The sequence below is a fragment of the Ruditapes philippinarum genome, unplaced genomic scaffold (genome assembly GCF_026571515.1).
Source record: "Ruditapes philippinarum isolate M1 unplaced genomic scaffold, ASM2657151v2 ctg5130_1_1_1_1, whole genome shotgun sequence".
Classification (NCBI taxonomy): domain Eukaryota; kingdom Metazoa; phylum Mollusca; class Bivalvia; order Venerida; family Veneridae; genus Ruditapes; species Ruditapes philippinarum.
Window position 1 is genome coordinate 1 of NW_026866804.1, and position 62,937 is coordinate 62,937.

At 32.2% G+C, this 62,937-nt stretch overlaps 3 protein-coding genes and 1 pseudogene across 3 annotated transcripts; all 4 read right to left on the bottom strand.

Moving 5' to 3' along the window:
- Positions 1 to 6,442: 6,442 nt before the first annotated feature.
- LOC132733767 (CUB and sushi domain-containing protein 3-like) lies at positions 6,443 to 20,415 on the bottom strand (the record flags this gene model as incomplete). Its single annotated transcript, XM_060720446.1, has 8 exons — positions 20,200 to 20,415; positions 19,120 to 19,292; positions 18,713 to 18,926; positions 17,558 to 17,751; positions 16,722 to 16,884; positions 16,011 to 16,214; positions 14,681 to 14,854; positions 6,443 to 6,637 (listed from the first exon to the last, which is right to left on the bottom strand). Coding segments are annotated over exons 1-8 (1,489 nt in total), but the record flags the coding sequence as incomplete, so codon positions are not given.
- Positions 20,416 to 24,278: 3,863 nt separating this feature from the next.
- On the bottom strand, positions 24,279 to 33,526 carry LOC132733768 (C-type mannose receptor 2-like). Its single transcript, XM_060720447.1, has 6 exons — positions 33,190 to 33,526; positions 31,446 to 31,555; positions 29,069 to 29,169; positions 28,404 to 28,646; positions 27,805 to 27,900; positions 24,279 to 24,370 (listed from the first exon to the last, which is right to left on the bottom strand). The coding sequence occupies exons 1-6, from the start codon at positions 33,259 to 33,261 to the stop codon at positions 24,279 to 24,281; spliced, it is 714 nt and encodes a 237-aa protein (XP_060576430.1). The 5' UTR covers positions 33,262 to 33,526.
- Positions 25,112 to 25,869, bottom strand: LOC132733770 (uncharacterized; annotated as a pseudogene).
- Positions 33,527 to 37,246: 3,720 nt separating the features above from the next.
- Positions 37,247 to 41,177, bottom strand: LOC132733769 (spermine oxidase-like). Its single transcript, XM_060720448.1, has 4 exons — positions 41,095 to 41,177; positions 39,836 to 39,991; positions 38,754 to 38,906; positions 37,247 to 38,267 (listed from the first exon to the last, which is right to left on the bottom strand). The coding sequence occupies exons 2-4, from the start codon at positions 39,958 to 39,960 to the stop codon at positions 37,247 to 37,249; spliced, it is 1,299 nt and encodes a 432-aa protein (XP_060576431.1). The 5' UTR covers positions 39,961 to 39,991; positions 41,095 to 41,177.
- Between the last annotated feature and the right edge of the window lie 21,760 nt (positions 41,178 to 62,937).

Consider the following 62,937-nt stretch of genomic DNA (forward strand, 5'->3'; position numbering starts at 1 on the left):
AAAAAAAGTGGTGGATGAGCGACAGACCTAAAATCAAATCCACAGTATGGGACCATGTATAAATGCTGTATGCAAATATCAAGAGGCTGTGATACATAGTTGTTGAGAAAACTGTTACGAAAATTTTTTTCCCCGCCCGCCCGCGCCCACCGGCCCGCCGCCGCCGCCGGCCGACATTCACCATACTATACCCGGGTTTGCACCTGTGCAACCCGGCCAAAATCTAATCGTCAGGATGACACACCCTTTGAATGCAAAGGGAAATAAAACACAAATGTTGAATAAATTTAAATCAACCAAATTTTTAATGAACTATGCTTTTATTTACACTTAACTAAAAGTTACTTAAAGCTAAACAAGTTTAATCACTTTAATATAATATTATGCTGTTCTTATTTAACCAAAAATAAAAATCAGAATAAACTAGTTGAATAAAAGATTTTAAACTAGTTGAAAGTTGTTAAAAGTATGAAAAATAACCTTAATGATTCTGTACTGTTAAACTAATAAATCTGAATAATAGCAAGCCCTGCTTTAATCTATATGAACAAAAATAAAGATCTAATAAAGATTGCTGCCACTTAAAACAAAGAAAAGATATTAATTAATCTTAATTAATTCTGTAAAAAATAATTACTTAAATTACTTACAAATTTATCAAAAATGTTTCAATGAATTTAGATACATGTAATCTCTAAGGTTTACTTAATGCCAAAGTGCCTAAAATAAATTAAATGGTTAATTAATTAACCTTAGAGAGCTTTTAGAGATGTTGCTTTTCCAAAAATTAGCAGCAGAATGAATGACAAAATTGTGTAAAGTGCCTGTATTTATGCACACTACTGGGAACCAGAACTTTGTGTGGAACCAGGAAAATGCAGAACTGCTCTGATTGGTCAACGAATTTTAGCCAATCAGAGCTCATTAGGGCTTTACATAACTATCCTAAATATAGATTATGATTCATGGAAAATTTTGCAACAGTATTAATTGACCATGATCAAAGTAATAAACTTTTTAAAAAAATATTCTAAACAATAAAACTAGAAACTAGTATCAACTAAACATACATGTATTTACAAACATATATAAATCATACAAATGCTAAATTAACAATATGCATCTCACTAAGTTTAAAGGCCAGTGTAATTGAAAGTATAGAACCATTCTCTATATATATTGTATGTAAAGAGTCTTAGGCCATGCCAAGTTACTGTTAAAGAGTGTATCAAGTTCTACAATGTTATTCAGTACAATTAAAATCAACATTAAACTAGTGCATGATAGAATGAAATGTCTATAAAACAATACATGTTAAATATGATTTAACTTTAAATTGTACTTAAATCTAAGTTAAAGTTTAAACCCTCAATATTTCTTGAAAAATATGTATGAAGATTATACATGTTATATTTCTTCTTATGTCCCAGATTTCTTGAGTAATATTATACAACATTATGTAATGATTGTGTAAGCTGTTGTAGTTGGAACCCAACTTTACAACACATTCATTAAACTGAAAATTGACACAGCAATTTTAAAATGTCTGTGCATAACTATCATAATATTTTAAGCACAAAAATCAACATCATTAGGCAGTAAAAAAGCTATTCAGTCTTAGTTTCTAAAGTAACGGAGCACTATATTTACTTCCTTGAAGAACAGCTTTAAACAAGAGCTGTAACAGGAGGCAGCGAAGCTCGACTTATAAAATACTGGACGCAGTAAGGAAGACAAACTATGAAAGAAAAATCAATAATGATATAAAGATATTTCTTCTTATGACAAGAAATTATTGTTGTTAACATAAATTCCAATTTCAAGGGGCAAAAATTCTGGAAATAGTCACACTAGAAATATAGACCTTGTCAAACAATATATATGTAATACATTAAAAAGTAAAGAAGTTATAATATTTTCTAAGAAATTTCTAAGTTCAAAGAGATATAAATCTGTAAATATTGATACAAAAGTTATGACTTTTGTCACATAACATCTGGTTGATGATAAGGAATACGTATTTGAAGTTTGAGGTAGATACTTTTAAAACTAAAGAATTTATAGTAAAAATAACATTTTTAAGTAAAACAAGAGTCGGTTGAACCGGGTGATGCAGCTCCCCGACTAGGATTTGGACACAGAAAAGTATATCTTTGGTAGTTTCAGAGTAATTATGTCCAAGACAAAATTCAAAGTGTGATAATTCCAAACTTAGGCAATGCAGAGTTACTGTTCTTTGCGCTGCACTTCTACTCAATAAGATATATCTACCCACTTGCGCGCGACACGTCGTCTCAATATGTTGATCATTTCTGTGAAATATTTGTAAAATCCGACTTCAAATAACGAAGTTATGGGCCCAACACAATTTTGCTTCAAGGTCATGCTATGACCTTGACCTTCAAGGTAGCGACCCAAATGATGCACGCGACACGTCGTCTCAATATGGTGATCATTACTGTTAAAAAGTTGTAAAATCCAACTTCAAATAACAAAGTTATCGGCCAGACACAATTTTGCTTCAAGGTCATGTTGTAACCTTGACCTTCAAGGTAGCAACCAAAATGTTGCGCGCGACACGTTGTCCAAATATGGTGATCATTTCTGTGACAAAGTTGTAAAATCCGACTGTAAATAACCAAGCTATGGGCCGGACACAATTTTGCTGCAAGGTTATGCTGTGACCTTGACCTTCAAGGTAGCGATCCAAATTTGAGCGCGACACGTCATCTTAATATGGTGATCATTTCTGTGAAATAGTTTGTAAAATTCGACTTCAAATAACGAAGTTATGAGCCGGACACAATTTTTGTTCAAGGTCATGCTGTGACCTTGACCTTCAAGGTAGCGACCCAAATGTTGTGCGTGACACGTCGTCTCAATATGGGGATCATTTCTGTGAAATAGTTGAAAAATCTTACTTTAAATAACCAAGTTATGGGCCGGTCAAAATCTTGCTTCAAGGTCATGCTGTGACCTTGACCTTCAAGGTAGCGACCAAAAAAATGTTGCGGGCGACATGTCATTGCAATATGGTGATCATTTCTGTGACAAAGTTGTAAAATCCGACTTCAAATAACCAAGTTATGGGCTGGACACAATTTTGCTTCAAGGTCATGCTGTGACCTTGACCTTCAAGGTAGCAACCCAAATGTTGCACGCATTGTCTCAGCATGGTTATAATTTCTGTGAAATAGTTGTAAACTCTGACTTCAAGTAACGAAGTTATGGGCCGAAAATGATTTTTGTTCAAGGTCATCCTGTGATACGTCGTCTCAAAATGGTGATCATTTCTGTGAAATAGTTGGAAATCCAACTTCAAATAACAAAGTTATGGGCCAGACACAATTTTTGTTCAAGGTCATGCTGTGACCTTGACCTTCAAGGTGCGATCCAAATTTGAGCCCGGCACGTCATCTTAATATGGTGATCATTTCTGTGAAATAGTTTGTAAAATCCGACTTCAAATAACGAAGTTATGGGCTGGATACAATTTTGGTTCAAGGTCATGCTGTGACCTTGACCTTCAAGGTAGCGACCCAAATGTTGTGCGTGACACGTCGTCTCAATATGGTGATCGTTTCCGTGAAATAGTTGTAAAATCCGACTTTAAATAACCAAGGTTACAAAGCAGCCCAAATGTTGCACGCAAAACATCGTCTCAGCATGGTGATAATTTCTGTGAAATAGTTGTAAACTCTGACTACAAGTAACGAAGTTATGGGCCGGACATGATTTTTGTTCAAGGTCATGCTGTGACCTTGACCTTCAAGGTAGCGACCCAAATGTTGTGCGCGACACGTCTCAATATGGTGATCATTTCTGTGAAATAGTTGTAAAATTCGACTTCAAATAACAAAGTTATAGGCCCGACACTAATTAAGGACGTACATACGTATGTACGTACGTTCACACGTATGTACGGATACACGTACATACCCATGGACGGACGGACTGACAGAGGGACGGACAAACAAGCGACTATATGCTCCCCCCAAATTTTTTCGGGGAGCATAAAAATCTAAGTTAATGGGGAGATAAATCTGAAGATATTGGTGCTAGAGTTATGAACATTGTCACATAAGATGTGGTTGATGATAAGGAACGATAATGATTTGGAGTATGAATTGATCCCTACAGAAATAAAGAAGTTATAGTAAAAAATAATATTTTTAAGGAAATTGATCCCTAAAGAAATAAAGAAGCTTTACTAAAAAATAATAGTTTAATAATAGTTTTAAGGAATTCTAAGTTCAAGGGGAGATAGATCTGAAGATATTGGTGCTACAGTTATGAACCTTGTCAAATAAGATGTGGTTGATGATAAGAAACATATATTTGAAGTTTGAAGTTGATACCTTAAGAAATGAAAAGTTATAGTGAAAAATATTTTACTGCATCAAAACTTTAATCTGAAATTTGGACACCGACGCCGACACCGGGGCGAGTAGGACAGCTCTCCATATACTTCGTATAGTCGAGCTAAAAAAAAATATTCTGTTGATGAAACTAATAAATAACATAAGAAAGAAAATTACAACAAGAGGGCCAAGATGGCCCTAGATTGCTGACCTGACCCATCAAACTCAATTCCGAACAATTACCTAGACAAGCATTCATAACAGGTGAGTCAAAAATGTGACCACTAGAGTGATAACAAGGATTATCCATTTTTGAGCAGTGTAACCTAGTTTTTAACCCCAGGGGACCCATATTCGAACTTGACCTAGAAACAAACTTTCAGACGAACTTTCAGGATACTCGGATTAAAACAGTAGCCACTAGAGTGTTAACAAGATTTTTCTATTTTTAGCTCTTGTGACCTAGTTTTTCATCCGAGATGACCCATGTTCGAACTCATCCGAGCAATTACCTAGACAAGCATCCTGACCAAGTTTGATGATAATTGCATCAAAAATATGACCACTAGAGTGTTAACAATGTTTTTCTATTTTTAGCTCCTGTGACCTAGTTTTTCATCCAAGATGACTGTTATGTTCAAACTCATTCGAGCAATTACCTAGACAAGCATCCTGATCATTCATATGAGTCAAAATATGGCCACTAGAGTGTTAACAAGGTTTTTCCATATTTGGGTGGTGTGACCTAGTTTTTCATCCGAAATGATCCATGTTCAAATTTAACCTAGAAATCATCAAAACAAACTTTCAGATCAATTTTCAGGATATTTTTATCAAAACAGTAGTCACTAGAGTGTTAACAAGGTTTTTCTATTTTTAGCTCCTGTGACTTAGTTTTTCATCCGAGATGACCCATGTTCAAACTCATCCAAGCAATTACCTAGGCAAGCATCCTGACCAAGTTTGATGATAATTGCGTCAAAAATATGACCACTAGAGTGTTAACAATGTTTTTCTATTTTTAGCTCCTGTGACCTAGTTTTTCATCCAAGATGACCGTCATGTTCAAACTCATTCGAGCAATTACCTAGACAAGCATCCTGATCAAGTTTGATGATAATTGAGTTAGAAATGTGGCACTAGAGTGTTTACAAGGTGTTTTTATTTTTAGCTCCTGTGACCTAGTTTTTCATTCAAGATGACCGTCATGTTCAAACACATCCGAGCAAATACCTAGACAAGCATCCTGACAAAGTTTGATGATGACTGAGTCAAAAAGGTGACTACTAGAGTGTTAAAGAGGGTTTTCTATTTTTAGCTCCTGTGACCTGGTTTTCCTCCGAGATTACCCATATTCGATCTCATCCGAGCTATTACCTAGACAAGCATCCTGACAAAGTTTCATAATGATTGAGGCAAAAATGTGACCCCTAGAGTGTTAATTAAACAAACAAGTGTGGATGGTTGACGGACATTAAACAATCCTAAAAGCTCACCCTGAGAAAGTTAGCAATAAAGGGATATATCTCAAATGTGAATATATTCAGTGAACAAAAAGAGTCAGTTTTGTAATTTTTGTTATAAATACATTGATTTATTTATAAATGAGGGCTTATTGTATATAATGTCACTTTGGGAGTAAAGCATCTTGGTTTTAACTATCTTGAGTGTGAAGCATCTGTCAATCTTCTGCACTGATACTAGTACATGACAAGGTGTATTGTTACATCTGTTCTTATAAATATTCATCGTGAAAATTAACAGCAGATGCTGATATTTCTCAACTATGACAGTCTAATATAACCTTAATAAAAGAATATAATTAAAAGAGTAAACATTAAGTGCCACAGCTTCTCAGACATAATAGGACACCAATTTGATGATTTTCTTGAAAACATTTTGAAAATATAAAATTAACAGTATCAGTCTGGCAAGTGTATTTTCCAAATTACAAAAAAGGAACATCAAACTTCATGGGAAAATAATCAAAGTATAACATCAAACCCTTTTGTTGGTCAGTAGAACATATTACGTAACATTCCGCTGGAAATTAGAATATGTACATAAAAAATAAATCTTACGTCTGCATGTGGGTGCACCATTCTGAGACCAAGTGGCATCATCCTTACATATAACATATGGTTGCCCTACAAACTCATAACCAGCATTACATGTGTACTCATATATTGTACCAATTGATGTTCCATCTCCAAATTTACGTTCACCTTGCCCATTCGATATTGTTGCACTAACAATGCTACTTGGACAACCTCCGGCTGTTTAAACAAAAATATACAATTTAACTTAATATACAATTCAATTTAATAAGACAATTAACAAGAAAATTAAAAATAAATAGGACAATAAATTAGTCAATATAAATGCATTCCTTATAGCAGTTACATACTGACAAATTTTATCATATACCTTATAGTAATTCAATATGATACCTTATGGTAATTCAATGTGATACTTTTTGGTAATTCAATCTGATACCTTATGGTAATTCAATGTGTTACCTTAAAGTTATTCAATATGATACCTTATAGTAATTCAATCAGTTACCTTATAGTAATTCAATCGGATACCTTATAGTAATTCAATGTGATACCTTATAGTAATTAAATGTGCTACCTTATAGTAATTCAATGTGTAACCTTATAGTAATTCAATGTGATACCTTATAGTAATTAAATGTGCTACCTTATAGTAATTCAATAGGATACCTTACAGTAATTCAATGTGATACCTTATAGTAATTCAATATGATACCTTATAGTAATTAAATATGATACCTTATAGTAATTCAATGTGTTACCTTATAGAAATTCAATATGATACCTTATAGTAATTCAATGTGATACCTTATAGTAATTCAATGTGATACCTTATAGTAATTCAATGTGTTACCTTATAGTAATTCAATATGATACCTTATAGTAATTCAATGTGTTACCTATAGAAATTCAATGTGATACCATATAGTAATTCAATGTAAAAAAATGTGTTACCTTAATAGTAATTCAGTATGATACCTTATAGTAATTCAATGTGTTACCTTATAGTAATTTTAATAAAGATACCTCATATTAATTTAATAGGATACGTTATAGTAATTCAATAGGATAACTTATAGTAATTGATTAGGATACCTTATAGTAATTCAATCGGATCCATTTCAATGTGATACCTTAAAATAGTAATTCAATGGAAAAAAAGTGTTACCTTATAGTAAGTCAATATGATACCTTACAGTAATTCAATGTTTTACCTTATAGTAATTCAATATGATACCTTATAGTAATTCAATGTGATACCTTATAGTAATTCATATTATACCTTATAGTAATTCAATATGATACCTTATAGTAATTAAATATGATACCTTATAGTAATTAAATAGGATACCTTATAGTAATTCAATATGATACCTTATAGTAATTTAATGTGATACCTTATAGCCTGTACGAAAATGCCTACCCTGACTACACCCTGATTTGACATGGGATCAGAAATTTATTCCCAGCCAGGTTTTTAAAGCTATTCAGTTGACTATAGAGAAGACAGAAATCTATTTTTAGATTTTTTAATATACAATAAAGAGTGTTTTCAGGGTGGATTCAACGAAATATTTAAATGAGCCAGAAAAAATACCACCCTGAAATGGAAATCCAGGGCAGAATTTTTACTCACACAGATTTCTAAAAATAGATTTACTTCTAGTTAAAGTAAGAGTCATTACAGGGTGGGATTAATTTGAAATATTTAAATGAGCCATAATTCACCCTGATTTCTGTTTAAAAAGTCAGGCCAGACTTTTTTCCTCCTGTTTTTATCCCGCCCCAAAATTTTGCAAATCCCACCCTGAAATTAAAATAAAAATCCACCCAGATTCCTGTTCTTTTTGATATTTGTCAAAATAATAATTGAGATTTTTTTTCACTTATCTGTATTTGATTTTCATACAATTAAATACATTTCAAAAGTCAATCTTGTTTGATATTTCCACTGGGTAGCTGCACACTGCATGTATTACATAATTCCACACTATAGTATCTGGACTACACAATCTGTAAACATATGAAAGCAGTGTAGGAATATGCTATTTACAACTTTCAATTTATATATACTAAAAGAAAATGTAACACCTTAATATATAGAAATACGTCAGTGTACATACAATGTAGTTTTAAAGGTATAATATTTCATTAATTGCAATCAAAACTTCAAAAGAACAAATGATTGATGAAATTGTTTTAAAGAAGCAACAGCATTATAAACATATTTGTACTGACTTCATGAAGTCATTAATTTCATAAAATTTGCATGAATGAATACTTTTAATAATTAAAACTGAAACTTTTGATAGAAGATGAAAAAAGTAAAAATTACCAGTATTATTTCTTCTATTGTATTCTTTTTTTCCAACTACACCATTTTCTTCTTCTTCATCCTCTTGTCAGTCATGTTACTTCAACCTAAATTTTGGAAGTAGAAAAAACAAATATGCAATCATGTCATAATCTTTATTACATTTTAAGACTTCAGTTTTTTTTCTAAAATGAAATGATCAAAATGTATAGTTTATTTAGAAAAATTAAGAATGATTCATTTTCCTTACATATTTTCAAACAGGTTTCCTGGAAATTTATTTAAAATCTTTTCAGAATACTGAGCTTACAGAATTCACAATTTTATGAACAAGAGCTGTCGGTAGGACAGCATGCTCGACTATTCTTAGTGCTTGATAGTAAAAAAAATGCCTGATACAGTTACCTCCTCCTGTTTACAGGTTGGGGTCATGATGGTGAACAAGTGTGCAAAGTTTCAAAGCCATATGTCAATGGACTTTGAAAATATTTGAACTATTACAAAAACTTTAACGTAAATTCTAAGTCGAAAAAGGGGCATAATTCTGTCAAAATGCTTGATAGAGTTACCTCCTCCTGTTTACAGGTTGGGGTCATGATGGTGAACAAGTGTGCAAAGTTTCAAAGCCATATGTCAATGGACTTTGAAAATATTTGAACTATTACAAAAACTTTAACGTAAATTCTAAGTCGAAAAAGGGGCATAATTCTGTCAAAATGCTTGATAGAGTTACCTCCTGCTGTCTACAGGTTGGGGTCATGATGTTGAACAAGTGTGCAAAGTTTCAAAGCCATATGTCAATGGACTTTGAAAATATTTGAACTATTACAAAAACTTTAACGTAAATTCTAAGTCGAAAAAAGGGGCATAATTCTGTCAAAATGCTTGATAGAGTTACCTCCTCCTGTCTACAGGTTGGGGTCATGATGGTGAACAAGTGTGCAAAGTTTCAAAGCCATATGTCAATGGACTTTGAAAATATTTGAACTATTACAAAAACTTTAACGTAAATTCTAAGTCGAAAAAGGGGCATAATTCTGTCAAAATGCTTGATAGAGTTACCTCCTCCTGTCTACAGGTTGGGGTCATGATGGTGAACAAGTGTGCAAAGTTTCAAAGCCATATGTCAATGGACTTTGAAAAATATTTGAACTATTACAAAAACTTTAACGTAAATTCTAAGTCGAAAAAGGGGCATAATTCTGTCAAAATGCTTGATAGAGTTACCTCCTCCTGTCTACAGGTTGGGGTCATGATGGTGAACAAGTGTGCAAAGTATCAAAGCCATATGTCAATGGACTTTGAAAATATTTGAACTATTACAAAAACTTTAACATAAGTGGTTACGCCGACGCCGACGCCGACGCTCGGGTGACTGCAATAGCTCTACTTATTCTTATCGAATAGTCGAGCTAAAAATTAAAAATATTAAGAACTGTAATTCAATTATAACTTACCATTTATCTGTTACAATTGGCTGCTTATTTCCCTCCATTTTTTTAAATTGAATAACGCAGTTTAACACATCTATTATGCTCCATGTTATATTTAAGTTTCACAATAAATTTCCCAAAGTTCTATACAGCTGGGGTAGTTAAATTCTTAAATCTCATTTTCTATGTAATTATCAAAAGTCATTTATGTATTGATATATAATTGTAAGTTGATTTATTTGAAATAAAATCACAACTAAAGCCTCCAATCTTTCTATAGAAAATGACCATGCTGGAAATAATTTTCAGGGTGTGATATTTGCTCTGGAATTTTAAACTGCTGTCCGTCAATCTGTGGTAACTTCTCTATTTTCATCTGCCAGATAGCCCAGTTTAACATAAATTATTTTTGAAATACTGTAACAAGTTTCCACTTGAAGGGTTATTTGTTTATAATAAACTGAAGCTGACCTTAAGAAATACAAGATTCTGTGCAGATTGTGAGATGAAATGGGTACAAACTAAAAATCTTGAACATTAACTTATTGCTGACCAATTTATGCATTAAATAATAAATTGTTTGTCATAAGTTAAATATAAATACAATCAATTAACTAGAAACAATTATCAATTTTATAGATAACAATAAATCATGTTGGAAGCTAAATAATCTACATAATTAAAAAAAAAATAAAGAATAATTCAGGAAATGAAAATAAATTTTGTTAAATAGAGTTTAAAATAAATCAACTGAAACTTTCCAGAAATAGACATTATAATATATTTTCTTCTGAAATTAATAATAATTATTCAATTTTATCTGACCAGCAAATGTATAAACTGTACTAATGAGTGTATTACAATATTCATTTCTAATAACTTCTAAACTAAGAAAAATCAGGGGCCTGGAAATGAAGAACTTTAAGACTGTAAAATTGAAACTGGTTCTTGAAAATTTTCTAACTTGAAAATATCTGGGTAGAGTTTTTTTTTATTTCTCCAAGTCAAGTAAAATCTGTGTCAAAATATTTTCAAAGTGCAAATATTCCTGCTTCCACCCTGACTTTTTACCAAGATGAAGACGATGTCAGGGTAGAAAAAACTTGAATTCCCGTGTGAGATTTCTTGAAAATTCAGGGTCCATGTCTATTTCACCCTGATTTTGCCAATTCTGGTTCAAAACAGGCCTGAATCGGTCCTGTTTTTCATAAAAGCCATGCTGATTTTTCGTACAGGAGTAATTCAGTATGATACCTTATAGTAATTCAATGTGTTACCTTACAGTAATTCAATATGATACCTTATAGTAATTCAATATGATACCTTATAGTAATTCAATATGATACCTTATAGTAATTCAATGTGTTACCTTATAGTAATTAAATATGATACCTTACAGTAATTCAATGTTTTACCTTATAGTAATTCAATATGATACCTTATAGTAATTCAATGTGTTACCTTACAGTAATTCAATATGATACCTTATAGTAATTCAATGTGATACCTTATAGTAATTCAGTATGATACCTTATAGTAATTCAATGTGTTACCTTATAGTAATTAAATATGATACCTTACAGTAATTCAATGTTTTACCTTATAGTAATTCAATATGATACCTTATAGTAATTCAATGTGTTACCTTATAGTAATTCAATGTGATACCTTATAGTAATTCAATGTGATACCTTATAGTAATTCAATGTGATACCTTATAGTAATTCAATGTGTTACCTTATAGTAATTCAATGTGATACCTTATAGTAATTCAATGTGATACCTTATAGTAATTCAATGTGATACCTTATAGTAATTCACTGTGATACCTTATAGTAATTCATATGATACCTTATAGTAATTCAATGTGTTACCTTATAGTAATTCAGTATGATACCTTATAGAAATTCCAAAGGATACCTTATTGTAATTCAATTGGATACCTTATAGTAATTCAATATGATACCTTATAGTTATTCAATGTGTTACCTTATAGTAATTCAGTATGATACCTTATAGAAATTCCAAAGGATACCTTATTGTAATTCAATAGGATACCTTATAGTAATTCATATGATACCTTATAGTAATTCAATGTGTTACCTTATAGTAATTCAGTATGATACCTTAAAGAAATTCCAAAGGATACCTTATTGTAATTCAATCGGATACCTTATAGTAATTCAATGTGATACCTTATAGTTATTCAATGTGTTACCTTATAGTAATTCAATGTGTTACCTTATAGTAATTCAATGTCATACCTTATAGTAATTCAATATGATACCTTATAGTAATTCAATGTGATACCTTATAGTAATTCAATGTGTTACCTTATAGTAATTCAATGTGATACCTTATAGTAATTCAATGTGATACCTTATAGTAATTCAATGTGTTACCTTATAGTAATTCATATGATACCTTATAGTAATTCAATTGGATACCTTATAGTAATTCATATGATACCTTATAGTAATTCAATGTGTTACCTTATAGTAATTCAGTATGATACCTTATAGAAATTCCAAAGGATACCTTATTGTAATTCAATTGGATACCTTATAGTTATTCAATGTGTTACCTTATAGTAATTCAATGAGATACCTTATAGTAATTCAATAGGATACCTTATTGTAATTCAATCTGATACCTTATAGTAATTCAATATGATACCTTATATTAATTCAATCGGATACCTTATAGTAATTCAATGTGTTACCTAAGATTAATTTAAAATGATACTTTATAGTAATTCAATGAAGAAAAAAAATAATTTTTTTTTTTTGTTTTTTTAAAAAATTTTAAAACCTTTTAAAAATTAAAAACCTTTTTTAAAAATTTTTATCCCAAAAGAAAATTAACCTTTAAGTTTTTCCCCAAAAAAAAAAAATTTTAAATTTTTGAAAAACCAAAAAAAAAATTTTTTCAATTTTAAGAATTTTTGAAATTTTAAAAAAGGGGGATTTAATTTTAAAATTTTAAAAAAATTAAAAATAAAAACATTTTAAAATTTTTTTAAATTTTGGGGGATTTTTTTTAAATTTTAATGGTTTTTTTAATTTTTTAAAGTAATTTTTTTTTTTTAAAATTTAAAAATATTTTAAATTTTTTTTTATTAATTTTATTTTTAAATAAAAAACCCTTTGAAAATTTTTTTTTAAAAAATTTTATTTTAAATAATTTTTAAATTTTTAAATTTTAATTATTTTTAAGTAATTCCCAAAAAAAAAAAAATTTTTAAAATTTTAAAAAAACCCCAAAAAAATTTTAAAAAATTAATTTGGTTTTAAAAATTTTTTAAAAAACCCTTTATTAAATTTCCTTTGAAAAAAATTCCTTTTTTTTAAAGGTTTTTTTAATTCAATTGAATATATAATTAAAAAAACCAATTTTTTGGATTTTTATTTAAAAAGGGGACCAAAATTAATTTAAAAAAACTTTATTAAAATAAAAAAAATTGATTTTAAATTAAAATTAAATTTTATTTTCGGGGGTTAAATTTTTTAAAAAAAACAAAATTAAGTTTTTTTTTAATTTTTCCCATTTTCTTCCTTAAATTTTTTTTCTTTTTTTTGTTTTAAAAAAATGGAAAAAAAAAAAATTTTTCCAAAAAAAATTAACCTTATTTTTTAATTGAAATTTGAATTAAAAAAAATTTTTAAAAAATTTTAAAATTTCCAAAATTAATTTTACCCTTTAATAATTAAAAATTTTATGTTTTTTTAAAACCCCCATAGTAATTCAATGTGTTACCTTAATAGTAATTAAAATATGTAACCCCTTATAGTAATTCAAAGTGTTTCCTTATAGTAATTCAATAGGATATCTTAAAGTAATTCAATGTGATACCCTATAGTTATTCAACAGGATACCTTATAGTTATTCAATGTGATACCTTATAGTAATTCAATAAGATACCTTATAGTAATTCAATGTGATACCTTATAGTAATTCAATGTGATACCTTATAGTAATTCAATGTGATACCTTATAGTAATTCAATATGATACCTTAAAGTAATTAAATGTGCTACCTTATAGTAATTCAATGTGTTACCTTATAGTAATTAAATATGATACCTGATAGTAATTCAATAAGATACCTTATAGTAATTCAATATGATACCTTACATTTATTCATATGATTCAACAAGGAGTAACACAACTTAATAACTCCTAAAAGCAGGATATCCTTTGGTATGGTTATTTCTTTTGTCATGCACAGCCAATGGAAAAAAAACCTCAAGTGCAACTTTGAGCATTATTTCACACACAAGCTGGCACCAAAGTAGAACCACCAATCTTTTGTAAACAACCAAGTTAGATCTGTCAAGATTTAAAAGAAAAGCAGTTAATGACAAATGGTAACATGGTAACAAGTCCGGGACCTGAACCATTTCACCACTGAAATTAGATCTTTGAGTAAACAAATCTTAATACTATATGCCATCAAATATCAAAGCTTTCTAAATGAATCTACATTCATTACAGGCTAAACCATATCAATAATTACCTCTACAAATAGGAGGACTTTCCCAGGAACCATCTGATCTACATGTTATTTCCAAGTTGCCACTAGCAACTGTACCAGGATTGCATTCATAAGTAACCTTACTTCCATACACTGTCCCCGTTGATGACACTATATAACTGTTAGTGCTGACTGGAACATCTCCACAGTATCTTGCTTTATAATAAAAGAATTGTGGCAATTCATTCATTCTGTTAAAGAGCACCCTCCCAATTTTTATTCTACAAATGATTTAACTTGGTAATGCATATTGTGAATGGTTGCGCAAAAGAAAATGCAGTTTCAATTTGATTGTCATTATATCCCCGCTTTAAATTATCCCTTAAGGAAGGGGCAAAATATGCAAAAATAGTCTTACTAAAATTAAAACGCCAGAAGAAATATATAGTTGATACAATAAAAATAGCCAAAATAGAAAATATGAAAGTTATTCTACCCAGAATTTTTGAAGCTTTATAGTTTTACTAATAAGGAAAGTATTGAACAAAATTTATTTTTTATTTTTTGTTGTTTTACATTTGATTTCTTTTCTTATTTGTTTTCTTTCATGTTTATCGCAGGTATTTGTTCCTGCTGAGCGTGCAGCTTTAAAACAATAATGACTGTTTACGGCCCTCGAAATTTCTTATTTGGCAAAATAAAGGGGTTTCAGGAACTTTTAATGTCAAGAAAAGGCTTAATTTACCCTTTCAATGCATAACTGCTCATCCCTTGACTTTTTAAGCATAAACCTGCTCATTATATAGTGAACTGGCTTTGCCTTGCCATTGAATTGTATGTGTAATGGCTTTGTCCTACTTTGAATTTGTATGTGTCGTGGAATTTGCATGCTTTGAATTTGAATGTGATCATGAATGTGGCCTGCTTTGAATTTGTATTGATATGGGGATTTGCCCTGCTTTGTATTTGAATGTGACATGTACATTCCCCTGCTTTGAATTTGTATGTGAATTGTTTGCCCTGTTTTGAATCAATGTAATGGATTTTTGCCCTGCCTTTGAATTTTATAGTGAGTTTCAGTTCTAGCAGGTTAAGGGCTGAAATAACGCAATATGGTATAGATATATTTCAATAAAACAAATACAATGACCTAAAAAAAAAGAAGAAGAATATATCATAATGATTGATGCAATCAATCAACTTAAAGCCAGAAATTTAGAAAATATGATATGAGTCTGAACATTCCATAAATCCTCACGTAAATATGGAAAGCAGCTTATTATGTGTTAAAAAATACCTTATTTAGAGGCAAAAGTATAGAAATCAGATTTTATATTTTTATGATACAACTGTAATTGTCTTTAAAACTTACGTGTACATCTTGGAACTTGTCTGTAATTCTTCCATACACCTTTGTACCCACATTCAATATTTAACGATGTTTGTCCCGCAGATATCTGTTCCTGCTGAAAAGCGTACCCCAGTTTACACGAGACAGAAGTGACAGCTCGGTAGTTTCTGTTTAGTGGCGATGGATTCACAATCGTATTTTCATCATAATTAGGGTCAGGACAAGCTGAAAGGGGAAAAAAGTTTCAGAGATATCAATTATAGTTATATATCAAAGAAAAAGGCTTTAGAAAAAAGTTTACCATTTGCCAGTGGGCATTCATATTATTCTAACTTAACCTTTTAGCTAATAGTAATGTGCTTGAAACAACAGCCATCCAAATACTGATAGCTTCGTTATTAAAATTAAATATCTCTCCATTGTCATGTTATGTGTGGAACAATTTTCATATTAACGTGTTTGTTTGAATATTTCATATTCCCAAATTTATGTGTTGAATCTTTTGATATTGTCAGTGTTATTGTGGAAATCTTTCATATTAAACAGTTTATGTGTTGAATATATCTCATATTCCCAACATTATGTGTTGAATCATTTTTCAATTTTTGTCATGTTATTGTTTAATCATATCTCTATTCAAAATCGTTTAAATGTATTGATCATATCTCATACTAACAGTGTCATTTGGAACCATCTTTTATATTAAATTTTTTCAACATTAATAGTAAATACCTGGAGACCAAGTTGCTTTAAATCCTTTTTCTGATCTAGTGACAGATGAATCCAGGTGAATTGTGGTTACACCGCTATCTAAATTGAAGACTTGACCAGCAAATTCATTAGTTGCATATCCTCTGCTTGGTGATCCTTCGTACATTTGCCCATTTTCATATATCTTTTGAATGAAAAAAATATCAAATCCATTTCATTTTTCAATATTTCTCATGGATTGGTTGTTTTTCTTTAACCATATAAAATGTGGAACAAATAAAAGGACACATTTCCAATCTTTAAGAATTTTCCAAAATTTAGATCCCCCCCCCCCCCCCCATAAATACTGCTTTTGTCATAATAAAATTCTTTAGCTTAATGGTTGTGGCAGTTCTCTCCTATGTGCACAAAACAGGCCCTGAGTAGCACCACCGATCTCCCAAAATTTAACTGGATAGCTCGCTCACATAACAGAATGAAAGGTCCATAGTGGGACTCGTACTAACATCAGTGTGCGGTAAGCAACTCAAAATTCAGCAACTACAACCACTCAGCCCTGTCATATTGTAAGTGATTAATGTAAAGAAGAAAACCACATTTCATTCTTTAAATTGCCTTAAACCATGATAAAATTTTTACTTGAAATTTTGCATGCCATTAATTCAATTACACTTCAAAATAATCATCTAATTTTTTTTTTGTTTTTATTTTCATAATTTAATTTTGATATGTCTCTCATTTTACTTCATTTGCTATAATTGTATCATTATATTTTAGCTTCAAATGATAGAATGAATCAAGAAAATCCTGTATCTAAAAATAATCTTCAATCCTCTAAATAAAAATAGGATCATCACCTTTAAGAAGTCACCATTTACGTCCCGGTTGTAGTCGTTGGACTGTAGTCTAGAATTGCTGTCAAAATATAATGTAACTGGTACATTTGTAGTAATTTTCCACTCACAGCTTACAGAGCTTGGATAGTTAATATTTCCAGTATACCCAGGTGAGTAAATTGTTCCCCAAACATCAGTTGTCTCATAATAACATCCTGTTAAAATAAGATAAAAAATAATTTTGATCATGCTAGGCAAAAAAAAAAATTTATACAAAATTGATGTATTTGACATGGGTGGGTGGAGAGTTTGAGTGTTGATTGATGGCCCTTATAAGGTTTTAAGCTAATTCTATATCTATTATCTATTCGCCCACTGCAGTTCAACATGAGAAGAATTTTAAAGTTTTTATTTAAAACCCATGATCCAAGAACAGGGCCAAATTTGACCCAAGGGCTTATGTTTGAAAAATCTTTGTATATGTTTTTATGGCAATGTTTCTTGCTCTAAATCAAAGCTCTAGCTTTCTGGGCCAAATTTGACCCAAGGACTAAAGTTTGCAAAATCTTTGTATAGGTTTCTAAGACAAAGTTTCTTGCATTATAAATCAAAGCTCTAGCCTTCTTTGTTTCAGAAGAGAACACTAAGATTTTGCTATATGTATATAAGGAAAAGCAATGATTCACAGGGCAAAGCCAGTTTTGACTCTTAGGACTAAAATATGAAATGTTTTGTAAAAGCTTACTTGACAGTGTTCCATGCCAACATCTTATCTCTAGTCTTTGCAGCTTCAGAGGAGCACCATTTTCCATTTTTTTCCCCTAATTTTGAACCAAGGGCGGCAGTTTTCATAAACTTTGTAGAAGTTCAATAGACAAAACTACAAACAAACTATCTAGGCTAAAGGCCTTGTGTGTTTTTGAAGGTTTTTAAAGACGTTGTTCATATTAGTTGCCATAGCAATCAGAATTTTTAATGAAATCTTACTTTTTGAACAAATTAAGAAGGGAACCAACCAAGGATCATGTTGCAATGGCTGGTAGTACAGGAGGGGATAATAATAAACAACTGACACAGGGCAAAAGTCAAAGATCACACTGAGCATATTGCATTCAAATGAGCTAAAAATAAACCCATATCAGCCAATCAGCTGATAGTTTACATAAAGACACCTACCTTGTCTGTACCGGAACCTGAAAGCCATATCTTTATTGACCATTTTGTTTGTTCTCAGAAGAATGGACAATTTTTTATCTGTCGAGTAAATCACTTTGTTGTTTTGACAAAGTTCCTCGTCGTTACAACTTGTAGACAGCAGAATATTATCTCGTGGAGTTTCATCATCAAAGAACATAACCGTGTCACCATCACTTAGCTTGAGGTCCAGAATCTAAAAGAAGATAGAGCGGTAAAATTTAGACTCAACGTTTAAGAGATACGTCAATCCTTGACAAAACTTTGAAAAAGTATAAAATCCATTCTTAAAGTTATAACGTCATATAGATATTTATATTTATATGATATGATGATTTTATTCATTCCAAACCTTAAAATATAAATGGACAAAATAAAAATTTACTTACCTCTAACGTAATCATTTGACCGAACTGAAAGTTATTTTCAGTACTTATGACAATTATATAATCTCTTTGTCCGAGGAAGGTGTTGGTGTTTTCAACATCAAATGTTTTAATATTATACTCTTTTGGGTTATCCTGAGCCACTAAATTTACTTTTTGACCTGAATCATCTTTCACTGAAATTTAAAATAAATTGAATAGCAAATGATCACTTTATCCCTTCAAAGTGAGATGTTTGTCATAATTTTAAGAAATCAAAATATTTTCACATTGAAAATATTTCAAAGTGATCCCTTCAAAGTGAAATGTTTGTCATAATTTTAAGAAATCAAAATATTTTCACTTTGAAAATATTTCAAAATGATCCCTTCAAAGTGAAATGTTTGTCATAATTTAAAGAAATCAAAATATTTTCACTTTGAAAATATTTCAAAACTATCATCTTTTACAGAGATACATTACAAATTCATAATTATACACTTTATCCATACCATATTAATCTTGATATTCACCCCTTTGTGCATTATTTCAGTTAAAAGCTGGTACTTAAAGATATACTATGCTTAAATTTGATATTTGCTACACTGAGTCTCTTTGTAAATATAAAATAAACATGTTTTAAATTCACGCAAAGTAGATATGTTATGTTTTAAATTCTACCCACTATAGGTGGTCACACTATGAATATAGTTATAGTGTCATTAAAAAGAAACTGGCAGTTTTTTTAGTTTTTTTAAGAAAGGACCAACTTTTCTTTAACCTGTAATAGGGAATGCAATTTCCCATACATTGTACATAGTTTTTTTCAATCTTTTATTCAAATTAGACATATTCAGTAAGAATTTCATAGCTATCAATAAATTTCTTTGAAAAAAAAAAACAATGTTTTACTCAATGATGAGCATAGTATATCTTTAAATATCAATTCACCATCACATTCTGTAAGCTAGCTGCATAACTTCCTCACATGGAAGAAATCCAAACATCCGGGCATGTTTCGAACCCAGAGCAGTGTCAGGTATGTGATTAACACTGAGAGACCTTAACCATTTCAGCAAATAATTCAAGATCAAGTCCACTTACAGGCACCGTATGTTCCGGTAAAGCCAGTCATTGAGCCAGTGTTGCTGACAGTGGAGTCCGAGAAAAATTTGACGAAGATTTTATTGTTGTAGCTACGGAACGTCTTTTTCCCGATATTTCCAGATATACGGTCAACAATCATTGCCCTGCTTTCATCAAAGCTACCAGTCATCACAGTCACAAAGTCTGCATTATACTCAGTGTTGAAGTTATCAAACTACAAAAAAAAAAATTTGGGCCCTCAAAAAAGCTTGCGGCTTTACCCAAATGGTTAATTGTCTGACTAGTAAACTTTTAAGGTTTTTTGGTTTGGGGGGTTCAAAACCAAAGTCAGGGGTTCCTTCTTTTCCCTTTAAAAAAGAAAAATTTTTATATTTAAATTTCAAAAGTACTATTTTTTCAAGGGAAAGATTTTTGAGGTTTTTAATAAAATTTTCCTTGAAGACATGGAGCTTTTAAAAACAATTAAAAATTTAAAAAAAATTAGTATAAACTTAAAACTGCCCCAAATAATAAAAGTACAAAATTAAAAAAAGCAGAGCTCCCCATATCTTTTTGGGAGTTAAAGGGTTTAAAAAACTGAACAAAACAAAAAAACAAAGGGCCAAAATATATAAGTTCTAACATCAAGGGACAATTTTTAAAAAATTTTCTTTTATAATAACACAAGCAATAGAATTTTAAAGCCCAGAAATTAACATGTTTGCCCTTTTTATTTAAAAGTTTGGAAATTTTTTCTATCTAGAAACACAACGTTTAAAAACTTTCCCGGACTTTCTTTTAAAAAAGTATTTAAAATTTTTTATCTATTTTTACAAACCACTAAAAGGGGGATTTAGTTTTACAAAATGTACCAATTTTTTTATGGGAAAGCCCAAACTTCTTTTTAAGTCGGGGCCTTTGGGTTTAAAAGGGGATGTCTTTTTTAGATGGGGCTATGGGTTTTATAGATTTTAAATTTTCATATATGGTTTTGCGTTCAAAAAGAAAGGGCATTTAATTTTAAAATATGGTGCAGGGCATTTTTAAAATTTCATGGTTTTAATATGGGGAGTATTTAATTTAAAAGGGCTGTATTTTAATACTTTTGGTTTTGGGCTTTTTTAAAAATTGGGTGTAGCCCCTACGATTGTTATCGTTTTTCATATGGGGATGTCGTTTTGAAAAAATGGCGAAAGTCGAATTGCATAGATGATGCTGTAGTTTTGTTAAACGGTGTTGGTGAGTTTTAAAAGATGTGCTGTAATTTTGATACCTGGGTGATGTCGTTTAATAGAAACGGTGCTGGAATTGGAAAATGGTATGTCGTATTGTTAAGATGGGCTGTGGGTTGTTACAGATGGGCTGTAATTTTGATAAATGGTTATGTCGTTTTGTTAATGGTGCTGTGGTTTTTATAGATGTGCTGTTTATTTTGATAAATGGGTTAATGTCGTTTTTGTTAGATGGTGCTGTCGATTGGATAAAATGGTTATGTCGTTTCGTTAGATGGTGCTGTCGCATTTGATAAATGGTTATGGTCGTATTTTGTTAGATGATTTGTGCTGTGGTTGTTTGTAGATAGTGCTGTTATTTTGAAATAATGGTTATTGTTCGTATTGTTAGATTGTGCTGTGCTATTTATAGATTTATAGATGATGCTGTAATTTTGATAAATTGTTATATCGTTTTGTTAGATGATGCTGTAATTTTGATAAATGGTTATGTCGTTTTGTTAGATGGTGCTGTAATTTTGATAAATGGTTATGTCGTTTCAATAGACTTTTACAGGTACCTCATATAGATGTTATTTGACGGCTTGTTCGACCCCCCCCCCCCTTATGAGGCCTCAGGCAGTACAAAATGCCCTATTTAAGCCCTAGACACTGTTTTTCGTTTGAGAAATGTTGTTAAAAAGTGACCATATTTTCGGCGCCGCCCCCATCAAAATGGTACATCAAGGGGTTGTCAGAAAGGGGATGTGCCCCCCTCTGTTTGGGGGGGGGGTTGAAGGGGGCGGCAGTCCCCTCATCACCAAGAAAATTTTAGACATGTGACAGGCTTAAATGGCCTCAGGTCGATCGTAAGGTAACGTGTAACCAAACGCTGAAAAGCCTTTTGCTCTATCTCAATCTATTGAGAAGTTGCAGCACTTTGAAAATCAGTTTTGATGGGAAAAAAAAAACAATGCAAAATAGTGATTTTTGGGCAATTTTGAGACGATCCCCTTTGCCAATTTTACAGAAGTTTAAGATTGAGCATGCTGTTACATGTACAGAGGCTATTGTCCAGTCAACATTTGTGCCAATTTTCATCAGTAATCGCAGCATTTTTCATAGTTCAACAGCAATTTGAACTTTTAACAGGAGGCTTTCCAATGAAAACGGCCATTTTTGACAATTTCCTCATCAAGAAAAGGGTTAAATGTTTTTTCTCTGAGATTAATAAATTAAAATTAAAGTTGAAATGTTTAACTGGTGGAAAACAAAGGAAGCAATTTTGAAAAAACCTTGGAATGGGTAATTTGTGGACAATTTTTGAAAATGAAAAATCCCGCCTGATTTTGTCTGCAAATTATCTATGCAGGCAATGAAATACTTGGGGATAAATAACAGTCAAGATGTGATGAAGCTCAGATAAGAGTGTATAGAATTTGGCGAAAAAACGTCTTCATTTTTTTAAATAACCAATCAAAATGTTCCGGTAAACAAACAGGTCATCTATATATAGTTCATCATCATCGTAATAAAAAATCACAGAACCATACATCAAAATAGTATCACCATGTATAAAAAGAACATCACCACATAGCAAAATAGTATAACCATTTATAAAAAGAACATCACCATATATCAAAATAGTATAACCATTTATAAAAACAACATCACCATATAGCAAAATTACAGCACCATTTATAAAAACAACAGCACCATATATAAAATGACACCACCAGGTACAAAGTGACACCACCATATATCAAAACGAAGCTCACCATTTATCATTACTGCAGCACCATGTATCAAAAACAACAGCACCAATAATATAATTACATCACCAATAATCAAAATGACAAAACCAGCTAACAAAACCCACAGCACCATCTGTCAAAACGACATCACCATTTATCAAAACCACAAGCACCATTTTATTAAATCCACAGCACCATTTATTTAAACTACAGTACCACCTGTCAAAACGACATCACCATTTATCAAAACCACACAGCACCATTTACTTAAACTACAGCACCATCTGTCAAAACGACATCACCATTTATCAAAACCACAGCACCATTTATTTAAACTACAGCACCATCTGTCAAAAACGACATCACCATTTATCAAAACCACAGCACCATTTACTTAAACTACAGCACCATCTGTCAAAACGACATCACCATTTATCAAACCATAGCACCATTATTAAATCCACAGCACCATTTATTTAAAACTAGCAGCACCATCTGTCAAAAACGACATCACCATTTATCAAAACCACAGCACCATTTACTTAAACTACAGCACCATCTGTCAAAAACGACATCACCATTTATGTCAAAACCACAGCACCATTTACTTAAACTACAGGGACATCTATCACAAACTACATCACCATTTATTAAAACCACATAACCATTTATCAGAACCACAACCACTATCTGTCAAAAGGACATGACCACTTTAGAAAAGTGTTTAATATAAGGCAGCTATGGCGTTCCATAGTTTTTCACGTCTAAACTTCAAATAAAGCTTCATGAGACTGGGCATTATTTCCTTGTTTCGATATGGTCAGTGTTCAAACCTTGATCAAAGTTGACCTATTTTCCCAAAAAAATTCAAATCTTTTTAACCCCTCGGGCCCCTTTTTTGTCCCATTTACTACAATTTCCCCCACATTCTATTAAAATAAGTTTTTAAAATCAATTTTAAAATATAAAATCTAAAAACTACTATGTTTCGTTTTTTGCAAGGATAATGACCCCGAAAAAAATTCCCCCCCAAAAGTAATAAACCGGGCATTCCCTAACTAAGTCCAAAAAAATTCTCAAATAAATTTAAAAACAAAATCACCTCCCCCAAGACATTTGTTCCGGAGGGGTTTCAATTGCCCCAAATGGGATTTTTACATCCTGGGAAAACAACGGGCCCCAAAATTCCCCGTTCCCCAGTATGATGATATCGACAACTGGAAGCTGTAAAATAAAATCAATTTTAACCCTGGACCTACTAAATTTATATAATGGATGAGCCCTGATTTAAATTTGGAACAGTCCATTAAAAGTTTCAGGGATTTTTTTATCTAAAAACAAATATTGAGCTACCATCAGTATTGCGCCTGATCAGACTGGACAGACCTACAGGCTGGTCTGGCTCTACTGTGATGGCAAAGACTGATCACTTTTGGTTATAGTTAGTTAAGGATTAAATACAATGGAAGTTTTTTTTCCAAATTAATTTTGACAGCTAGCTGTTGGCTGCAACTACAGCAAACACTGAACAATATTTTTATCATTAAGGCATTAAAATTTAAGTGAACGTTATTACAATTGACAGCTGTGCAGAGTTTTTACATGTATTTAACCTATAGCTCTTCAAAGTGATTCTTATGTAAAATTCTTCCAAGTATAATTTCCAATAACCGTAAATTATACCATACCCAGACTATGGTATAATTTTCAGTTTTGAAAATTATACCATAGCAATATAACCTGAAATAAAATAAAACACAAAACAAGAAGCAAGGTACAGAAATTTTATTTCAGTCACAAAATAAATCTCATTAGGCTGAGAAATCGAGACATTTTGGCCAGAAACACATGCCAAAATGTAAAACCAATGTATCAAATTGTCAGTTTTTACCAAAGTTAAATACACAATTATTTTAAAAAGTTTAGCATCTTTTTCAAAGATTTTCTGAATAGGACTCTCCATTTCTAATTTCTTAGGCTTTTCAAGATCCACAAGAGAACTTGTTTTTCAAGTTCACCGCTTGTCACTGTTGATGAGACCATTTGCTTCTTGGAATCAAGTACATTTGAAATATCTCTCAACTGGTCACATGAGGGTCGTTTATATTTTCGAACACCTTGGACACTACGGTGTCCTGTACGATCCATTATACTCTGTTCGCAAACGCCAGCTTGATACAAAGTTGTTGCGCACGTGGCGCTTTCCAGACTGATTTGTGAAATTGCCTTCGAGACCACTGCAAATAATTTTTCATCATGTTTTCAAGTTTGTTTTTACCAAGAACTTGAGCAGATAATCTTTTTAGTATCTTTAATTGGACGTTTATAAATTTTACCACATCGTCTCCTAAAAGACTCGTAATAATCTTGATACACCTTGTATATCTTATCAGAAGAATAGTGTTTAATGTTTTTGTTCTCCACCTTTTTGTGTTTTTAAACCACCTTTAAAAGTTTTGTTGTCTCTACCAATAAACTGAATGAACTTTCCGCCATCATCTTCGGAAATAATAAACTGGTCACTTTCAAGATTTGTAATGTTCGTCTCTGCCTCGCATTCCAAACAATTTACAATTGTAAAAGAACACTGCATTCAACAGGCTTTCTGCATTTTTCATATCCAAATTTTTCCTGTACTCCACAACAATTTCTTCCTGTTCTGCACTTACAGGATCAGCCTGCTTGATATTGGCACCGATGCCCTTGCTAGTCACATACTTCATCTGTGCATCTAGACATTTTACGAAATGTTAAGAAACGATCGTCCTTCTCGTTCATATAATTCATATTTGGAATGCCGGAGTCACGAAGATATCTCAAGATTCCACTAGCAATAAGATAAAGTGACCGGGCTGGGTAGAAACTTCCATCCCGCTTCTTGACCTATTAAAATGTAACAATTTAAGAATTAATACACGAACAAAATTGGCAACACACTAAAATTAAATTGGGGCATCGACATCGGACAGGCTGGTAATGTATGCCGATTGAATTATAGAGGTTGTCGGTCCAGAGATTTTAAACATTGTGACATACATAGCCATGCATGTATTTATCAAATAAAACTCAAATCACAAAATTCTAGATTTAAATATACTTTTCTATTACTTTCAATTCCCTATGTTGCATAATTGTAAAAAGAAATTTCCATTTCATTTCCAATAATAACGAAATGCTATTGAAAAAAGATGAAATTCATGGCACAAATTAAAATGCTACGCTTTTACAAGGTTTAGGGACAATCTTTTTCCCATTATATTTAGCCATTTATCTGTTTTTTTGCGAAATAATGGAAATTATCGAAAAACAGCTAAAAAAATGTATTTATCCCGATATGATAAAAACTATTGCTAACAATATCATACAAAATACTGAATTACAAGAAAAATAATGAAAATTAGAATAAATCAAACTGTACCTCCATGAGAAAACGGCTGAGATGGTTTGTTCACATCGTCTACATTAAAATCCTCTAATGGCGGTACCTGTTGGCTAAGTTTGCCGGCATTTTCTGACCGTACGCCATTCGTTGAAGGCTTTTAATGCCCAATTTGTAGATTTTTTGGTAATTTTTTGGAACAGACTGCTCCAGTCGTTCACGTATGTCACAATCCTCAAGGCTATCAAAGCGGCTTGTCTCAGAACATTCTAACGCCGTTGGCAACGGTATATTCATGGATTTTTTGTCTTGATTTTCAGAAAGCAAAATGTTGCTTTGATCACTTTCGTCCATGTTGATTGATATTTCGTTGATAAAGTCCTCTACATTTTGTGTTAGAAGAAAATTCACTCCAACTGTATCAATCCCCAGATCTGTCTCAGCCTGATCAAGGTACTGAGATAAAGCCATATCTTCTTCATAAATGTCCAGATGTTGAGACAAAATTATGTCTTCCAAATTTTCTGTGAACGACAAATTGTCATTCCAAGCCATGCCGAATCATGTGAATTGAAGTAAAACTTTAAAATGAGACAGATGACTGAATAGAGAAAAGGGTCCATGCCGCTACCAATGAAAATGTAGCTTCCACGCGGGGAAAATCAGCCCATTATTTTGATTGACAGCTCATTTCACGTCTTTGCTGCTATGCAAATTCAGATCAAAGGGATAAGATTTTCTGGGCGGAGCAATAGGTTAAAACAGTAGCGTCATGTTATTTTGATTGACAGCTCATTTTACGTCATTTCTGCTATGGAGTAAGTGTTTCTGGGCGGAGCTATAGGTTAAAACAGATACACCATTGCTGCGTTGACGATTTCTGGGTTTGCGTAAATTATACCATAATCACGTGACCTTTCTTATGCGACCTCACTCGACTTCGTCTCGTGAGGTCAAGGCATAGGTCGCATAAGAAAGGTCACGTGATTATGGTATAATTTACGCAAACCCAGAAATCGTCAACGCAGCAATGGTATATCTATTACGTATACTGATTATCATGTATGAATATAAATAGATATCTAATAATTCAACATAATAAGAGAGTTCGACAGCTAATTGTAACAATTAAACTGAAAAGCTATAAATTTCATATATTGGCAGTTTCTTTTTTACCGGTAACTGAATTGTAATGAAATAGTAAATTCTCAACGAAAACATTAAGCAAATTTGTTCAGATTAAAGCAACACCCAAAAAAACTTGAAATAAAAAACTTACTACAGTTCATTTCATCGGAACCATCCTCACAATCAGTTTTACCGTCACATACATTATTGCCGTTAATATAGCCTTTACCCATGCAGAAGAAACTGCCTGAAATGTACGGAAAATGTGTGACTTTTTTATTATAATTTTAAAACGTTATATATGTACATGTATATGAAATTTGTGCCTGTCCTTTACATATTATTTTTAACTCATGTTGATAAGTGTTATTTACCTCCAAATCTTCTGGGCCACCTGGCTTTAGGGAAAAAATTAACGAAAAGCAATTTTCATTCCTAGTTTAAAATACAGGTGGGATCACTTCCTACTGTTTGATTATATCCCCATTAGCATGCAAAATTCATACCTGAAAGAATGTCTTTCCATATCTTAATAACTGTTCTCTGATAAAAAAATGAGTAAGGCAGAGGAAACATCAAGTGAAAAGCATTTGATTTTACTAAAAACACACCAGATATAGTTAATATTGGTCAATGATCTCCAGTTGAAACCAGGGAAAAAATTTGACAACCCTATTGGCATTATTGCACAAACACCCTAAATTTATTATTAAAGTTGACAGTGAGAACATACTGATAAAAATATCTTGCCTTCAGGTGCAGCCATTTTTTCACAGATAAATGCACGGAGGATCATACAGTTGCTATAGCTAAATGTGTATGGTCGGTCATATACATAATCCTCACTGTTTTTATGTGCAAAAACACATCCCCCGTTAGAGTTGTCCGGTTGGTCATCGGACCAGAAGCCCTCGGTTTCCGTCGCTTCCATGCCATTACTCCATCTTAGTTCTGTACAATTAGGACAAGCAGTCGACTTCTTTCGCGCCAAACCTTAATTAAAAATGTAAGAGAATAAAAATTAGTAATGTATTTCCGGGGTTGACATTGCATGTGCTGGTATTTTAGCAGAAAATACAAGTCAAGTTCTATTTTGGTCATGGTCAGATGTTTTTTACAGTTATCCTCTCTTGAACTTGGAAAAGATTTAAATATTCACAATTTATAATCATTATCTCGGCTATAAATATGTAATAAGCAATTTGAAAGAGGTTAACACTGAATAGTTTCAGGGCCTTGAATTTTGTATAAAAAAGGTTTGTGTAAACATTGAATAGTTTAACCGAGAATGGAAAAAATGGTTCGTGCAAACAAATTTTGAACTAAATATTATTAAAACATTTGAAATTTTAGCTGCATGCGGGGGCATTCGCGGCGTAACGACACATTTTTTAAACACAAAGCGTTGAACTAACCAATATAGTAAGAATCTGCTGATGCACGAATTTCAGTAAATTTTCTACCGATGAGATCATTCTCCGGCTGGTCTTTGATTGTAACTAGACGAGATCCATAACTGAAATGAAAATGAATCCCATATTATAGCCGCAAAATTACGTTTTAACAGTTTTAAAAGCAAAAGCATTAGTCACCTTTGGTTTTTTTAAAACTTTATCCGTAGACTTATATGCAGGTGGGGATTTCCTCTATGGCATTTATCAAATATTTCAATGATTGTTTAACAAAGACAGTTATCATATAATTATAAGATATAAAAACTGAAAGTTAAATAGTGAAACAGATTTATTAATATTTGACTTTTCACTTGAATAGAATATTAAATTTTCTTAATCGTATACGGAACATATTAATGAAAATACAATAAGAAAATGAAAAAAGTCCTGGCAGATGATTCGAAGTTAACATAGATTAAGGAATCACTTGAGAATACTTTGGAATTCTGGAAAACACAGAAATGTGAGGCACCGTGCAGTAGTGAAAACAACGAATCTCTTCGATTTTAAAAAATGAATATAAATTCAACCCATATGATTTTTGCATAGCTGGTTTGTTAAGGCAATGATATTTCCTTTTTTATACAAAATGAAAAATATAGAGAGCTATGTAACTCCTAAACCACTTTTAAAACGATTCTCTTTATATTTCTGATTTATATCAACTAATAATTAACTTATCCAATTATTAAAGTATCAAAATTCGTCTTTTAACCCATTACACGATATACACGCCTATTTACGCCTCCATCACCCTATTTGTTGTCTCAAATGGTGAAAAAAGCCTTATTTATGCCCCCAACACTAGTCTTGTTTTTGTTTGAGAAATGTTGTTTTAAAAAGTGACCACTTTTTCGGCACCGACCCTATCCAAAAGATACATCAGGGGGTTGCCAGAAAGGGGATGTGCCCCTTCTGTTTGGGGAGTATAAAGGGGGCGGCAGTCCCCTCATCGCCAAGGAAATTTTGGACTTGTGAGAGGCTAAAAATGACCCCAGGTCGATCATGAGGTAACGTGTAACTAACGCTGAAAAGCCTTTGACTCTATCTTAATCAATTGAGAAGTTGCAGCACTTTGAAATCAATTTTGATGGGAGAAAAAACAATGCAAAATGGTGATTTTTGGCAATTTTGAGATGTCCCTCGTTGCCATGGTAACAGAAAATTTAAGACTACAAAGGCAATGGTCCAGTCAACATTTATGTCAAGTTTAATTAGTACTGAAGCAGTTTTTATAGTTTTATAGCAATTAGACCTTATAATTGGAGACTTTTCAATGAAAACAGCCATTTTTCACAAAATGCAATAATGGGTTCATGGAAGGAACTGTCTGTGCATATACAGACAGTTTTCCAATCGCACCTTTTCGGCCCTTTCCGTCAACTTTCGGATTAGAAAATTCATTCGGAACACCTTCGGCTATTTTCTTATCCGAACACTGAAAGGGCCGAAAAGTTGCGATTGAAGAATATTATGAATAATAGCCGGGATGTTACGACTGACAGACCAAACAAGAAGTATCTTTAAAAAAAGATACTCGGCAAAGTAAAACTGGTTCACTTGCAGGTAAACTTGCATATTGTAGTTTTTCTTAACTTCTTTAGTATGTGTTTTTAAACAAACCCGTGCTGTTTTGGAAGTGAACTCAATTTCAAACACCATCATCCACGCAGTCGGTATGGCAATTATTTTTATAGATACTTAATTAATTAATTATTAATATGCAAAGTATATATAAAAATATTAAACATTATCAATCGAACACATCAATAATCATACAATATATTAGACATTTATTGAACATCATAAACTAATTAGGGTACCTGATAAGTTCTGGACAAAATTTTGTGTAAAATAAACTCAGTTCTTACGTTTAATAAACCATTCACTAGAAAATGTAATAAGATCTGAATGCAAGAAGTCTTGTTAAACAGAGCTTAGATATCTGTGCAATTTAACTAGAAAGTTAAAGAACTATCTTGTACATTTATTTTAGAAACATCCTTTACATCCAAGAACTATCCTTAACATCTTAGTTTAGAACTACCTTAGAGTGACAATAACTACATTTACATTTTATTTTAGAACAACCAGGGTCTTTCAAATAGAATTTGAAAGACCCTGGAATAGCCAATGAGGTTCCCTGATTTTATTTTGTATTTTAAAAATGACCAATAAAAACGTTATGTTCTTCCCTGAAAATTTTACAGGAAGTCAAACTGAAAACAGACCAGCCTTCGGCCGAAAAAATGGGACTGAAAAGTCAGGGACAGGAAAAGGTAAAGGGGAGAATAGTCTGGCGATTTAGGAAGGGATGTTAATGTATTGATAATTTTACCTTTCACACATTTCTTCTGCTCTTCCGTAAGTTCTTATGTGATCTCCATGAAATATTTTGTAACACTTATCCCAACCTTTAAACCATCCTTTACCTTCTTCACATTCCAACTGAAAGATAGAAAACAATCTATAATGACACAATGGGCACTTTTGTACAAATCTCATATGTAGTTCCAGTTTAGTACTACTAAGTTTGTATCATTTTGCAATCATGCATTTTTACAATGTAATTTGTTCATGTGTTTATGTATATGCATGAGAATGTGTTATGTACAGTCTCAAATAAAATATCTGTTCTGTTCGTATCACAACGTCGCGACGATAATTCGCTTCGCTTGGGCCGACCGGACCCTTAAACGTGATGAACGACATGATAATTGGCACATTAAGGACACCATACATGGATGTCACATGATACTTCTATTATGAAGTGAAAAACAGTTTTCATTGAAGAAAAAAATCAAACAAAAATTTTTCCGATAATATTTTAGTAGTTTACATGTTAACACACGAATATTTGTAATGAATACCTTTTTGTCAGTTACCTTTGTCAAATATGCAAACATTAAGAAATCGTAAAGATTGTTCCTCTAAATAAAGAAAACGATCACTTTTACTATAATATACAACAAAAAACATCTCGACTTAATTCTCCCATTGATCTCATAAAAGTCTTTCTTACAATAATGTTTAAAAACCTTTAAAGCTACTTAAATAAAGGCTCTTTGAATTAAATTTTAGACATGTGATAATAAGAGAAAGTAACAAAATAATAAAAAAATGAATATTGGGTGCATAATTACAAAATAAATCACGAAATATTCAATTTTTTTTCGTCAAAGAAATCCAATAAAGTAATGTTTTACTAAATTTTACTTAATATATAAACAATGCATGATGTCAATAAATACTGACATTAAGTTTGTTTCTTCTATTCCATAACTATATATCATATCTGTCAATAAGGGGAAAATTGTGTTTTTAAAGGCACATTTAGCCTCTTAAAGTTTTTTTCTTTCTTTCTTTCTTTCTTTCTTTCTTTCTTTCTTTCTTCTTTCTTTCTTTCTTTTTTTTCTTTTTTCTTTCTTTCTTTCTTTCTTTTTTCCTCCCTGCCTTCCTTCCTTCCTTCCTTCCTTTCTTTCTTTCTTTCTTTCTTTCTTTCTTTCTTTCTTACTTTCTTTCTTTCTTTCTTTTTTCTTTCTTCAAGAGCACACATATATTTTATAAGGTTGTACAATGAATTAAGAACATCTATAATACTGAACACCTGAAGAAAATAACGTTAAATGTAAATAATTACTGATAAAAGCAGCAGATTTTAAACACAGAAGTATGTTGACGACCATATAAAATCATTATAACTTCTATAATTGCAAAACACAAAATATGCAAAAGTAGGCTGAACTGTAACGTCAGTGAGTAACGTGCTAGATCACCCAATATAACAAAAATGAAACTGAAAAAAAGTGTTTTGAAGGCTTAATGGGCCTTTAAACAAATGAGAATTTTCTTAAAGCTCGTGCATCCAATGTTTCAAGATGCCAATGTTTTTGTAAATGCTCTCAATGCTAACAGAATCAAGTCACATGAACCGTATTCAAACATTTTCAAGTGTACAAGAAACTTATGAGATACGTGTAATTGTGACAGCATACCTAAAACAGACGATAATATACATGTATAACATACATTACATAAAATACAATTTTCAAGCGAACAGAATAACTAAAAACAACACATACCCCATTGGCTTCGTCTGCAGAACCCGTTGTTAATAAGGTAAACAAAATTGGGACATAAACTGTTAAGTACATATTCCTGTGCAGGGGTTTATTATTATTACATTTTTATTCTGTCATCTTTTCTTCTTCTGTTGAACTTATGTTAAGAAAATAAACGTCCTAAGATCACCAAAGATACAGATTTAATACACTATTAAGTCGCACGCAATTATTACACAACAAAACATCCAAAAACTATTCCGGTTTAGCATATAATGCAAACATGAAACATGATAACCATAATTATGAAATTGCTTGAAATCACTGATCCATTTTACTCTTCCTTATCAGAAGAAGGGAAAACTGACTTCGTTGGTACTCACGACCGTGACGATATTGCATTTTACTTAGAAGTCCAAATTATTAGTCTGGAAGCATGGATGCACACGTTGCGGACGAAGGAACACAGTTTTTTTAAACATTCGTTGCACAGATAAAGCAAAAGTTAGGCAGTGATTCGTAAAAGTGTACTTTAAATTATGGGAGGTTGTAATATCCACCTGAGCATTGCAATACTACACCTTATGTTTTCTATTGGTATAATTGTCCATTAGCTTTTATTTCTACTTCTGAAGAGCTTTTTTATTTTTTGGTTTCCTGTTATAATTTTCAAAAGTAACTCATTGGCGATGTACCTGAACCATCTTTTTCCTCTAAATATTGCATTTTCGCAATTTGTACAGTTACAGTGTATGGAAGTCAAAATACTACTTAGTTTACCATGTTTACAGTTTGCTACTTTAATGACAAAATAAAAAATTAATGTGTTCACATTCATCGCTACTTTTTTCACGTGAGTAAGATCTAAAATGCTCTAAAACATAAGAACTTAAACGATATAAAAACCATATTTGCCACTTTAAAGAAGGATTTGATTATTTTTAGGCATAATGTGCCTATAAATAACTATTCGAATCCCATTGTTGTTTCCTGGTACAGTTATTTGTTTCTAATAATTATTGAAGGTTATCTGAAAGACCTAAAAAATGTAAGTGGGGAAAGTTTTCCTTTTTTACAAAAACTTTAAAAAATAACATTAAAAATGATCCGGGACCGCCACGAGGAGTTTTTCCCTTTTTTCAGTAAATCTGTTTTTTTACCCCACCCTTTTTTTTCAACTTACCTTTGAAAAAACAATTTTTAAATTTTAAGGGGATATTATGACAAGTTTTTTCTTTTTAGGGAAAATTTTAAATTTTAAAACCATTAAGAAAATTTAAATTAAACGTTTGTTACCACAATTTAATTTAACTAGAATCCAACAAAACAACGATAAAAATATGTGACAAACATAGGACTCAAATAATTGATTAATACTACATGTATGATGACAACCTATAAATAAAAGAAGTCTTTCTTAATCATCTCATGTAGTATCTCATGTTTCTTTTTATTACTGATATGTCAATGTCACTTTTCCATTTAGTTTCACTATTCAACAGAATCGAAGCTAATGTGAAACACAGGAAAGTCGGAATGTGATTGCTAATGTATCCTACTGCGGGACACCCTTATAGTTTCAGTAACCCTTATTATGTCTATTTGTAACTTCTTAATTTTAGATGGGTTCTTTCCGTTTGCAACCTCTTTTAGCATCTGATATACTATTATGTGTATACTTGTCCTGTAGCTACTTCCTGTAGCTACTTTTTTTTTATTTGTTAACTTTACCTGATGACGTACGACCTAGAAAGTTATACAGTTGTTGCCGTTCCATGGGAGGCCAAGTAAAGTCGCAACCGAACAGATGAATATGGCATAAAAAATCCCTTTAAAGTGTCATTTACACGGTGTTACCCGTGACACTGCTCTAGTTAACTAGTATTAATCATTTTAGCCTTTTTCATTCTTTTCGTTGTAAATATTTTGCTTCTTGAACCAATGAAGACTTTTTATATCGACAACTGTATTTAAAACTATTTTTATTATTTTCGCGTGGCCGATTGGTTACGTGACGGACTAGTTATCTAAGAATTGTTGGTCGCATAGGTTTAAACCCCGTCATGGACAAGCCGTTGTTTCCTTGAGCAAGAAACTTTACATTCATTGCTTAGTACTGGTTGGTTCCAGGACCGGATTCGAGAGTGTTTCATTAACATTATACCCATAGCTTCCAACACAATCAAACTAAAATAACTTAGTATATACTAAATTATTATTATCAACAACAACAACAATGTTTGGATTAAGTAGACTACTAAATAATTATCATTTTCTTTATCATATTCTATTGTACATTATTTTCCCTTTTAATTGGCTTATCGCTTCCACGAGAGCTTTTTGTTTGACCTTTCTCACAATTGACTACGACATTGGCAATTCCTATTCTTACATTTCCAAATTAATATGTAATCAATTTTGTTGCTATATAAATATTGTCATCATTATTTTTAATATCTTTAACTTCATTTGACAAACTCGTACTATTATCAAACTCAAAACCACCTTCAATCGTTACACCATTTTTTTCCTTTTAATTTTCTTACATCGACATTATAGTTACTTTTCACTCTTTCTTCGCTCTTATATTTTACTATATCTTTGTTAGTTTCTCACTTCACATATTCTTTTCTCTCATCACTTTTGTCGTACACACTGCTTACTTCATATTTAAATTGTGTTCTTATCGTGTCAAGATATCTTCAATACTTAATTTACTTAATTCACACATCCTCATGAATATTTAACAATTTTTCAGTTCGTCACATTTTCCACTACTATCGTTTTTTTTCTTTTAATAATTTCTTCATTTTTCTGATTCATTCTTTTAGATTTTAGACCATTTTTATTTTATCTGATTTATATAACATGTGCTACGTGCTGCCTTGTTGATCTTTGTTTCAGAATTCCCATCCTTTTTGCCAGCATTGCTTTGTTTCTTATATCCGTTTGTTCCATCGAATTTGTGGTTAGTTGCTTGGAAGATTTGTCTTTAAATATCAAACTCATATACCTTTTTATACGTTTCTGCCATAACAACTATGTCATATCCTTTTTGTTTTTGTGTTCAAAGAAAGAAAAAAACGTATGAAAAAAGAATTTTACAAAATTAATTATACAGCTGTAAAAGGTTAGTTATTCAAATTTCATTACAAAATCAATGTTGTTTATTGATATTTTAGGTACATTAACAAGAATATTTGTTAGTGGAAATTCATTTAATTGATGAATGGGGGAGTTCTCTTTGTTATACCCCACTTCAAAGAAAAGTAGGTATATTGTTTTGCAGCATGATGTCAGTCTACCGGTCGGTCTGTCCATCAATAACTTGAGAACAAATTTCCATAAAACTTGGTCCTCAGAAGTAAAAAAATTCTTATTTTAAGGCCAAAAGGCTTTCAGGTTAAGTCATATTCATATTGTATGCCAGCTTATAGATTATGTATAATGTAATATATTTCTAACATTTTGTGTTTTTAATTATAATAAATAATTATGAATACAAAAAGATATCATAGTAATTGATATGCAGCTTATTTGTTACTTAAGTAATAAAGATCTTTATCTTTATGGATAAACTTTAATTGTACATAATCAAGTTTTTTGAAAACTTTATACAAAGTTAAATTATTCATTTTTATCTTCTGTGAATAATTCATCAGTTTTAATTCGCATACAAAAACAAAATTCAGAGATACGGTTATAAAATTAAAAGTTAAAAAAAGGTGAATTGAAAAATATTCAGTGTTAAAAAAATTTTTACATACCTTAAAAGTTTCCTCTTTTTTAAAAAAAATTTGGTAATTGTTTTATTTTAAAACCTTCCATAAAAATCCCGTAATTTAATAATGTTTTTTTCCAAATTTTTAATTGAAAAATTTTTTACATTTTCTTTTGTACAATGTTAGTCAAAATACAGGGAAAAAAAATTGTTTAACTTCCTCAGGTAAAAGGGAATGTTAAAGTTTTTGCATCATATTCTTATTCATATACAGGGGCTATAGCCGCTCTTGCCTGTGAAACCGGAAACCCCCTGCTCCATGGTACAGGCCATTACAACGCTTTCCCGAAAAAAAATTTAAAAGGTCCACCGTGGCGTTGTAATCGGTTCAGATAGTATCATCTGCTCCCCTGGAATCATTCTTTTCGACTGGTGAAAATACGATCCAAGCACATACGGATTATTACACCATCTTGAAACTAAAACTGCCTTTGGGTTTGGGATATTTCTATTGCCCAAGAATTTACGAAGAAGCTCTGTGCAAATTTTACCAATTTCGTCGTTTGACAGCGTTTCCATGTACTCTGCAGCGTCACCAGCAATCCACCCAAGAAGAGTGTTGTTCTTTGTGAATATTTGATCAAAACCAAATATACGCTTATACCAGTCATTCTGAACATTTTTAATGGATGTGTCATCCCAAGCAAATGCTATACTGCGATAAGTTGGTGCTAATATTGGTTGGTCAAATTCCAAAAATATTTTATTCACTCGTCCCAGTTCTAGAGAAGTCAGTACATCAATTTTGGATTGAGGAAGTTTCGGTTTGAAAAGGGTTTCGTGGTGCTTTTTCAAGTAACCAATTGATGACGTCACAATAACATGATCTGCTTCGAATGTCGACCCGTCTCTGGTCTTAATTTCTATAATTTCATCACTTCGTAATATTTCAACCACTTCCTTTTTCAACATGAGTGATTTCTTTGGAATTAATTTCATAAGATGATTAATTATCTGGGCATATCCGCCAGGGATGTGGACATCTCCGCCTTCTGGTATGTTATACTCCTGTTCGTGTTTTTCCCAGGTTATTCGTTCAAGTTCATCCCCTTCATGAAACCTGCAATGATTTGTCATAGCTTTCAATGCTTTTTGCATATCCTTAATGTAACTGTCGTCTGCTTTAACATTTTGCAATTCTTTTTCCAGGGATTCAAATATAAGCGGCGCAAATGTGATTATTCGGCCATGTTTTAATCGCTCATTTATAATTGTTCGATAAACTTCGTCTAGGACTCGATTGAAAATATGAAAAGCTTCTTTTATGATTTCTCTACTAATTTCAACCCCATCTTCCCTTAAGAATCTTGAACTCATCCTGAAATTGAAAAAAATGTACCAATTGACCAGGATGTCTGTAAGAAACATAATAAACAACCGCCATTAAGTCTTCATTAAAACTGCGATTTCATACAACTACTACTCTCCCTGTCTAATTATTGATAACCAGTAGGAACAAGCGATCGTCCTTTTAATACCTAGAAAAGGTAATCTTTCAGTCAGTTTCACATTAGTTTACATTTAGGCAGTGACTCGGAGATGTAGATGGCAGAAACCATGGCACTTCCTAATTAAATTTGTTTCATACAATTGTGTTGGACACCTTTTAAGACGGGTAATATTGAGTTTTTTCTCATCTATGTAATTAAACTGTATATTCTAATACTTTTCATGGCATTTATTTATGTACAAATCCCTATCGAAAACATTACCAAATGGAGACAATAATGCAAGTTTAAAGTATTTTCATAAAGCAAACTATTGGCATTCGATCTGTCCATGTAATAGTAATATTATTATTTACCTGTTGTTAATCCGATACGGCTGTAATGCTCCTATGGCCTCAGCAATCTGAAAAGTTGAATTTTGTAAAGTAGGACCATGAATCCAATTGGCTCCCAATTCAACAGGGAATTTACCATCACCAAACTGAACTGTGTGTATCCGGCCACCAATCCTGAAAGATGTTTATTAAATGTTTTCGCAAATCAGATGATTAACTTTAAATTTAAGAAAAGCATTTGTAAATTGAACACAGTTAATGTTCTTTAAATACATTGCTTGGTTTTGACTTGACAAGCTTATGACAATATGTGACTTATGCTCCATTATTTCGTCAGTAATCGTATGTTCTTTAAAAGTCACATATGAGTAAACTTTAAGGGTCTCACATTTATAGCCTTACACTAGTAAAAAGGCGACGTTGGCCACGTGATTGGGTTTAAATGATATCCCCTAGGACATCCAGAACTCATGAGCTTTTGTATTAACCGGATATTGTGTATGACAAAGAATAAGTATAAAAACGAAGTAAATACGTTGATTTTACCACGCAGTAATTGTTTTTACAGTTGTGTTATTGTCAATTTCCCTTTATCACTACTTTGTTCGATTACAAATCTGTTTGGAACACCTTGTCGATTATTCATAATCATATCGGAGTTTACACGGATTCAATAGTTTTAGGAGTTAACATAAACAGAGGCTGTAGATTAACGAAGTTAAGTTGTGATTGGAACATATTTCTGACAATATAAATAAATTTCAAAATGCCTCTTGTCAACAAATCCAATATATCGTGAATTGTCTTTTAGACCGTTTTTTTCTGTTTCTAATAAACATTAAAGTTATCAAATGCTAATAAAGTACTTTTTACTTGGATCTCTATTAATATACTGAAGAGGACTTATACTAACTAAGCAAAACATTAAAACTAATAAAGTAATTGTTTACATGTTTAGTTTTCTAGCATAGCTTAGATCGTTCTGTGTGTTTGAGGTTCTCAGAGAGGGTCGAAATGACGCGATTAAAGGACAACGAGTAAGATTAAAATATCCTCCGCCCATATATATTTCAATTATATTTGAAATAAAATAGCTAGAAAACCTGTCGGCAGCCTCAAGTATAAGAACATTTCTAAATCCAGCATCAACTAATCGTCGTGCCGCTGATATTCCCGCCATTCCAGCGCCGATAATGACAACATTCGGCTGTTTCCGGAGGACACTCATCGTGTGTGTTGGCTGCAACAATTATTATATTCTGAAATAAAGTTTAACAAGATATATATTCACTCCGTTGCTAAAACTTCTTTTTTCATGAATGGAAGTTTTTTTTTTTTAATTTGAAATGTAATCTCCCCTCTTGACTTTCCTCAAATTTACCATTTTTGTGTAGGATTTTCATGCAGTCCACCTGAAGAAATCTGAATTAGCGGAAATTCATATAATCATTACTGAAAAGTTTCAAGAGTTAATTTCAGAAAACATCTGGGCAGTATGCCCATGTGTACACAGTACGGATCACAAAAAAAAGTATGGCATATAGTCAAATGGTGAATGTCAAAAACTATATAAAAGTTACACATTTTCTTGAGGCAATAATGGATGCTAAGGACAGTACTAGTAAATAAACACTAAGAACAGATACCATCCTATCAGTAACAGTGTACTAACACAAAGTAAAACAAAAATGTATACGTATGTACATGTATATAATTACTGTACAAATCTTGCAGCGTTTAATTGGGACAAACTTTTTTTATTTATTATAAAGAGTAGTGTTTCATATACCGAATGTTTTAGAAATAAGTTTCTAATTTCTATTTCTGTTAGATATATAGTATACATGTTCTTGACAAAGGCAGTTCTATTTGATCTATGATCGTTTCCGTATTTTGTTTCGACTGTTCAAACATTACATCTTGTTTTAAGTTAATTAATTAACTTGCAAATACAATTCTGCATAATGCAGACTATTAAACCAGACGTTTTTGAATCAGAAAAATCTGAAAAAACATTCCAAAATTTCAGCCTAGTCATTGTGTTCTACTGTACAAACATTTATTGATTCATTTATTCATTCTTATGTTTTATTTTGTCTTTAAAGCCATTATGTAGAATTTACACGTATTATACCTCATGTGTATACATTGTAGTCTCTTCAACATATGGCCCTGATTAGGCTTGATACAAGTATAGAACGAGGTCATCCACGCAGTCCAATCAGGGTCTATAGCTTAATTTGTTTGTATTTTGGTACAGAAATGTCTTATTGTTTAAAGGACTAGTCGATACTCAAAGCATGGCTAAGTCATTACACAAATTCAACATGTTATTGATTAAGAAAAAACAAAATAAACTTACCGGTATAAAAATATCAGTATTTATGACTCTCTCAAGTTCCTCTTTATCGAACAGATAGCTTAAGCTTAATGTTTACATTTAATCTGACCGTAAAGATAAACGATGTTAAAGCAAGACAGTACATATTGTAATAATTTCGTATACTACATCAACCAATTTTTCGGTCTATTTTAAGTACGAAAAAGTTCGCTTTTAAAAATCTAGTAGCGGATCACAGTATCCCCTTTAATAACTGTGATGTAGACTTTTTCAGGAAAAAATCATGCTTATATATCCTTACATCCGAGCTCTTGGATTTATTATAGTCCAAGGTATAAAATAAATTCAATGCATAAAATTCATTACGGAATAAACATTGACACTTAAAAAGTTTATTACCTTTAATTGTCTATCTGCGCTTAAAAACATGTGGTTGCTTAATTACCTAGCTCAAAAGTGGTTATAAGGTTTAAAGTTTAGAACCAAACCAGGACAAAAGTTTTTAAGGACATGAAGTTAAAAGGTTATTTCTGTAGCTTTTTTGCCTTTCATCTGTCCCCACATAGCCGGGTTTGTGCAGTGGTCTTGTTTTGACACCAAAGTAGGATTATAGTACCAACTTGAAAAGCTTGGAATTTTAACATGCGAGTATGGCGCTAAGTTTGACATCACCTTGTATTTTGAAGTCCAGCTATTCCTTGGGTTGGAGTAATGGATTTATATTTGACCTTTGCATTAAAAGTACTTGATTTGCTAGACCACACTGTATTACTGGCGCCAGTGATGACATATTTGTTGCAGTGATGACAGAAATCTGAACAAAATGTATAAAGAGAAGTAATAACTTTGAACATAATTGTCGAAATTGCACATTGGGATAAAGGTAAATAATACTCAACATTTCATTTTCAAATTAAACATAGATTTGATATTAAATTGTTTTGCATCCTCTTATTTGTATCACTGTAATCGGTTGATATCTTTTTTGATTGGACATAAGTATATACAAATGTAGTTACTAGACACTGGTCCTATGTTTGTGGTAAGGTAACGGTAATAAGCCCGAATAATGTTAACAGTAACACCTTGATAGGTTACACTGCCATTGGTTAAGATGGCATGATTATCACTTCAGACAATGTATTTGATAATATCGATTGAGATTGAGATAAATTAAACTGTGAATATTTATGAATTAAAGTTCATTTTATTACACATAATTTAATGTCGTCAATCAATTTTGGTTTGTTATAACTGCTGCTAAAATAGACCCTGTGCCCGAAACATTCAGAGCTGTAGTCACACGGAAACTAATCCGGCTACATTTTGGCGTCCCTATGTGGGCATATACAGTAATTGAAATTGATATGTATGTATATAATATTGATATATTAAGTGATAGTCAAAGATATTGTTTAAGTTGAAATTTATTGCAAACTTTAAGATTATTGATTGACTAGATAGTTGTCACGATGGATAATAGGAACCCACCCCTACGTTACGCACGCATCCCTACTGCAGTGGCCTCGAAATACGTGTCCAGCTATGTGGGACTGACCAAAATCTGTTTTTTCATTTACCTGCGAGTGCATATGGTCTGTTTAATGACCAGTCCCATCAGTCCCCTCATACGTCATCACATAGGCTTAGATAATCAACCTTAATTAAGTAGGTCATTGCATGGTGCTAGTGTTGCCCAAACTCCTGTATCAAATGCAACAGTTGCATCTTTTCCCAATTCAAGATCCGTGTTTAACTTAAAAAATGCTTTCAATAGTAATGCGCCTATAACTGCTTACCACAATACTGTTAAACCAAGAGACATAGGCATATGTTCTAAGCAAAAACATAACGAAAAAATCCTTCTTTTATCGCCACAGAAAGAATACTTTTAAAGATATAACTAGATTTAATAAAAAGGCCCCTAAAACTATTGCATTGCGTTTTATAATTTGTATGAAAGATGAAGCACGGTTTTATCTCGATACATTACAGCGTAAACAGACATAAGAACCTTTGTGAGAGAATTGACTTCTGCTTTTGGGTTACGTCGATTAGCACCCTAAGGTAACATTGGACAACAGAGCACGCTATTAGATGAAATAATTTACAATCAATTCAATTAAGGGGATAGGAAATTATTATTTTAAAAATTATACAAGGCTTGAAATGGAAAAAAATCTAGGTCACACGATTATTATGGTCAAGATCAAATCAGATTTACAGTCTGACAATCAATGTAGACCTCAATACCAAAATAGATTTCCCGAAAGAGACATTGGTAGTTTGCTACCATTGTCAGAAAGAGGGTCATGTGGCAACTAGGTGTCCGACAACTCCAACAGGGTAAGCTAAATGCCCCTAGCTCAGCCTCTTCCAATAATAGTAATTCTTATAAATCTGTTACTTTCAGTAAGAACACAAAAATCTCAACTTAATTGATTCTTAAGTAAATACGCTTAAGAATGACGATACCCGCGGAAACAGAAAAGTATAACACCATCATTGCATGTAATTTATAAGAAGAATAAGACTCTCAAAAATCAAGACAAACGAATATTTTTTGAGGCAAATAAGGTCTAAATCGCTGTAGTAAGAAATAGCTCTAGGTCTCCTTCTCCTATCAAGGAAACTCAGAAGTCATTTGATACTAACAGGATAGAAACAGTTAGTCCATAAACAGTCACAGTTCCTCAAATGCTTGATGGTACTTCCATGCAGTAGTTAACAAACAGGTTTACTTTTTGATACAGGTTCCCCTTGGTCTAAATTGTCAAAACAATTATATGAGCAGATATAGAAAAATATTACATTAAATGCAGACAATGAGAAACTTACTGTAGCTATTGGGTCTATCCTAAACATACTCGGTAAAGGTCAACAGAAGCCAAGACTAATGACTCGATATAACTCGTTGCCGATCTTAACTGTTTTGTAGGTCAAGACTTTTATTGCCAAACACGGGCAATCATTTTCCTATCTAAAAAATCTAAAAAATGGCAAACTAAATCTGGCCTAGAACAACTTCACAAGCTTAGCTAAAACTGTATTGGAAAGGTTTCACTAGTACAGAAAACTATTGTTCCTCCACTTCTGAAATACAAACTTTAACAAAAGTAAATTATCCACTGAACGAGAACAACTATTTGATAGAACCCTTTAAAGAGTCCCCAGAAGAAAAATCATTTAATAGCAAGAGCTACTGATGAAATGCATGGCTGTTGTGTTTTTAATACTACATATGACTCTGTCAGACGGAAGTTGGCGATTCGATATTGACTAAAGACATTTACTGTAACGTACGCTTATCCATAACCTAATACACAGCTAATTTTTTACTCTTTAACTGACTCAAAATTTAACAGCTGTACTGCCCCAGCTTCAGGATACTGGCAGGTCCCTATGCATCCTAATAAAATCATTGTAAGACCAAATTTGCAACGCCAAGTCGCGGTTTATATGAATTTCTTGTCATGATATTCTGTTTAGGTAAAGTAGGTGTAACTTTTGAAAGATAAATCGAACGTGTTCTAGGACGCTTACAATGGCGGAAATGTTTAAGTTTTTTAGATGACGTAGTCATTTCAAGTCATGACTTTGAAACTGCTTTTGAAAATCTCAAAAGTGTTCGAAAGATTGAGACAAGCAAATCTAAAACTAAAATCTTCCAAATGTTTTTTTTTCAAAAACTAAGATTAAAAGTTTTCTTTGTTTATTCAATTACTATAGGCCTTACATCTGACAAAAAAAGAAAGTACGATTTTGCTGGAATGATGAGGGTGTAAAGGCTTTTAAACTTCTGAAATCAAAATTAATTTCCTGTAAGCTTATCCTTCTCGAGATGGCATTTTAACTTTAGAAACGGATGTCACAGCCTCCGGAACAACAAGTTTGTTACAAATACAGGACAATCAGGAGGTAGTCATCGTTTATGCCAGTAAACCTCTCTCGGCTTTGCAAGAAAATTATTGTACCTCAATCAGAGAATAACTCGCTGTATTAACCTTTGCCCGACTTTGTAGACGCTTTGAAATACATATAGATCAACGGTTACTGATGAATGGAAGGAGCGAACTTTGCCTGCGCTACTGAAAGATTTCTCCCCTCAAAATATATTTTACGCTGGTGAAACGGGGCTTTTCTACAAGATCATGCAATCATATTCTCTGAATGTCCGTTGTGAAACCTACACTGGGGGCAAAAAAGGAAAAGAAAGATTAACTTTCCTAGTTGCTTGAAATATGGATGGATCCGAGAAGCTAAAACTCGTTTTCATCCAAGATGTTTTAAGGGTGTAAAGTACTTACCTGTGACTTACCTTGCCAATAAACGGGCCTGGGTGACAGGAAATATTTTCTCTGACTGGGTGCTACAACTTGACAGAAAGTTTTCATCTCAATCGGAAAAGGTAAGATTTGCATTATACTTTTAATAAGTCAATAAATCAACACGTTTCATTACGATTTAAAAGAATGACAACTAGTAAACTTTGATTAATATCTAAGCATATTGTGCTTTATATAAACTAAGCAACAGTAATTTGAATATATTAGTTAAAGCCATTATGAAAAAGCCTTTGAAAATTGTTTATTCCGCTATATAGTATTTTTTCGGTATTAAAGCACGTTATACTGTTTGAATTAGTTAACATGTATTCTTTACAATCAACCATGGTTTAATAGTGAGTGTTTTGAAAAGCAGCAGATATTTTATAAATGTTACAAATATCGTGATTGTCAGAATGATCTTAATAGAGCTGACATGCTAAAAGCCAGGTCTGAATACAAAACGATATTATGTAAATGTAGATTTAATTTTGATAAAGAAAAAAACAAATAAGTTGTTAACTGTAGGATATTTTTTTTACGAAGACAAATATATTTTGCGTTTTGTAGTGCGCTATGAAAATAATGAATTTATGATAATATTTAATGAATTGAATACCAACATCACTAAGGTGGTGATAAGTTAAGTTTTAAAGGAGCTCAAGTATAATAGGTCAAGGGGGCCTGGTTTATTGTTGAATGAATTTGTGTACAGGGTAAAGATATTTTATTACCTGTTTTGTATTCGTTATTTAATTAAATATATGATATTGGTTATTTTCCAGTTAGGTGGTCAGAAGGTTATGTTATACCTTTACATAAATAAGGGAGATTTGATAATGTTGATAATTATTGAGGTATTACGCTTTTAAGCTGTTTAGATAAACTTTTCAACCGTATTATAAATTTTGGGCAGCAAATTACAATGTTTATATAGAAGCACAAGCAGGATTTAGATCAAAGATGTGTACAGTAGATAAAATATCTATATGTATGTATGTATGTATGTATGTATGTATGTATGTATGTATGTATGTATGTATGTATAAAATGGATTATTGTCACACTTTTTAAATCAAGGAAAGCAACTTTATACTTTATTTGTACATTTTTAGTAAAGCATTTGACTCTATTGTTAAAGATAATATGTGGTACAAAGTGATACAACTAGGTTTAAAAGGAAAGATTTTTGATATTGTAAAATACATTAATGAGTCTGTAGAATCAAGAGTTAAACATTGTATCATGTTAATTTAGGAATACTCATATTTACTGGGAGTAAGACAAGGAGAATGTTTATCTCCTTTCTTATTTTTTATATTCATAAATGACCTTGAAAATATTGTATACATGGTAATATGACTGGCTTAGATGTAAACATGTTTAAAATATTTGTATTACTATACGCAGACGATAATGTTATATTCGCAAATTAATCTGAAGAGCTCCAAAAAAGTATTGATTTATAACACAAGTATTGTGAGCTGTTGAAAATGACGGTCAATGTTTCTAAAGTAAAATAATGATTTTTAAAAAAGGTGGAACATTACCTCGAAATTTAGAATTTTTATACAATGGACAGTCTATTCAGATTGTGAACAATTTTTGCTATTTTGGTATTGTTTTCACAAGTGGAGGTTCATTAAGTACCATCCACAATACTATAGCAGGCCAAGCTCAAAAAGCAATATTTAAGCTAAATATATATGTATACAAATTTACCTATTTACAACCAAAACATAAGATAAGCTCGTGTCCGATTTAGAATTATTCCAGCGAAGTTTGTGGTTTTGTCAATGATTTATCAATTGAAATGATGCATTAACAATTTTATGTTGATGTGAAAAAACTACACAAAATGACTTTATTTGTGGGGAATTAGTTCGTGTATCCTTTTAAACTGTGTATTTTATAAATATTATAAAATATTGGTTAAAAATATATACTTGGGAACAAACAAGTTTGTCTTCATTATTTACCCTTTGTTAAAAAAATGATTTTGAACAGTATGAAAATAGGCGAAATTAGTGTTCCGTGTTAAAAGATTGGTTATGTTCGCTAGGTTTTGTTGATGCATGGTTATATCAAGGTGTAGGGGTTAATAAGATATTTTTCCTTAGTTGAATAAAAATTAAAAGATCAATTTATACAGAACTAGAACTCAAGATTATCAAATTTTAGTAGAGCTTTGTTATATAGAAATATTTCTTCCTTTAGGTACCAGTATCCTCTGATACGCTACAAGTAGAAGCTGTTTACTGGGCAAAACCAACCAGAATACCATCAAACGATGGAAAATGCTCCATATGCAATAATATTAAAAACGAATATCATTTGTTATTGAATGCTCATTGTATACAGAATTAAGAAACACTTATATACACAAGAAGTTTTGGAACAGACCAGATATGTATAAATCTGAAAAAAAATATTAAATTCAGAAAATAAGAAAGTGATAAGAAGCCTAGGAATATTTGTTAAAAATGCTTAATTAAATCTTAGAAATTCTATCATTTAATTACTTGTTAAATTTATCTGCCGGTTGTTTAAAAAGATGAAGCAATTGATTGTTTGTATAAGTTTCGAGTCTAATACAATGTAGAAGAACCAGTTTATTAGATATTGAATTTAACCTGAGGAGTTGTAAACATTCGTAAACTAAAATAAGCGACCTCCTCAAAGCAAAATGATTGTTTTGTACATTATACTGTATTGCCTATGAATAAAAATATTGCATATATGGTATATATCGTATAATTATGTTGTAGATATATTTATACATAAAAATTCTATTGAAAAGAAACAATATTGCAATTATTCCTTTTTTCTTTATTTAATCAATATAAGGGAGACAACAATGACGAACCAAAGAGTTCAAAATGGAGGACGATGGTAAACAGTCAGCTCGTTATATGTAAAACTGTTCGCTATAAAAGCTTCTGATACAATGAACTAATTCGTTATATGCTTACAAGGTACACCGTATATAAGGAACAGATATTGAATGTCCCAAGGAATTCGTCATAAGCGGAGTTTACTGTATTTACTTTCGACTTTGAAGTTGTTCTCCGAAAAGGGTCTCATATGAAGCACATTGAAGCATGTTGACGCGTTATCGAGGTTGTTAGAAATTGCAAACATGGGCAATATGTTGACTGCGCTCCTTAAAAGAGAGATTGTGTCTTATCTTGCCACAAAGTTGCATAAGGGGGGGGGGGTCAAAACAGTCAACCTCTCGAATATAGCAGACGGAGTGATTTCAGGCCTTATAACCTTGAAATACTAGACATTAGATCTGAGAGTACTTTCGCGATTGAAAGTGGCACTGCTATCTCCGTAAATTATATTGGTAATGAGTCTGAGAGTTGCACTTTGACTTAATGGGTGGGATCATTCGAAAACGATGAATTAATAAAAACTTCAACTGGAAGACCCTTGTATAAGTGTCATTTTATTGGCTAAGGAAAAATGACAACATCCCTACTAAAGTTAATATTAAAACTTTGGTCCAGAAATTAAAACATGTTCATATTGGGAATCGTTAACTTTACATAACGGAGTCCTTTATTTTTTCTGACTTCAGTACATGCCATTCTTAAATATTACCACAACTTCTAAGAAAAGACCTGTTACATCAGTTTTTTATCAGTGACATGTTAAAAGAATCTCTGGAATTTTTGGTAGAGAACGCACGTTAGAGGATATTATAAACATTTCTATTTGCCGAATATGTTCGATAGTATAAAATGATGGTGCGTAGAATGTGCTATTTGTGTTAGATGTAAACCTGGTCTTAGGATCGGAAAATCCCCGCTGCAACAATTTTCAGTTTGTAGACGGTTTCAGGTTAAAGCTGTTGACATTTGCGATCCATTGTCAATTTCGGATAACAATAACGAATAACGAGTATATCATGGTTGTCGGTGACAACTTTAAAAAAAAATTAAAGAAACATTTGCGATACCTGATCAAACGACATTCACAGTCGCAGATAAGCTAGTTACTGAAGTAACATGCCGATTTGGTTGTCTGGAACAAATACATACTGACCAAGGCCGACCTTTTACTTCCAAATTGGACTATTGTTCAACATAACAGTATTGTCGTTATCACGCTTAAACTCACTTTCTAACATTTTAAGAGATGCTTTATGTATATATAAATGCGACTTTGAGCTCATGTCCGTCCACGATTTTCTGTATGTCTAGGTGCCTGCGTAACGTGGCCATAATGAATGAATATTAATACATATGTGTAAATATATATGTATCTCATATATACTTATTTATGTAAAATAGACATAAAATGGCTAGGAATATGATAATTATCTTTATATCAACACTAAGGAAATAATATAATGATATTGTATTTCAAAATGATTTTTCATGGGTGTATGTATCCAACTTACTGAAACCTTGTTTTAAATATGATAGTGGTTTAACATCTTATACGTCAAACATGTTTTTCATATCATGCATACCGTTTTGTGAACTGATAACCAGTTAATCTTTTCTGTTAGAAAAAGATATGGATGAAATGTTAGAAATAGATATGGATGAAATAGTCTTAGATAAGGATACATCAATTCCTAAGACTCCATTTCCAAAGCTAGGAATGTGCGGTGAGGTTGCAGCATGCAACAATCTAAAAGTATTTCGAAACCTATGCCAGTATAGGAACGATTCAATGTATATCATCTGCCACTAGTGAAATAATGGATTTGTTCAGAATGCCACAAAACTTTTGCATATATCCGAAATATCCAGACTCAAACAAATGATAAACTAATTGTTAACAAACTCCAGAACTATTAAGTCTGTTAGAAATGAAAAACACATTGATCCTGAGAGAATTTCTATGTCTGCTTACAACAATTATGACATATCCAAGGCGACTAAACAAGAAAAAATCAAACATGATAAAAGATGTGGAAAAATCAAAAGGGATGCCTGAAAATAATATGCAGAAAATAAAACAAAATAACAAAGACTTGCAAGAGAAATTGGCCAATGTGGACAGTAATGTTGACATTGATCAATATATGCAAGATGTGTTGTATACATTTAAAACTTATTAATTAATGTTGGATATAAAGAAATATTGTGAAATATGATAAATAAGATCAACAAGGAAAGGCGGCGTTCAATGAACGCTGTATTTAAATGCTTTCAATGTTTCTATAGTAACCTTTAGCCGACATTCCAGACAATAGCCGACATTCCAGACAATTATTATTTTGGTATACGCTTTGAAATACGTACAGATCAAAGGTGACTGATGAATGGAAGGAGCGAACTTTGCATGCCCTCCTGAAAGATTTCTCCCTTTAAAACATATTTAACGCTGATAAAACGGGGCTCCTCTACAAGCTCATGCCATGAAACCTGCACTGGGGGCAAAAAAGGCAAAGAAAGATTAACGTTTCTAGTTGCTTGTAATATAGATGGATCCGAGAAGCTAAAACTCGTTGTTATTGGCCGATTCGCTAATCCAAGATGATTTAAAGATGTAAAATCCTTTCCTATAACTTACCTTGCCAATAAACGGGCCTGGATGACAGGTAAACTTTCTTCACACTGGGTGCTACAACTTGACAGAAAATTTTCATCTTAATCGAGAAAGGTGAGATTTCCATTGTACTTTTAGTAAGTTAATCAATCACCAAGTTTCCTTACGATCATTTAATTATAAAAGAATGACAACTAGTAAACTTTGATTAATATCTAAGCATATTGTGCTTTATATAAACTAGGCAACATCCGTGTTATTTGTGCCGTGTGGCGGCTGTAAAAAGTCTCCTCGTACATTTAATCAATGATGTTATATTTTCGATCCTTGAAGATCGTTCAGCACGACATTATTGTTGTGCTTGTGGTATTTTTAGTTCCAATTTTTCGGCATTTTCTAGTTGGGTGGTTCCAATATTCCTACTTGAATAATGTTGAATCACCCTTAGGATATGTTGCCTGCTTTTTAAATTTGTCTTTTGACGTCTTATCTGTGATACGCAGGCTTCATAACCTCTGATCCCCTTTCAAAATTCCATTTTATTTAGTTCCGCCCATTGTTTTCTCGTTTAGGGCACACGCTTTTTATTACTTGGGGACCATACGCCGCTTTTCATGGAATGGCACGGAAGTGTCACATTGAAGGTTCCATGATAACCGCCGTATGAACACATCTGCGGATGTTTCTAAATTTAAATTTTACCATTTCATGTTTAAATGTTGAATTCTGCTTAAGCCGGTGCTAGGGGGCGTGGACGGTAACTTGCACTTTCCAGTACCGTCCATGAACAGGCTCAATCAAACCGAGCCTGCAACATTTTCAATTTTGCCGTGTTGGGCTTTCTTTAGGGATTCTGTTTTTATCTATATTATTTGATGATATTAGTTCAAACCATTATGAAAAAGCTTTTTAAAAATGTTTAATTTCGCTATACAGTATTTGTAGATAATATATATGTATTAAATGGATTATTGTCATACTTTTTAAATAAAGGAAAGCAACTTTATGCTTTATATGTAGATTTAAGTAAAGCATTTGACTATATTGTTAGAGATAATTTGTGATACAAATTGATACAACTAGGTTTACGAGGAAAGAGTATACTGTAAATCCATTCATGAGTCTGTAAAATCAAGAGTTAAGCATTGTATCATGTGAAGTGAGGAATATTCATATTAACTAGGAGTTAGACAAGGAGAATGTTTATCTCCTTTCTTGTTTTCTGTGCTCATAAATGACCTTGAAGATTTTTTTGTACATTGGTGATATGACAGGCTTAGATGTAAATCATGTTAAAAATATTTTTATTACTAAACGCAGACGATATTGTTATATTCGCAAATTCACCTGAAGAACTCCAAAAAAGTACTGATTTATTACACAAGTATTGTGAGCTGTTGAAAATGAAAGTCAACGTTTCTAAAACAAATTTTATGATTTTTAAAAAAGGTGAAACATTATTACCACGAAATTTAGAATTTTTATACAATGGACAATCTATTTAGATTGTGAACAATTTTTGCTATTTCGGTATTGTTTTCACAACTGGAGTTACATTTTAAGTATCGCCCACAATACTATAGCAGACCAAGCTCAAAGCAATATTCAAGCTCAAAAAATATTGATACAAATTTACCTATTTACAACCAAAACATGAATTTGAATTACATGTATTTGATAAACTTGTGTCACCGATTTTTAATTATTGCAGCGAAGTGTGTAGTTTTGTCAATGATTTATAAATTGAAAGGGTGCATTTACAATTTTTGTAAAAAAAAATTTGGTGTGAAAAAAACTAAACAAAATGACTTTATTTGTGGGGAATTAGAGTTTCAAGAGTTTCAATAGTTTATTTCACAGTACATTTTGGCAATATGCCCATGCATTCACAATACATATAACAAAGCATACAATACAAACAAATGGCCAATGTCACAACTTAATAAAAACATTATCATTAAGTTACACAGTATTTTTAGCTATCAGAAAACGATAACTATAAAATAGGATATACTATCAACATGTCTCAATTCATATATGGTAAATAAATACTAAGGGCATATACCATCCTATTAATAAGGAACAAAACGAAATAAGTGTATGTAAAACAGTGATACAGCGTTTGGACAAACTTTTGATTAACTGTAAAGAATAGTGTTTCGAACATCGAAAGCTTTAAATATATTACATTGATTAAGTTTCTTATTTCTATTTCATTTTTCTGAATTAGATCCTGTATCCTTTAAAACTGTGCATTTTATTTAAACATATTTTTTTAATATTGGTTAAAATATTACAATTTGGACAAACAAGTATGTCTTCATTATTTACTCTTTGTTAAAAAAAATGATTTTTGAACAGTATGAAAATAGGCAAAATTGGTGTGTTCCATGTTAAAAGATTTGTTATGTTCACTAGAATTTGCTGATGCATGTATATTTTTGTCCTTAGTTTGAACAAAGATTAAATGACAAATTTATACAGAACTGGAACTCAAGATTATCAAATTCTAATAGAACTTTGTTTTATAGAAATATTTTTCTTCCTTTAGGTACCAACCATATCTTGACTGTTTTACTGAAAATAAATTTGTTCAGTCCTTAACAGCTTGAAAGTGTCCTCTCATAGCCTACTATGTAGAAGCTGGCAGGTGGGGAAAACTAACCAGAATACCCTAAACGATAGAAAATGTTCAATATGCAATACTCTTGAATACGAATATCATTTTGTTTTTGAATGCTGAGTATACATAATTGGGAACACTTGTATATAAGAAGTTTTGGAACAGACCATATATGTATAAATTTATGAAAATCTGGAAACAAAGTGATCCTTCGACAGCATTAATCACAACAAAATTACAAAAGAATTGCAGACTCGGTTTGATTGAGTCTGTACATGAGGGATAATTAATACCTGCAACATCCCCACAAGACCCCTATCACCGGCTTGAGCGGTACTCAATTCTCAACACTTAATAGTGCTAGCATCAATGATCTTTAAGGACCAGAAAAATATAACAACACTGAAGTGAAGTACGGGGCAACTTTTTTACAGCTGCCAAACAGCACTTGACACCTGCTGTTGAGAAGTATAAAATCAGGTAACAAAGTGATCCTTCGGCAGAATTAATCACAACGAAATTACAAGAGAATTACAGACTCTGTTTGATTGAGTCTGTACATGGGGGATAATTAAAAGTTTATTGGATATTGAATTTAACCTGAGGGGTTGTTTACATTCGCAAACTAAAATAAGCGGCTTCTTTAAAACAAAATGATTGTTTTGTGTACATGAAACTGTATTGTTAATAAATAAAAATACTGCATACATGGTATATATCGTATAATTATGTTATAGATATATTTAAACATAAAAATTCTATTGAAAAGAAACAACATTGCAATTATTTCATTTTTCTTTGTTAAATCAATATAAGGGCGACAACAATGACGAACCCAAGAGTTATTTTTCTTAATGAAATGCTAAATCAAGGTTGATGGAGGAGGATAGTCAGCCAGTTCGTTATATGTAAAACTGTTATAAGGAACAGGATTTTTAAATTCATTAATAAGGCTAGTTACTGTGATTACTTTTCGAGTTTGAACACCTGTTCACCCCAAAAAAGGGTCTCATATGAAGAATGTTGAAGCGTGAATCAAGGTTTTAGTTAAAAATTGCAAACCATGGGCAAATGTTTTGTATACTGGCGCTCCTTAAAAAGAGAGATTAGTGCTTTATCTTGCCAACACCGCCATAAAGGAGGGTCAAACAACAGTCTAACCTTCAAGAATATTAGCAGATCGTCGCGTGGTTTTCAGGCCTTTGTTTAAATTTTTGAAACACTACAATTTGGGGCTGAACTTTTGGGGTTGGTACGGGGTTATCTCCGGGGAAAGTAAATATACTGGTAAATGAGTCTGGAAATTTCCCCTTTTTAATAATGGGGGGATCAATTTTAAAAAAAAGGGGAATTTAAAAAAAAATTCAACTTTGGAGACCCTTTTTTTAAATTGTCATTTTTATTGGCCCAAGGAAAATAAACACATACTAAAGATATATTAGAACTTTTGGCCAGAACTAAAAAAATTTTTTAACTCTAAAATCGGAATTTTTTAAAAGTTCACGTTAAAGGATATTTAAACATTTTTTAAATTTGGGGTATATGTTTTTAGGGAATTAAACGATGAGTGAACCCGGTCTTAAAAGGGTTGGGAAAAATCTCCCGTGCAAAAAATTTTTAGGTTGGAAGCACGATTTCAGGGTCATATGCTGTTTGACATTTGCTGTCCTTTGCCCGTTTTTTCGAATATCATTGGTTGTTGAGAGCAACTTCACTTCACACAAATGATAGAAACATTTGCAATACCTTTAAACAACGACATTCACAGTCGCAGATATTAGTAAGCTAGTTAATGTCGATTTGGTTTTGGTCCGGAACAACATTACATACTGACCAAGGCTGAAATGTTACTGCCAAATTATTTACGTAAAAATGGGAAGTTCAAGCCCCAGACCCAGACTGGCGCATCATAGAACGATTTAATGCGTACACTTAAACAAATGTTTGTACACATTTTGCTATTTGAGATCAGGACGTTTTCTATAAATATTTACCTTACCTCATGACGGCAATATAGGGAAACAGAGCACTCTAGCTACCAAATGTAAACCCCAAATATAATAATGTTTGGCCCAAGAAACTAAGATGCCCTTGATTTGATATATTGTTCACACTAAATCAACCAGAATCTTAAGCTCGCTTCGCTTATGTAGAGTGGTTACAGGCTGCAAATTTTAAAGCTTTATGAAATCTGCTCATAAAAGTATATTTAGGTTCTACAAAACATTGATGAAATGACCATGATAAAACCTCAAAATAGAAGAGGTTTAAAGAAGGTGAATATGTATGACGCTAGTACCCACCTAATGATTACCAAAAATGGAATTACGTTGGATCGGTGGATATAAGCTAATCATCATCAAAGATCAAGTCAAGTTTATGCTATACAAAAAGATCCAAACTCTTGAATCATCCACATGTGCATGTAGATATTTTGACGCCGTTTTTAGGAGCTGAAGCACCAAGTGCTTGGCAAATTGATAGTGGCTCAGTTGGCTCTAATGATGAGTACCATTATAATTTTGATAACATAGAGTGATGCTGAGGAAATTGCTCCCCAAACTCCTGTGAAATCTCGTTTTGATTGCGTGATTACTGGACAGATTTATAGTCCTTATTTACATATGACAGTACAGACACAGATACAATAAAATGTAATAACTAAATTGGACTGTTGTTCAACATAACAGTATTGTTGTTATCACGCTTTAACTCACTTTCTAACATTTAAAGATATGCTTTATGTATGTATAAATGTGACTTTGAGCTCATGTGACTTTGAGCTCATGTGGTTAAGGTCGTTAGACTCGTTAACATCAAACCACTTGCCCCTCACCGCTGTGGGTTCGAATCCCGACAGGTACTTTGAATTCTTTCATGTGAAGAAGCTATCCAGCTAGCTTACGGAACGTCGGTGGTTCTACTCAAGTGCAAGTTCGTGCCTGAAATAATTCACGAAAGGACACCTGAGGTCTTCCTCCACCAGTAAACGTAGCCAAATGACCTATTCTGTGTCGGTGTGATATAAAACACAATCTAACAAACAAACAAAAATTGCGTGACGAGACCATAATGAATGAATATTTATGTATATATATATGTGTATACATATATTTATCCCAGATGTATTTATTTACATAGAAATGTCTAGAATTATGATAATGATCTTTATATCAACCTTAAAGAAATAATACTTATATTATATTTCAAAATGATTTTTCATTTGTATATTTATCCAACTTACTGAAACCTTGTTTTAACGTATTTTCATAACAAAGTGAGTTCAAATATGATAGTGGTTTAACATTTATATGTCAGATATGTTTATTTATACATGTATATTAATATATGCATATTGTTCATGTGATTTCTACTGAACAGGAACTAATCACCAATTGTTTTAATTTTTGTTAGAAATAAACATGGATGGAAAAGTCTTAGATGAAGATACATCAATTCTTGGGACTTCATTTCTAAAGCTAGGAATGTGCTGTGAGGTTGCAGCATGCAACAATCTAAAAATATTTCGAAACAGTACAAAAACGGGTTCTATGTAGATCATCTGTCACTAGTGAAATTATGGATTTGTTCAAAATGTCACAAAGTTTCTGCATAAAGACGAAATGTCCAGACTAAAACAAATCATAAACAAACTAATTGTTTCCAAAACCCCAGAACTATAAAGTATGTTAGAAATGAAAAATAAATTGATCCTGAGGAAATTGCTATGCCTGCTTACAACACTTGACATTTCCAAGGTGACTAAACCAGAAAGAATCAAGCATGACAAAAGGTGTGGAAAAGTCAAAAGGGATGCCTGCAAAGAATATGCAGAAAATAAAACAAAATATCAAAGATTTGCTGAGACATTGCCCAATGTGGACAGTAATGTTGACATTGATCAATTCTGCAAAATGTGTTGTATACATTTGAAACTTATAAATTAATGATGGATATAACTGAATTTTATGAAGGCATTTACTTTGTAATAAAAGGTAAAATTTAATGAATTTAAGAAACTAATATTAAAGTGATAATAAGGAACATGGTCTTTTTATACACAAGCTAGAAATTAGTAATTCATCAATTCAAGTGATAGTTCCATTTATTATATACTAGGTTCCAAAAAAAAGTGTGCACTTTGTTTTCGGCGATTTTCCATTGCCCATTATGCTTTACTAGTATGTCCACGTTAACAAAATCAAGATCAGAACATGTTCATTATCATCGTGACTTTAAACTTTAAATTCCGGTGTCATTAGGATATGATTTTGTCTCGAGAATGGACTAGGTCCGAAAATGCAAGTTGCAAGACTACTCTGAAATTAGCAATTTCCAAAATTAACCATTTCATTCTGCTGAATTGGGAAATTCGATGTAGTCAGTATTGAGTGTGGCCACCTCGATTATTGATGCAAGCAGCGAGGCGACCTCGCATTTACCTTACGAAACGTCTGATAACGTCGTTGGGAATATTATTCAATTCTTGAATTAAGGCGTTTTCCAGATCCCTAAGAGTGTGCACTTTCCCTCTAGCTCGAACCTTTCTACCAAGATAATCCCAGATGTGCTCAATCGGATTAATATCCGGTGAGACGGCAGGCCGAGGTAGTACGTTAACGTTTTTTCTGTTTAGAAACTGCCGGCATATCCTTGCAACATGAGGCCTTGCATTAATAATGCATCAATAATTGCAGGCCCATGCCTTTTGAAGGAAAGGAACAGTTCCAGGCTGCAGAATCTTGTTAATGTTACCTTGAGCATTTGAGATTACCTGCACAACAATGAGATTTTGTTTTCCTTCTGTCCATAATGCCATCCCCATACCATAACACTCTCACCTCCAAATCGGCCCCCTTCAATGAGGCAATTATCAGCAAAATGTTCCCCTCTTCTTCTAAAAACTAGAATTTGACCTCATGATGACTAAGATTAACCCTTTCGCTGCCAGAGGATTATTTATTTATTTATCACCTATTTGCCAGAGGGTTTTCTAAGAAATTATTATATGATAATATATATATTATTATATATGTGAACTTTAAGTGTATCAAAAATGTTTTTGTTTTTTTTTTAATATGATAACCTGTGGATATAAGAACTTTTTTGGATAATTCCTATACAATTTAGCTTCGTGAAACACGCAATGGTCGCCTCAGGCGAGTGTAAATTTGTATATGCATATATACAATATGCAATATATACTAGTATATAATTTGTTCCCAAATAGATCTACAGTTTATTTGAGCTTCTCCCTTTTTAACTAAAAAAATTCATAAAACATTGAAAATGAAATCAGGATAACTTGATCCTACGGAAGCGTCCTGGTGCCAATTCATAATGTTCTATAAAAAAATAAACTCCTAATTAGGAGTTTGTAACTCCTACGTAGGACTTTTAAACTCCTACCTAGGACTTTATAACTCCTACGTAGGAGATAAAAAGCCTAATTAGGAGTTTTTAACTCCTACATATGACTTTTAAACTCCTACGTAGGACTACGTAGGACTTAATAACTCCTACGTAGGACTTACGTAGGACTACGTAGGACTTAATAACTCCTACGTAGGACTTTAAAACTCCTACGTAGGAGATAAAAAGCCTAATTAGGAGTTTAGAACTCCTACGTAGGACTTTTAAACTCCTACGTAGGACTTTTTAACTCCTACGTAGGACTTTATAACTCCTACGTAGGACTTTATGACTTTATAAGAAATGCATACAGAATGCTTTGCAAATCTCAACATTCCGGACCGGTATATCGGCGAAGGAACAAGACACTTATCCCCCAACCCCACCCCCACCCCTCAAATCTTAAATATAGAGGACATTTCACCTTTGGTTCATACAGTATTTATTTAAATTTGATTGGTGTAGGAAGCTATAAGCTTATAGACACACTTTCGAATCCGTTCCTGAAACCAACCAGTACGTACTTTAGCAATGAGTGTAAAGTTTCTTGCTCAAGGAAACAACGGCTTGCGCTTAACGGGGTTTGAACCCATGCGGCTAGCGATCATAAGGCTTTACTAGTCACACGGCCATGCCGCAACACTTCACCTTTTAATAAAGTGTCTCAGGTTTCTAGAGTGTACAGTGTCTTAGGGTGAGGTGTCTGTAAGCATTGGCGATGTATCCCGAAAAATTGCTTTACAGCTATTCAAAAAAAAACTTACTCGACATCAAGCATATATAATCAAAATTTTAAAAGCTTTAATGATTACGATTTCTATACGAACTAGCTGAACAAAACGAGCAATTTATTCATTTTCGGCCGTTTCAAATTATTAAATCCTTATAGGGGGCAGGGGGGGGGGGGGGGGGTAGTGAAGTGTCTTGTTTCCTGCTCCGTAAAGTTTAAGAAGATAACGGTTTGCAGAGCATTATGCATGCATATGTTTTAACAATGAATTACATTGTATATCCTACTTTGAACAAAGTTTAACCCATACATTTTGTGTACATGTGTATAATAAATATAACTAAACGTACATAATACAAAATCATCGTTTAATATATGCAGAGAATGACAAAATCATCTCTGGCTACAGACTAAAGGTATTTACTAAAGTGGCTTTGCCACAATTACAACTTGACAATAATTGAAGTCGCGCCATGAAAAACCAACATAGTGGGTTTGCGACCAGCATGGATCCAGACCAGCCTGCGCATCCGCGCAGTCTGATCAGATCCATGCTATTCGCTATCAGTTTCTCTACTTGTAATAGGATTTGTAAGCGAACAGCATGGATCCTGATCAGACTGCGCGGATGCGCAGGCTGGTCTGGATCCATGCTGGTCGCAAAATGCACTATGTTTGGTTTTGTCATGGCGCGCTCATATAATTAATTTTTCCTACATAATATGCTATCTTAATTTTATACTCTAGCATACATGTCCGTCGAACTCTGTGCTTTCAGTTCTTTTATATGTATTCTAAGTAGGAGTTATAAAGTCCTACGTAGGAGTTCAAAAATCCTACGTAGGAGTTACAAAGTCCTACGTAGGAGTTATAAAGTCCTAATTAGGCTTTTTTATCTCCTACGTAGGAGTTATAAAGTCCTACGTAGGAGTTACAAAGTCCTACGTAGGAGTAATAAACTCCTAATTAGGCTTTTTTATCTCCTACGTAGGAGTGATAAAGTCCTACGTAGGAGTTATAAAGTCCTACGTAGGACTTATAAAGTCCTACGTAGGAGTTAAAAAGTCCTACGTAGGAGTTATAAACTCCTAATTAGGCTTTTTTATCTCCTACGTAGGAGTTATAAAGTCCTGCGTAGGAGTTTAAAAGTCCTACGTAGGAGTTATAAACTCCTAATTAGGCTTTTTTTATCTCCTACGTAGGAGTAATAAAGTCCTACGTAGGAGTTATAAAGTCCTACGTAGGACTTATAAAGTCCTACGTAGGAGTTAAAAAGTCCTACGTAGGACTTACAAACTCCTAATTAGGCTTTTTTATCTCCTACGTAGGAGTTTATTTTTTTTATAGAACATTATGAATTGGCACCAGGACGCTTCCGTATGATCCTCATTCAGAATTTTTCTTTATTATTACATTTTATAGGCCGTCTCAGATGTTTCATTAACAAACTTACACCGTATAAATCTAACTCATAAAATATGCAAACTTAGCTTTATATATTAGCACCACACTGCATGCAACTATCATAGAGGTGACATAGACACAAGACCCTGCTAAAACAATGGGTTATTAAATATAAACATGCGCTATATATATTGTGTGGAATAACAATTTCATGATAATCTGATCAACACGAGAATATTTTTATTATTATTCTAAATGTATTTATTATTCATGACCTTTGCAGATGGACCAGTCAAGGGAAGAACAACTTTACAATGAAAATAATACTAAGTGCTGCATTGTATCTCGTTAGCTATGCTGCATAATATTTTCTTCATTTCGTATATTTATGAAACTGTTATCAAAATCACATTGAAATACTATTTGCACCAACATTCCAACTGCTGAGATAGCATACAAATCTTCACAGGATGTAATGAATTGAAGATGGATTAAAAAAACTTGATTTAAGATGTCGTTCCAACTCATTGTAAAGGGTTCATACGAAGACTATTGCTTTTGCTTTTGTTTGTATACGACAGATGTTCGTACATTTTGACTAAATTAAATTTACATGTAACATGATTAAAGGGCATATAAATATGTAATTGGACTGTATCTTATATTTCTAATATTGCAAATATAGAAAATTACGGCAAACACGAATGCAATAGTTTTATTTAAGAAATAACATCGGCCTGAGAGGTGTATATCGGCTATTTAACACCGGTTTGGAGTTTGGATGCGTAGGAATTGACCACGAAGGCCGTAGGCCTGAGTGGTTAATTTTGTCGCATCAAAACGACAAAACCGGTGTTAAATAGCCAATATACACCTCTCAGACCGATGTTATTTCGATTCTATCACGATAAAATAAGGAAAATCACTAATGTTATTTTTCAAGCGGAAATAACTTCCGGTACCGATTTTCGTATAACGCTGTTCGATTTTCGCACCCCACTGTTGCGAAGATATAGAAATTATCGATCAAAAGAAATGATAAAAAAAACGTTATTTTATCAAGTTTTCAACATTAAAAACTTACGTCGTATTGTGTTTACATCAGTCAATGGTAGGATATTACGTCATCACGCACCTGCTGAATGCTCCCACTTGGACCATTTTTTCGTCGATTCGAAGGTAAAATACAATTTTATTATAAGAAAACGTAAGAGTATTAAAAAATCATGTAGCGCACCAAAGAATGGCTATAGTACTTGAGATAATTGTAAAAAAGTTTATAGATTTATTGCCTGGTTTAAGCCTGAAAACGGGATAAGTGTTTTTCTCTGAATGCTCCCACTCGGACTTTTCCCGAAACATATATGAAATAAGGTTGAAAACCTTCTTGAAAATTATTTTTAACGTACCGCGGAACATAAACCGAGTCATGTTTATCCATTTTTCTAGATTAGTTTCAAATATTTCCATTCAGAAATCAGTTTTTCTTAATTCGTTTTATAAAAATAGAAAATGCTCCCACTTGGACTCATCTTCAGAGATGCTCCCACTCGTATGGAACAGAATTCGTGCATTTATTCAATCTTTTGACTTACATTATGCTTGATTCTATACTTCTTTATGACAATGGAAACCTACGTATTGCTGAATACAGTCATGCATTATGATTACTGAATGCACTATCATGTAATCGCAACTTCATGTGTTCCTTTCTGAACCATTAAACTCACATATTTTAATATGCTATATGTTTAATTGCATCTTTTTTAAGGACAGCGTATAATGCTCGGTGTTTAAGATCACATTCTTTGCTTGTTCTTGATATAACTAGATTTTAAATGGTAAGTTCCTGAAAGTACCTT

Coding starts and splice junctions, on each gene's coding strand:
- LOC132733768 (XM_060720447.1), bottom strand. CDS start 33,261: ATGTACTTAACAGTTTATGTCCCAATTTTGTTTACCTTATTAACAACG. Junction 27,901..28,403: donor AAAAATGGCTGCACCTGAAG/GCAAGATATTTT, acceptor CGTACATTTCAG/GCAGTTTCTTCTGCATGGGT. Junction 24,371..27,804: donor TTCCGATGAAATGAACTGTA/GTAAGTTTTTTA, acceptor TTTATTTTACAG/CTTCCAGTTGTCGATATCAT.
- LOC132733769 (XM_060720448.1), bottom strand. CDS start 39,960: ATGAGTGTCCTCCGGAAACAGCCGAATGTTGTCATTATCGGCGCTGGA. Junction 38,907..39,835: donor ATACTTGAGGCTGCCGACAG/GTTTTCTAGCTA, acceptor AACATCTTTCAG/GATTGGTGGCCGGATACACA. Junction 38,268..38,753: donor CCGTATCGGATTAACAACAG/GTAAATAATAAT, acceptor TTTCAATTTCAG/GATGAGTTCAAGATTCTTAA.